Source organism: Haliotis rufescens, unplaced genomic scaffold, assembly GCF_023055435.1.
Source record: "Haliotis rufescens isolate VD_foot unplaced genomic scaffold, xgHalRufe1.0.p SCAF_8, whole genome shotgun sequence".
NCBI classification, from domain to species: Eukaryota; Metazoa; Mollusca; class Gastropoda; order Lepetellida; family Haliotidae; genus Haliotis; species Haliotis rufescens.
In genome coordinates, this window is record NW_025964372.1 from 22,553,186 (window position 1) to 22,625,274 (window position 72,089).

At 40.4% G+C, this 72,089-nt stretch overlaps 2 protein-coding genes and 1 long non-coding RNA gene across 4 annotated transcripts; 2 read left to right on the forward strand and 1 right to left on the reverse strand.

Annotated features, from left to right (window-relative positions):
• Window positions 1-617: 617 nt before the first annotated feature.
• Window positions 618-26,772, forward strand: LOC124139323 (ubiquitin carboxyl-terminal hydrolase 20-like). 2 transcript variants are annotated; one of them, XM_046506315.2, is made up of 23 exons: window positions 618-793; window positions 1,257-1,359; window positions 2,303-2,422; window positions 2,998-3,098; window positions 3,367-3,512; window positions 5,280-5,349; window positions 6,760-6,873; window positions 10,817-10,895; window positions 12,418-13,051; window positions 13,699-13,790; window positions 14,849-15,024; window positions 15,995-16,099; window positions 17,185-17,230; window positions 17,850-17,961; window positions 18,591-18,656; window positions 19,232-19,323; window positions 19,363-19,397; window positions 19,949-20,012; window positions 20,857-20,962; window positions 21,601-21,682; window positions 22,397-22,505; window positions 23,284-23,386; window positions 24,544-26,772. In XM_046506315.2, the coding sequence occupies exons 2-23, from the start codon at window positions 1,270-1,272 to the stop codon at window positions 25,125-25,127; spliced, it is 3,126 nt and encodes a 1,041-aa protein (XP_046362271.1). In that variant the 5' UTR covers window positions 618-793; window positions 1,257-1,269; the 3' UTR covers window positions 25,128-26,772. The 2 variants fall into 2 exon arrangements, with proteins under 2 accessions (XP_046362271.1, XP_046362270.1); XM_046506314.2 differs by lacking the exon at window positions 19,363-19,397 and having other exon boundaries at window positions 619-793; window positions 19,232-19,358.
• A 10,016-nt stretch (window positions 26,773-36,788) lies between these two features.
• Window positions 36,789-38,520, reverse strand: LOC124139322. Its single transcript, XR_006861758.2, has 2 exons — window positions 38,352-38,520; window positions 36,789-37,519 (listed from the first exon to the last, which is right to left on the reverse strand). It is a non-coding gene; the product is annotated as an uncharacterized LOC124139322 (long non-coding RNA).
• Window positions 38,521-38,730: 210 nt separating this feature from the next.
• On the forward strand, window positions 38,731-42,178 carry LOC124139321. Its single transcript, XM_046506312.2, has 2 exons — window positions 38,731-39,099; window positions 39,943-42,178. The coding sequence occupies exons 1-2, from the start codon at window positions 38,760-38,762 to the stop codon at window positions 41,805-41,807; spliced, it is 2,205 nt and encodes a 734-aa protein (XP_046362268.2). The 5' UTR covers window positions 38,731-38,759; the 3' UTR covers window positions 41,808-42,178.
• The last annotated feature ends 29,911 nt before the right edge of the window (window positions 42,179-72,089 follow it).

Below are 72,089 nucleotides of genomic sequence, written 5' to 3' on the forward strand. Positions count from 1 at the left end.
AATATCACGGCGGGGGACACCAGAAATGGGCTTCGCACATATTGTACCCATGTCTGGAATCGAACCCGTCTCTTCGGCATGATGAGCGAACGCTTTAACTACTAGGCTATTCCGTTATGCACTGGCCCCGATCTATTTTTTTTACCAGGATCTTTTTGTGCCCTTTTGGCGAATTACGGTTTTAACCAGGGCCCCTGTTTTTAGTGTTTTGTGACTGAATGATGACGTCATTCTTTTCTCGATGAAGTAATGGCAATGTAATCTTAAATATTTGTATATCACATCTCAAACTCTGATCGCTCATTCCATTATGTCCCCATTATAATTTTATATAATCACATATGATATGAAATTGACAACGAAAAGTGTCTTATCGTAAATTCTTTTCCTTTCTGGAAGGTTCATTTGCCTTACTAATCGCGGAACCAAAATATCATATAAGTGGCATTAAACATTATTCATTACATCAGCTGATATCCATTATCTCCTTGATATGTCACTTTGTGCTCAGTACAAGCAGACTAGAACAACAAACCTACAAAATACATGACTATAAATTTATACTCATAGTTATGAAACAATTTGTAGCGGTTGGAACAATGAGTGAAATAGAGTTATTCCCCCCTTTTCCTGTAGCGCTAGCATAGGTCGTCGCCATAACTTGCACCGGGTAGTGGTATCCTTAGCAAATTTGGTTTGATCATAGCAGGACTCCAATTGTGGCAAGATCACATTTGATAATGTGACTTGTTGCGATTAGACCCTCCCCGGATTACATTTCCACGACAAATAAGTGAGTAATAGCCGTGTCAAATGTAAATTTGTGTATGACGTTTCATGATGTCGATTGAAAATGTTTCAAAATCCTTGAGTCAGCCTGTTACACACGAATGTGCGACTTCTGTGTCAACTGGTCACGTGTTTAATCGATATATTTTCAGTTTAGTAGACACACGAGTAATAAATAATACATTTATATCGAAATTAAAACCATGTTCTGTGTGGCTTGATGGTCATGTTAACATGTTTAAATGTCCTGTTGGTGTGACTATAGCATCATTCGTTACATGGCGAAAATAACTACAAGTTAATATTATAGTCAAATATTACTTTAGGAAGCCAGTCAAAACCATGTCCGATTTTTTAATATAAGGAACGTAACATGCACAAACCATGCAAAATAAGATACAATTTGTGAAATGTATTTTATATGTTGTGGTCAAGGGATTATAACATGTATTTATCTATTTGTTAAGGGTCAAGATCAAGATGCCAACAAGTCCGTCCACATGCTCTCATGTGAGAGGGATTGGTGACGTTAACTGGGAAGAGTTGAGAGTCAAACAGAAGGCAAAACATGTAGGTTGCATGTTATACATCCATGCTTAGTTTTTATATGTTCATGTAGGGTTTGAAATTCCTTTTTTTTAGTGCCAATAGCTCTGTTAAACTTGTGATGGCATAGTTAAAATAAGTTCCCTTTGCCTAAATATGTTGAAAGAAAATGTTGGTTACTAAGAAATGGTATAATCAATTTCAGTGAAATGGGTGGGGCCAAATGTTCAGAACTACAACTGTTTATTGTCTAACCTTGGATAAATATTTTGCTTGTAGTTGTCACAAAGTGAACACCTGGGATAGATATCTTTACGCATGTCCTGTGGCACAGTTGAAAAAACTACATTTCTATCCCTGTGACATATATTACAGATCATGTGATGATAAAAGAGAGTATATTTGTTTGATTATTGTTTATATTAGCTTGACATGGAAGGAAACTCCAAAGTGATGCTATTCATAGACATTTAACACTTTTTGGTGAAACCCATAAGTATGGCTGACAAATTTACAATCATAATCTTGGCAAACTGGGATTCGAACCTATAATCATGATAACCCTGTGGTTCTGGCACGTTTGAGGGACACAACTCTGCACAGTGAATTGCAGTGCTTTATCATGTTAATGCAACTGGGCCACTCGTAATCAACTGGTTAAAGGCATTTCTTGAGTCACACAAATATTCTTGTTTTGTAATTTTGAAGGGCATGGATTGGCGATCCACTCTATGCAGAAATAACTTAAACTACATCTTCATGGCCTTGGTTGCTTATTTTCCTGGTACCAAACTGAATATGCTTATCAATGTCCTCTTTTGATATTTGTATGATATCTCACAGCCACAGCAAATTAATGACTCATTGACTTTGACAGTTAGTCTCGGCCCAACCTTTAAGTTATTATGAACTAAGATAATAAGATGAATTAATACCCTCTTACATGTCTAAACCACTTGTTTTTCAGGACCAAGAATGTCATTCTTGTAGTGTGAAAGGCTCAAACTTGTGGCTATGTATCATTGGACAGTGTCAGTATGTTGGATGTGGGGAGCTCGTCAAGGATCACAGCTCACTCCATTCCTCAGTATGTCAATATACTTCTTTTTTTCTAAGGATCGGTAGAAACATGTTCATATGTATGGTACTGTTCACAGCATTACAGTCATGGTTTACCCTAGTGTTAACAGATAAAGTCATGTAGCTGGAATATTGCTGGGTATGGCGTTAAACAACAAACAAACCCTACATAGGTAATTTTTATCCATACACATATCATTAATCAGTGTATCCATATGTGTATCATGGTGCTTTTGAGTCGATCTATCAACAATATCTAATTGTGATCTATGATCAATACTAACATTTCAATCAATGACACCTTGCCCCGTCATACTGTGTCAGGCTTTGTGCTGGTGGTGCAAAACTGCATCCTCAACATCATGGGAAATGCTGCTTTGTACTACATCAAATATGTAGCTAATCCACGTCTCAAACACATGGTGCCACATTTAAGCACTTATGTTATCCTTGGGGCATATACCACCTCAATCACATTCTATACCCAATCCCCCAAACACAAGCACAACACAAACCTACAAGTAACAAAAGATAATCCCCAATGATGCACACCCCTGAGAATAAAATAACTTTTGATTTCAGGAGACAAGCCACACTCTGTCCATCAACCTGACAACACTTCGCATCTGGTGCAGCTTCTGTGAGTGTGAAGTGTTCCCTGACAACAACAACCCACCTTTTGTGTGAGTAGCTCACTAGTCACTAGCTGTAGCCATCAAATTCATGTGTGTGTGTGTGTGTGTGTGTGTGTGTGTGTGTGTGTGTGTGTGTGTGTGTGTGTGTGTGTGTGTGTGTGTGTGTGTGTGTGAGTGAGTGAGTTCCTCCATCTGTTGTTCCCTTTATGACATGACATCAGTTGTGTCAATCTTTCCTGTTCTCTCTTCCTCCCCTCTCAAAATGCTGGATCATTCCCAGTCCTTGATAATGTAGTCGTTCCCTTGTGTTATGCAGGATCCCTGAGAACGCCCAGGCAATGAGCAGCTCAATGAGCTGTGGCAACAGGTCTGACATCTCCAACGATAGCTCACCTCAGAGGAGTATCTCAGGACTTGACGATTCTGAGTCTGATATGGATGATGAAAATGGCAGACCACGAGGTAATTAACATGATTAAGTTCCAAACTGGTCAATTAGTACAAGAAAAACTTAAGCTTTCAAATTGTTTTCGGATAAAAGTTTTTGTTTGTTTCTTTCAACTTCATGTTGTGAAAGAGATGACTGGAACTGATAAGACAATCATTGTGTAGTTTGGAATGAGATTGATTCATTATGATTACACATGCTTATTGCTGTTCAGAGTTGTCTCCCTCAGGCATGCCAGAACCCTGTGATTATGGGTTTGAATCCCAGATTCACCCTGATTAGGTTTCTAGATTCAGAGCTCCAATAAGCTACATATTTGCGTAAGATATGCAGAAAAATTCACCATTAATTGTTCATTTTGAGATGTTTGTGTACAAATACATGAAAATTTCAAAACCCCAGATGTATAACAACACCCCTTTTCAACTTGCACACCTATATTTCTTTACAGATCTGAAAACCCAATATCTATAAACAGATCAGCCTGTGTGGCAAGCTATCAGTGGCAGTCAATCAGAATAAAGTTTCAGTACTTGCCTTCTTGGGAGCTTGTATTTGCTACATGACATGGAATTCTCACATCTAGCCAATCAAGAAAATATTCATCACAAAATTCCAAGTGAAGAAATATGCAGCATAAAGCTTGAACAAAAAATGCAAATATTGCTTCCTGTTTAATGATAATTAATTTCAGAAGTGTTCCATCACACAATTACATTGACTAAATCTAGTTCTTATTTGAGACCGAAACATTATGGATTCCAATAAACAACGGATCATAACAGCCCAAAGTGCAACACAACAGGCTGACCACAAACTACGTTGATGTTTGCAAGTCAATTGAATTTGCTAATGTTATTGTTTCAGGTTATGCTTTGTGGTTAAAAAAATAACACCAGATAATTTATTGTGTACAGTACTGAGTGTGGGGAGTCGCATGTGAAGAGATATAATATGATATAGGAGTTGCTTTCTTTAGTTTATATCAATCTACAAATAAACTAACAAATAAAGGATATTGTGAATTAATTAGATCAACCACTGTGTAGATAGTAGGTAAATATGTAAAATATGAATTAAAAGAAAGTTAATGGAAGAAGATAATATTTTCTAGATACAAAATTATTTTTTAACGTGTTAGTGAGTTGAGGATTCTAGCTTAATGTGGAAGGTAATTGTGGAATTGTGGAATTATGTTTCTAGGTTTGTCAGCACCATACCCGTGCTTGTTGGTTTCACCAAAGTGGTAAACATCTAAAACCTACATCACTCCTGGCTTTCTTCCCTCATTAAACTGAAAAAATAAGAAGCCCAAAGTGATGTTAACTGACCCGTGAAGATCCGGGGTAGAACAGGTCTTCAGCAACCCATGCTTGCCGTAAAAGGCGACTATGCTTGTCGTAAAAGGCGACTAATGGGATCGGGTGGTCAGGCCCACTGACTTGGTTGATGCATGTCATCGATCCCAATTGCGTGGATCGATGCTCATGATATTAATCACTGGATTGTCTGGTCCATACTCCATTATTTACAGGCCACCGTCATATAGCTGGACTATTGCTGAGTGCGGTGTTAACCAACCAACCAACCAACCAACCCTCATTAAACTTGACACGCCGTGATACAACTGGAATACTGTTCAAAGCAGCATTAATTTAATCCCAACTCACTCATAATTTCTGTCTTTCCTCCCACATCAAGGTGACACATCCTCACATAACCATGATAACCAGCATGCATTCAAAGTGGCATTAAACCAAATTTTTGTTTACTATTTTCAGGTTTGACAGGTCTTCAGAATCTGGGCAATACATGCTACATGAATGCAGCTCTGCAAGCCCTCTCCAACTGGTGAGATATCTCTTTCACACTGTTAAATATCTCAGGCTGTTTAATATCTGGGGTACAGCAGTTTTTCCAGATTATGGATAGAATATTATGGTATATTAAGTCGTGGTACCATAGATTAGAAATGTTATTTAAAATGTACAGTTAATTTTGACCATGTTTACTTATGACTAAGTTATTATGAAATGTCTTCTTGTTTAATGAGAATTTTTCGATGAATCCCTGGAATTCTGTGGAATTTTGTTTCACCAGGGGTCCAATGAAAACATGCCATTACCAGAATTTGGGCATAAATCACTTAGTCCCCCAGACCCCTGACAAACTTTCAGTTTATGTTGTTTTTTTAAACCCATAATTAATAGCCATTGTCCCTTATAAGGGTGTCACGATAAATCGAAATATTGATATATTGCTATTGGTAAGCACTTAAAGTCAATAAATCAATTGTTAAATCAGTTTCCGTTCAAAAGTATCAATTTCGTAAATGAATATCAATAGTTTCAATTGTATTTACCATATCATGTGATTGAGTCACCGAAACATGCTCACGAACACAGCCAAGTGAGGATTAGATGAACTGACCTTGATGCTTAGCAACCAGTCTTTCTTAAAGTAAAATGGCGGAGGGTGACAGTCAAGTGGAGTAATTTGTTGTTATGGTTATCAGATTCAAAGGAAACTTCAGTTCCTAGGTTTGATTCAACTCTAAAATCCATCTAAAATGATACATTGAAAACTATCGATATTTATCGCAATAGTTGCTTGCAATATCAATAGTTATCGCAATAGTTTCTTTCAATATCAATAGTTATCGCAATTGTGATTTCCAGACCAATAGTCACCCCTAGTCCCTTAAACATGTTAGAACCATATGATGACAAAATTATAATTGTAGATGTCAACACATTTGTAGCCTTACTTTGCTTCAGAATTCAGAAATGTCTCATTTTCATGATGTGTTATTCCAATTTTGTAAATCAGTATAGCATTTGGCAACACATTGCATTCATAATTGACGAATCAGTGTTGTATTCTAACAACGTTGACCTTGCTCGTGGGTTTCACCCAAGTGGTAAACGTCTGAGACCTGCATCACTTCGGGCTTTCCTCCCACATTGACACGTCGATATATAACTGGAATACTTTTAAAAGCGGTGTTAAACCAAACTAACTCACTCACTCACTCACTCACTCACTCACTCACTCACTCACTCACTCACTCACTCACTCACTCACTCACTCACTCACTCACTCACTCACTCAGTGTTTCCTCTGGTGATAAACATTGTCAATATTTTGCTTGCACCTTGTTGGGCTGTGTGTTTTACAAATAGATTGATGCATGTTTGAGTCCAGTTTGATAACAAGCACTATTAAAACATTACTGTCATACATTCCTGTCATAACTTGCAGTCCGCCCCTGACACGATATTTCCTAGACTGTCCAGGATTTGTCCGGCCAGAGAGGAGCCCCATGCTGTCTCGAGGCTATCACAGGCTTGTATCAGAACTCTGGCACAAGAAGAGGTGAGTATTTTTCTGGAAAAAAGTTTTTTTGGTGGCTAAAAGGTTCTGAGCTTAACTACAAAGGATGTATAGTACACCCTGAACAGTTTGCATGTATTAAGTACAATACTTTCCATGCTTACAGGCTGCATTTGAAACAAAAACACAACCAGGCAGCATATTTCTCCAGGCATCAAAGTGGCAAGGTGTTTGGTGAAAATGGACAAACTAGCAGCTTAAAGGGCTTCAACAGCCATCAAGCATGCATGGTGTCAGCTTAGGTGGATGATGCTCCTTCCTTTGCCACTGTTAGGAGCCTTGCGGCGGAGTTCAAGAGGGAAAGAAAGAGTTTTGAAGATGATCCAAGATCAGGAAGACCTCTTAAACTACCAAGACCATGGAAAATGTTGATAAAATTCATGATTTGGTTATGGATGATCGACAACTCACTTTGTGTCACATAACCAATACAGCAGGCATCTCTCATGAGAGAGTTGAGAACATTCGGAGGCATTAACTGGGTATAAAGACAGTTTGAGAAGTAAAAGTTCTAAGGTTTCTGACCCCTGATCAGAAATACTCCAGGTTCATAATTTCCTGAGAGAATTTACACCAAAGCAGACCCACCTGATTTTGTTGAGCAATCTGTAACCATGTAATCTTCGGTTCACCACTAGCAGTCAGAAACTAAACTAAACCGTGGAAACTTCTCTGACGAAGAAGAAGGCAAAGTCTGTTCCATCTGATGGCTTCAGTTTCTGGGATTCCAAAGGACTACCTCCCAAAAAGTCAGACCATTCATGCCCAATATTATGCTCATCTGCTTAGGCATCTGCATGACAATGTCAAGTCTAAACATCATGAAAAACATGACTAAAAGTGTGCTGTTCCTCAAGGGCAATGCACCTGTGCTCAAGTCTGTCTGCCATGGCTGCAATGCATGACTGTGACTCATTGAACATCCTTCATATTCACTAGATTTGGCATCAGCATCTCTTCCCAAGCTTGAAGAAAAAACTGTCCGGCAAGCATTATGCAAATGATGACGTGGCATCATCAGGAGGGGCGGTCGGGTAGCCTAGTGGTTAAAGTGTTCACTTGTCACGCCGGAGACCCGGGTTCGATTCCCCACATGGGTACAATGTGTGAAGCCCATTTCTGGTGTCCCCCGCCGTGATATTGCTGGAATATTGCTAAAAGCAGCGTAAAACCTTAGTCACTCACACACTCACATCGTCAGGAGGAAACCTCCTGCACCAATGGAATCCAGGCCCACAGGCAGAGTTGGCAGAGGACCCCAGAGGGGATTTTGTAAAATTAAAATTAGCAACCAACTCCAACACATTCCATCATAGTTTGGCTCAGAACTTTTCAGCCACTCTTTAAGGCAAACTTTGGCAATCTCAATGAAGACATGGGTTCTTCAGCCAATCTGGTGTCAGCTTTCTGAAACAATTCAGCTTAATTTTTTAACCCCCTTGATTCGTATCTTTTGATTGGTACAAATCACACACACAGGTATCACGACACTCAGCAGGGGTTGAAAAAATACCATTGTCCGACGCCCGTGCAAAGTAAAGTTTAGATGTCGAGCGAGTAATATATGTTTTCTAGCATGCCCGTGGAGAAGTAGAGCATACAAAGTGAACTGGTGAAATGAAGTTTCGCAAGAATGTAATTATGTGGTCATGTTACAATATTTCATTGGCTAACATTTTGCTAGTGTCACAGAATGGCACTCTAATTTGCATACAGTTACACCAGTCAACCAATGGGATTAATACACTTCGATGTCAGGCAGTTAAACAACAATGAGAACCAGGCTTGTTTCATTGATAAATCATAGTAAGACTTCCATATATGGCACATGTTTCTTGGAAATTGAATGATGGACAGTTGACTACATTTCTTTGAAGTTGTAAGGCGAGGTAGGTCTAGTGCCGACTTTAAAAGCTTCGCTTGGCCTAGCTTTGATGAAATATTTTATTTGAACACACAAGTCACCGTAGAGGCTCACATATGTCAGACTATAACAAATATGACTTTTAACGAGTCAAAGTATGGCATTTAAGATATGTGTATCCATTCCCTGTCAACTAAAGTTCGTTTTGAGGCGTCAGTAGCAGCAATCTGACCGTGGTTGCTGTAAATAATGGCGAGTTATTTATCAACCAATCCCACACAATTTCGCCGAAATCAATCTAAATAATATGAATGTAATTTTAGAGAAAAAAATAAGATAATAATAATGATAATAAGTCCAGATATACGTGAACATGTTTTTATAACCAGATACTGTAATAATAGGATTAAATTGTGGACTTCCATTTCGGATATGTTGATTGGTACTTTCTGTGTTGCGTTATCACAGTGATCATCTGGAAATAATGTTATGCGATGGGGAAAAGACTTTGTGTCAGTGTAGAACTTGAGTTTATTAAAAAATGTACATAAATTTTGGGAACCATGCATTAACGCATGTTATGACGGAGTTAGGCTATATTGAAGGGTGCTACAACGCAACCTTTGGTGTTCAAATAATTTGTAGGAGTTATAGACGATCAGCGGTTTAACCGAGGTGGAGTCGTAGGGGATAGATGACCAACACAACAGTACATGATCTGCTTACCTAACACGATCTACGAAGCAAGGTTCAGAGTTTACAATTGTAGTTTATGATTCATAGTGTGAAAAAAAATATCGTGTGTTTGAAAAAAAACCTTGTAATCCTACAAACTTGGTTGTTATAAAGATGAAATTTGACATAAATCATCACAAGACATGATGATTTACCATTTAAGTTACATTTCCTGCTCTCCAAGACATTGTTATATGGGCAGAGATAAAGATTACTGTGTGTATTTTCTTGTAAACTAAGCCGGAAATATCAACCAGCTGCACACATGTGTTCTCCAATCTACAGGTACCCAATGATACAACTTCAAAGAATTTTGATGAAATGGTTGCAAGAAATTGTACCTGAAATTATTATAATAATATATTCCAATATCATGTTATTTTAGTTGCAGCTTTTACAATATGTTAAAAACAATAAGAACCATAAGTGTAGCAATTTGGTACAGGTGATTGCTATTGCAGGATATTTTTGCGTATGGAACAATTTGACCAGTCACCGTAGGGACATGTGCTACATGTATTTCTATTGTGAATACGTTATGTTGACATAGTAGTCAAATTGCCACAAAAATGGCTTTTATCGAGTCAAAGTTGGCATTTATGGTATATCATACTATATGTATCCATTCTCTGGCAACTTAACTTTGTTTCAAGGCGTAAATAGCAGTAATCTGACTGTTATTGCTGTTAATAACTGTGAGTGTTGCGTGACATGCTCGCAGGGATCAGCTGATAAATTTTTTGGAGATGGGGGGAAAACATTGTGTCAGTTTAAAACTTGAGTTTATTTAATATGTACACGGTAAGTAAATTTTGGGAGCCTTGCGTTACCGCGCGCTATAACTGAGCAATAGTGAGGGAACACTATCTCTGATTCTCAGTTCTGTAGATGTAACATTTTACTGATTTTTTTTAGTTTGATTTTGGGCAAGAGCGTTTTAAAATAGGTCAAATAAGACTTGGTTATAATTGCCCTTGGTCAAGTAACATTTTTCATAATTTTTCACCACCCCCTGCTCCAAAATCACAATATGCATGAAGTATCCTCAAAAACAGAATGGCACCATTTTACTTTCTACTTTTGGAACTTGTTTTAGTTCTTCTTGGAGATGCAGAAGTTAGAATTCTGTTTTAGAAGCCTCAACACTGGTTTGAAATTCCACCTGACACGACCTCCTGTGAAGGTGTCTTCATATCTTAAAGCGGAGAGATATCATATCAGAGTACTAAAAGATTTGCTTTTAATGAGATTGCCCACCAGGTCACTCTACCACCAAGTTCTCTAGATGTTTGACACCTGTTTTAGGATGTATTTCTCTACTTTCAGGCAGGGCTATGTTGTCCCCAGTAGTGTGGTCAGTGGGATGAAACACGTTCATCCTATGTTCAGGGGATACACACAACAGGTGAGTGGCACCTTATTATCTGTGTTTGGAGGGTACAGGTGGCCCAGTCATCGTTTGCACTGCATGTATCTCCGCAGAGTTGTGTCCCCTGGCCTGCCCGGATCCTTCAATATTTAGGGATTTCATCTACCATGCCTCAACATACAGTAACACAGAAAGACATATTATCTTAGACAAAAGAGTGTGTATTTAACTGTTATGGACTAGAGAGAGCTTGAAATTTGGGGCTTCTCTAGCTCTGACTGTGATGTCATATCTTTTTGTGTCACAATGAGCAATGAGATGTCATATTTGTAATGTGCATTGGAGTGCATTTGATTTCAAATTCAATTTAGCAGAGTTAAAACTACACATAACCTAGCTCTACAATGAAACAGTCCCAAAACAGTAACACTCAACCAGTCCATGCTTTTGGTCACTATTCCTTTCCGTCCTGGAGCATGAGGCAGTAAATAACAATTGTGTTTTCCTGTAAACTATTTTTACCTTCCAAAGCTTTAGAGCATCTGCAGATGGGAACTTGATTTAACTTGCACAAGGTGCATGTTGAGACGTGAAACCAAGTTGCACCAAAAACAACCGGGTTGCACTTGGTCCCATTAATTTACCAAAGTTTCACACTTGGTGCATGTATTACTATTTGGTTGCAATTTTCAATAATAGGTTGCACTGGTACATGTTTCATATAGCTGAATGGAGTCCTGATCTGCAACTTAAACTTTTACATTTTTCATGCAGATAAATATTCATTAACGTTTTCGAATCCCATCACAAAAAAATATTTCAATATTGGCTTTACCCTTTGAAAATAATAGTGAAAACAAAATGATCTGAAAACATCAAAATGTATGTACAATATGTAACAAATGTTATATTTGGGGTAAAGCTTTCTGAGTAAAGTACAGATTCTCGTACTTTTTGGGTTGAGTCCCGTCGGGGATTTGAACCCAAGTTGGCAATAAATGGCATTGTGTGTTCATAGCTTTCAGCCATGGGAGCTGTGCCAATTACACTTGTCAGAGGGGTACACAAAGTATGTGATCTAGACTACCATTTGTCGGATTTCATTTTGTGGAAGCCTCAGTGGCTGAGTGGGTTAGATCGCCGACTTTGTGTGCTGGTGATAAGGTGCCTCACTCTGGCAGTGTGGGTTCCAATCCCAGACAGGGACTCAACCCAAAAAGTACGAAAATCTGTACTTTACTCAGAAAGTGTTATCCCAAATATAACATTTGTTACATTTGACCACTTTCTAACTGGCATTGTGTGTTCATATGCACAATATGTTGATCATCAAGCATGACACCAGCATGACAAACCTACCGAGTAAATTATAATTTAAGTGTAGAAAAAAACTCTGAAGCATCATTTTTCTTTTGTCTTTTCTTTTTAAACATCTGTGAGCCAAGAAATAAAAGTCTCTATTTGGAAGAGAGAGAGATAAGCCATAAGTATGAGTCAGGATAAGTATAAATAATATTTTTACTATAAAAAAAGTATTATTTCCCGTGTGTTACCTCAGGATACGCAAGAATTCTTACGCTGCTACATGGATCAACTACATGAAGAGCTGAAACAGCCAATCATTGAAGACTCTGACAGCGATGACCAGTCAAAAGAAGTCATTGTAAGCCAGGTGGATCTCAACTCACATGATCGACAGAATTCCATTGATTCCAGCAGCAGCCAATCGGAATATGAATACGAGACATGTGACTCAGGGCTGAGCAGTGAAAAGAGTTCTGTGGAGCATAGTTTCTCCAGTGATGAAAACAGTGACGTTAATGAACAGACGAAACTCAACCCTCGTACTAGAGAACGGAGGTCGACTGTGAGGTCAGGGTGTTACGATAATGTAGACGATCATGTGGCTAACACGAAGGAAATGAAGGAGACGGCCAACTTGTTGTCAAAACAGAGTCTGGATCATGTCAGTGTTAAGCATGGACCATCTGGTGATCATTTGAGGAAAAGTGATTCCACAGAGTTTGTGGATGCCGTGTCGGATTTGGGGTCATCAGCGGTAAGTCAGAGGTCGAAGCTTTCTTTACCGAGTACGACGATAACATCGCAATCTACAGCAACAGAGACCACGGCACCGATACAGCAAGCACTGCACAAATCAACCAGTACAAAGTCATTGAACAGTGGGAGAGGTAGGTCAATCTGCATGTGTTGTTTTGTTTGTTTGTTTGTTTGTTTGTTTCTTGTTCGCTCGTCACACCAAGGTCCCAGGTACGATTTCTCACATAGGTACAATGTGTGAAGCCTATTTCTTGTGTCCCTCACTGTGAAATTGCTGGAATACTGCTAAAAGTGTCGTGAAACTATACTCACTCTTAGTTTGTATGCCTGCTTCCACCGACGAGTTGTTCTCCATTCACTGATGATGCTAAGTTTTTTTAATACACTATCATTATTTTAATGATTTATTTCTAAACATTTTGCGACTACATTAGACTGGGTTTTTCATTGCACTAATTAAGTGTAGGATGACATTGGTAAGTTAATGTGATGCTTCACCGAACATACATGTCAGTATTGTATCATGATGAAGTGCGTGGTTACCATGGTTACATCATGTACATCGTCAGAAAATATATGAGAATTAGATTGTTCTGACCAGGCATAAACTGATAAAGATTGATATATGTTAACATGGTAAATATACACTGAATGAAAGTGACTAATGGACTAACAGAATTTAATCAAGAACACACATGTAACCAATCATAATCACTGATAATGATGTTTGATTTGTTTTTGTTAAGAAGGTAACACAGGTATTTATGTTATGTTTCAGTTTCAAAGAAGAATGTGCTCCATCGCAGCGTCATCTCGGACATATTTGACGGCAAGATCCTCAGCTCTGTCATGTGCCTCATGTGTGAGCGGGTGGGTACCGTATTTTCTTGAGTATAGTGCGCACCCATGTATAATGCGCACCCCCCTCTAGCGGGTTCAGTATTTTGGAGAATTTTTTTCCGAATACCAAGGGCAGAAAAAAATTACACCATACCCCTTCAGCGAAATCCGGCAAACGAACGGGTGAATTTGAGATAAAAAAAATCACCAGACATGTTGATGGGGCATGTTGAACAGCATCTTCATTGCCAAGTGCTCAATGGAAATAACTCCAGTGATGCAGAGTTTTTGTTGTTGTTTAAAGCCGCACTCAGCAATATTCCAGCTATTTGACGGCGGTCTGTATATAATCGAATCTGGACAAGTCTGAAGACAATCCAGTGATTGACATCATGATCATTGATCCACGCAATTGGGATACGATGACATGCATCAACCAAATCAGCGAGTCTGACCACCCTTTTCCGTTAGTCGCCTTTTACGACAAGCATAGTCACTTAGTGTATCATGTGTATTCATTGGTTTGTGTATCTTGTGTACTCATTGGTTGGCATAATTACTATTTAACTTCTTTAAACTTGTTGGCAGTATTAGTTTAACTATTAGTTTAAGATCTCTGGTATTGATTGAATGGTCAGTGAATGTTATTTCTTTGTTCCCTTATCTATTTTGTGTTCTGATAACACAGTTATTTCACTTTATAACTTTTGTGAAAGGTAGGAATTTGAGCTTAAGGGAAACTTGGTTCTTTAAGGGTCTGTTGTATCTTACACATAAAATGGCTTTTACTATTCTTGTGTAGTAGCAGAATTTAGGGTGAGCTTGGACCACTAGACGGTGTCTTTAGTTCTGATGGTACAGTTACCTCCCTTTATCACTTTGGTAGAAAGTAGGTATTTCAACCTAAGGGAATCTTGGGTCTTTAATGGTTAATTTGCACCCAACACATCAAATGGCTTTAACCACTCTTTTGTAGGAGAATTTAGGGAGAGCTTGTACCACTAAAAGTCTCTTGTGTTCTGGTGGTACACTTGCCTCCCTTTATCACTTTTACCTTTTCATGACAATGTTTTTCTGATGCCCAATAGGTGTCTACAACCAAGGAGACATTCCAAGACCTAAGTCTGCCGATTCCAAGTAAAGATCACCTGCATGTCTTGCACTCCAGCCAGGCTGTGGGGCCAGGGTCAGGGGTCGTCAAGGGCGGGGCATGTGGTGAGGTCAACCAAGGTTGGATCTCAATGATGTTTAACTGGATGAAGAGGTAAGTTGTTGACCTCTTTAATGCAGATACACCAACTATTATGATAATCAGTAATCTGAGATATTCCACAAAAGAAAAAAACCATTACCAGTAATTCTGACTAGTTAGCAATGGTCAGTGACCTCACTACAGCCATTGTCACATGTACAACCAATTTGTAATCAATTTGTAATCACTTGTTTATGGCTTGTGATGGAAAGGTTGTTTCAATCGTTCTAACTTGTAGAATTCAAGTTTGAATGAAATTCTAAATTTTTATTTTGCGATCACTTTTTTATCATGATTATGACTTCCCATATTACAAAAAGTGTGTGGACACATCTATTAAACAAAATCTACCATCCTAGAATTTAGTTCCACATTATTGTTCGTAAGAGGCTCCACTTAACTCTTGCAGTTAATAAACCCTTTTAGAACCAATATGCCTATCACAAGTAACACTGCCCCAAATGTCAGCACCTTCAGGTTATTCATTATGCATACTGAGATATGTTTTTCTGGTAGTTTTGCAAAGAGGACCTCTATTTCAAATTCACTGACAGCAAGGCCAATATGAAAAGGCTTTAATAATTAATGTTACATCACGCTGATTACAATGCAATGCTAAAATACCTAAAAATATATGGACTTTAACCAATTTCTGATTTTGGAGAAAATAAAAACTCTTTACCCAATGTACTTGCTTCAGGGCTTTGCAGAAAATTGTAGCTGTACCCTGAGTAGTACTGGGATACTGTGCTACTGTAGATTTTTACTTATCCTGTCTCACAATTTATGTTATGTCTCATTTTTTAAACAAAAAGTGAAAACAATGCTTGCAAATACATCCGTTTGCAGAAACTTGAAACACCTCTCCTGAATGCAGCCCATCCAAGGTGCATGTGGCCTGCCCCAAACTTACAAGAAAAGTATTCAATGTTATACTTAATTTAATGTAAAATTATCAATACTGTGTTGGTGTGTGTTTCAGCTGGTTCGTGGGTCCGACCATCTCGCTGCAGGACTGTCTGGCTGCCTTTTTCTCGGCCGATGAGCTCAAGGGGGACAACATGTACAGCTGTGAGAAGTGCAAGAAGTAGGTCTCCTGTTTACCATGTTTACATGATTTGATGAGATATACCATGGTTAATAGCAGTTGTGGACAAAAATGTGGATTTGGTTGTTAGACTTTTTGTTTGGACTGATTGTATGTCATCATACCCCCATGAGTGGATCATTGCTCCAGTGTCTTGAAAATCAGATCTTTAACTCTAATCTGATATCTCTCTGCGTGACAATCTAAAGACACCACCATAAAAAGTCATGTCAGGTGAACAATCAGCCAATCAGTGTAAATTCATCTCTAAAGTTACTTTCATTACCTTATCAGCTTATGTCAAATTGTTTCCTCTAATGTACACAAACCATTGATTGTGGGTATATATTTTTTATACAAGGGGTGTCATTATTCACTGATGGTTTACGAAATTACACCTAACATTACGGTACACGATATGACTTCCCATGTATCAATTCATGTTTCAGCAAGTTTGAGTTTTTTCCCTTTTTAAATAAAATTATTATTGAGGTTTTGCAATGACCCAGACTTATAACTACACAGGCTAGAATTAACTTATCACCTATCTTGAAACAAAATACTAAATCTGATAATACTGACTATGCAAAATGCTATAAGAAGGAGGAGCTTAAAATAATAATATGATAATGTGTGTACTTACATTGTGCTAGCCTCCATACACTTGTCCATGCTCAAGCGCTAACATTATTACCCCAGTCAATGAATCAGTGTGTACTCAATTTTCATTCTCACCCCCCTGGGGAGTATACAACTCAAGCTGCCTTGTCTGGCCCAAGAAGGGTAACATTCATATTACCATCACAACCTACAGGGTACCCATTTTAACTGCTGGATGAACAGGGGCATATTTTGAACACAGTCTCTTTCCAAAGGAAGCAGTACATACGCTACATTCAGCAACCTCTTTGTAGCCATGCCACTTGGAGTGTGCAGATGTTCTCTGCAGAGACACTGTAAATTAACTATAGCGAAATGTATGGTATCGTGACTCTACTGTCGTATGTATCGATACAATGTACATGCAATTCAGTCAGGATGGATAAGTCTTTTGCCATTGCTAAAATATATTTGTTTGTTTTCAGATTGAGGAATGGTTTAAAGTATTCCAAAGTATTAGAATTACCAGAGGTAACTATGATCTTTCTTTCTCTTGTGTGTCTTTTAAATATATCTATAAAGAAATATGTAGATAGAGAAAATTCTATCTGATACCGAGAATATTGAGTTCACTGTACTCTCTTGACTGCTCTGCTTTAATTCAGTGATAGCTGTATTCAGATTAACACAGGGTATTCCAAATGACAGGGACGGTGGGGTAGGCTAGTGGATAAAGTGTTCGCTAGTCAGGTTGAAGGCCCGGGTTCGATTCCCCACATGTGTACAATGTGTGAAGCCCATTTCTGGTGTCCCCTGCCGTGATATTTCTGGAATATTGCTAAAAGCTGCATAAAACCATACTCACTCGCTCACTTCCTCCAAACAGCTCTCAAGAACATTGTCAAATATTTTTGGGGAGTGTAGTCTGGAATACAAGTCGTCAGTTTGAAACTACTGCCGTATATATCTCCAGAAAGTTGCTCTCTGATTTGCTCATGTTGACTTCTTGTTAGTCATTTCAGTGGTTGGTCTCAGTTCTGACCTTCCTAACTTCTGAATGGGCTGTCCTCAGATCTTTGTTTAGCGTTTGTGATGTGACTTTAATGAGATTGTTTGGGCATTATGTGTTATGAATATGTCTTTGTTGTAGGTGGTGTGTATTCACTTGAAGCGTTTCCGCCATGAATTCTACTCCTCTAAGATCTCAACGTATGTCACTTTTCCCCTTGAAGGCCTGGACATGAAGCCCTATTTACACAAAGGTGAGCATTGAGTCGTGATACAGGTAAAAGTCACGCTTGTGTATTTGTCGGTTTTTAGACCACACATGGCTTCCCTGTCTGATGAAACGGAGGTGGAGCCTAGTGGTATAAACGTTTGTCCCCTGTGGGGATTCCGGGTCAGAACTGGTCCCCAGCAGCATATGCTGGTCATAAGAGGTGACCAAATGGATGAGGTGGTCAGACTCGGTGACATACCCCGACAATGTGGAGCGTTGCTCACAATATCGATCACTGCATGGTCTGGTCTAGGCCAGACAGGCTGCTGTCATATAGCTGGAAAATTGCTGAGTGCAGCTTTGCTCAACAAACAAACAAAATCAAAAGGTTTGTGTATTGAAGCCATGGCTGAAGACATAGGGGTTTAATTCCTCATATTCTTGTTGTCCTACATTGTGGTATTGTTTCAATGTTGTAAGACCAGATCCACACACAATCTTACTCATGGGGTACTGTATGCTTTACGTATAACCAAGTTAATAAGGAAAAACACAACTTTATGGACAACAATTTCTGGTTTATTGCATTTAGCATAAAGTTGTATGTTGTCTTATGTACCCACCAACTTTGAGAGTGCCAATCAAACAGTAAACCATATATTTGTTGTACAGATTGCAAGTCTGAGGTGACAAGCTACAACCTGGTGGCCGTCATTTGTCATCATGGAACAGCTGGAGGTCAGTAGACAGTCAAGGGAGTTTGTTTGAAAATATTTAGAGTGTCAAGCAGTGCTTTAGAAACCTTTAAAAAGTGTTTATCTTTGATTACAGTGCAGGCAAATTACGAAAAGATACTGGCACTGATACATAATCTCGACCAATGTTGCTGAAACTTCATGTTTGTTGCTCCAATGATGTCCCTTTATTTTTTTCAAGAGGTTTAAATTCGATTTTCAGTATTATTGAATATGGCCAACATGACACCCGTTTTGAATAATCTACTTGATCGAATCCCGATTCGCCCCGATTATGTTTCTAGATTTGTCAGCACCATACCTGTGCTCATTGGTTTCACCAAAGTGGTAAACATCTGAGACCTGCATCACTCCAGGCTTTCCTCCCGAATTAAGCTGACCCGCCATGATATAACTGGAATGCTGTTAAAAGCAGCGTTAAATCCAACACTCACTCACTCACTCACTCACTCACTCACTCACTCACTCACTCACTCACTCACTCACTCACTCACTCACTCACTCACTCACTCACTCACTCACTCACTCACTTTTCACTGATGTATGATTTGGTTGCAGGAGGCCACTACACTGCATACTGCCTGAACTACGTCAACGAGCAGTGGTATGAGTTTGACGACCAGTATGTTACAGAGGTGGACGTGCAGCAGGTGGTCAACTGTGAGGCCTATGTGCTCTTCTATAGGTAGGTGGTCAACTGTGAGGCCTATGTGCTCTTCTATAGGTAGGTGGTCAACTGTGAGGCCTATGTGCTCTTCTAAATCGTCTATCTCTTGCTTAAAAATTGGATCAATATTTGTCACAGAAGAGACTTTCCATAGCCCATGGGAAGTATTACCATGCAGTCTTGGTCATCTATTAGACATTCCTGAATTTGTTATGTTCATTTTTCAAATTTTGTATTAAGAACTTTATCAAAATAGTTTACAAGGGGTAGTCTGGATTTAATGGAAGTTGCCAGTTTGAAACTAGTGCTGTAAAGCTAGAGAAAGCTGCTTTCTGATTGGCTAAAGTCAACTTCTGGTTAGCCATTTCATTGGTCGGTCAAAGTTTGCGAAAGGTCGGTCTGACGTGACCTGTAATGGGATGTCCTAGGGTCTTTGTGAAGCTGTAGCGAGCACTATAGTCTGATTTTTATGAGATTGATGAAAGAATAGGGTGTTCTTTAACTTCTTTTGAAAAGTATATATATTATAGGCAAGCTTTTGCAGATATTTAGATGTTTTCCAAGTAGAAAGTGCTACCTGCATGTCATTGGTTGTCTGTGTCTTGCAGGAAACAGAATGACAAGATGCACAGTCTGAGGCAGGAAGCCATGGAGTTGATGGAGGCAAAAGAGGTAAAAGCAAGCAATGACCCTACACTTTACAGATTTATAGCATGTATTACATAGTTGCCTCAGTGGCCTGTGTGTGATCAAGTTTGGACCAGGAAGCCAGTGACTGAATACAGGTGCAACATTCCACACCATTGGTGTATGATGATGCCCAATCGGTTACAGAGCCTGCCCACCTGATCCACTATAGTTGCCTCTTACAACCTGTTCTTAACAACATCACCAGTGTTAAATTAGGTAGCTGCTGGTACAAGACATTCTGGAACATATTTTTGAAAATTTGTGAAACTTTCCCGATAAGACATTTCAAGTTTACCTGTTTGGTAACATATGTAAACATGGCAAAGCAATTTTTAGGACTGATGATTCATCTCTTAGAATGTCTGATCACTCTCTGTGATGATGAATTGAGCGCCTCACCAGAAGTACTGTATTCGACGTAATAAGCGCCCCGCTCTAATAAGCGCCCATGGCGATATTTGCTAATATATTGACTAGTGAACATTAGCACCCTTTCCAATTGATCAATATACACAAGACTTATTTATTCATGTAAAATACGCACTTGTTTGTTATATGCACCCTTCATTTTTGGCTATTAAATTCTCGAAAATATATCCATAGTGTATAATACACACAGATTCTTCTTTTATATCATTTACAATCTTTCAACTCTGTTTTTTTTTCTCATCAAAATTATATTCTAATAAGAGCCCCCTATTTCTAATTTTGAGAGCGCCCTGGGCGCTTATTACGTCGAATATTGTTTATATCCTGTATTGTATTGTGATCTGAAGTTTCATCTTTGTGTTGAAGAATGGTAATAACATGACGTTTTGTGTTTCAGCCAAGTCTCATGCAGTTCTTTGTTTCTCGTCAATGGATCAACAAGTTCAACACTTTTGCTGAGCCAGGTCCGATCACAAACCGTGACTTCCTCTGTCGGCATGGAGGTATGGCTTGTTTATTTTACACAAAGTTTCAGAATATGCTAGCTCTGGTTATGTTGATAGTGTGTGTTTATAGTTTAAACAGAATGTCTAACACTAGTCTGTTTCCATGAAGGAAACATACTTAAAATCTATTTGACCATTGTATCTGGAACAGGAACTCAGAAAGACAATATCAATTGCCAAAAAATAAGAAGTTAAGTCCTCACAGAACAGACATCTTTAAAGTGAAATTGTTACAAGCATGGTTGTATACTGCGGCTACAGGACCAGTGTATGAATTAGTTCACGAAGTTCACTGGCTTGTTAACGAAAACTATCCCAAACCACTTCCAACAAGCTACAAAATGAAGAAAAAACCTGACAGCAGCCATTGACATTAAATGACCCTTTAACTGACTTGGTGACTCATAGAATTCAATATTAACTACAGTTTCAACTATATAATCCGGCCAATGTTCACGGAAATGTTACTCGCCCAATTTTAAAAGTCACTGTCATTTGGTTGTGGGAAGGCAGTTATTTTGGACACTGTACAGAACACCACAGGAAGGTAACTTTGATTGTAGAATGACTGTGATTCAATCCAGCACATGTGTATGGTAGAAAGTTGACAACTGAACTGTGTTGTTCCTGTGTAGGTGTTCCTCCAGGGAAGACCAACCATGTGGAGGAGTTGGCCCAGCCCCTCAACCAGGCGGTGTGGGAGTTCCTCTACAACAGGTAGGATACATCTTTACCTGCTACAAGGGATGAGTGTTTATTTGTTTGTTTGTTGTTTAGCTCCACACTCAGCAACATTCGGGCTATATGACGGTGATCTGTAAATAATCAAATCTGGACCAGACAATCCAGTGATTGACATCATGAATTAGAATACGTCATATGTCATGTATCAATCAAGTCAGCAAGCCTGACCACCTGACAAGCATCTTACGACAAGCATAGTCGCATCTTATGGCAAGCATGGGTTGCTGAAGACCTATTCTACCCCGGATCTTCACGGGTGACAAGGGATGAGTGGGTAGCACTGGTGTTAGTGTATGGTTTTTTTGCCAAGTGTCTAAATACCTTAATGTGCGGTGCAGATTTATTCCCCTTTGTTGCCTTCATTGTTGAATCATTGATTCACCCAGATTACAAATCATGAACCCAGGGATTCTGGGCAAGATTATACATCTTCATCACCATATGCTGGGCATAAGAGGTGTATATATCTGGTGATCAGAGTCAGTTACATGGTTGATGACATCGTTTCTCATTTGTGTGGATTTTGCTCATGATATCAATCACTAGATTGTCTGGTCTAAACTTGAATATTTAAAGACCACCATTGTATTGCTGAGACTACTCAGACTACGCAGACTACAATGATGTCCCAAGTACATTATGCTGGTTGTAAGAGCCACGTAACTATTGCCCGTTTTCCTGATGTAGGTTTGGAGGAGGGCCTGTGTGTAACTACCTGTATGCCTGCCAGACTTGTCAGAGAGAACTGGAACAACTGCGCTACCGACAGAAGACGGAGATGGAGACATTTATACAGGTACAGCTTCACACAGGATCATCTAACTGACTGATTCACTGCCAGGGTCCACTCGCACCAAGCGATGTTACCGCTAAGACTATCGTAAGCCTATGTTAAAGCATGGGAGTTACGCTCATCTTTGTGCTAGGATTGCTTGTGCAAGTAGGTCCTGCTGTAAGTTAACCAGGGCTTGTGTTGGTATCTTCTCTCATTATGACCCCTTTTGAGATATGGCGATCAGGATTTTATTTTTAATCGAAGCAACATATCAACTCTGTGCTTACAATTTAAGAATGGTTGTAAATAATATGCATTGCAAATCTCATGGGACTTACAAAAGCATGGCCTTGAACCATGAACTCTATGAACTTTTGTTTGACACTTCTGTTCTAATTGGAAATGCTACAGTTTTGACAGTCAGTGTCCGATTTTCTTCACTCTTTAATTTAGGTAACATACATTACAAATCCCCATTTATGACAAGTGTAAGGCTGACTTCATTAGAATTCCTAGAAGTCAAGACAGGTTAAAGTCATAAGCCTCCAGCATGGAGGCTTCAAGTAGGATGCAGTGATTATGAAGTACCCCCATTTCTGTGCCAGGAAAACCCCAAATTATTCCGGAAAGTCCACAAGTCGATAAATATCTGTGTTGACTACACAAAAAAATGTTTACTCATTCACAGATAGTCTGAAATTTCATCCCTGCGTGAAGCTGAAAATGTTTGAATTTAGCATGTTTAGCAATACTAAAGTTACTTTACAATGTCTGTATGAGGAACATGTGTCTTTTCTAGCTGAATGAGGACTTCCAGACTGACGAGTGTCCTGCAGTAATCTTTGCCATCAGCATGGCCTGGTTCAAGGAATGGGAGAGCTTTGTCAGGGGGAAGGCAGAGGGTGAGTGGGCACAGCATCAGGGAATTGAGGGTGGTTGAGTCTTGTTTTGAATGAAGACTTAATTGGGGATTAGGTGTTTCAATGACTGTGACGAGTGTCTTGTTCTGAGTGGAGACTAAATTGGGGATCGGCTGGTTCAATGCCTGTCACCAGTGTCTTGTTCTGAGTGGAGATTTAATTGGGGATTGGGTGGTTCAATGTCTGTCACCAGTATCGTCTTCTGAATGAAGACTAAATTGGGGATCAGTTGGTTCAATGGCTGTCACCAGTGTCTTGTTTCGAATGAAGACTAAATTGGGATTGGGTGGTTCAGTGGCTGTCACCAGTGTCTTGTTCTGAGTGGAAACGAAATTGGGGATCCGGTGGTTCAATGGCATTCACCAGTGTCTAGTTATGAGTGGAGACGAACTTGGGGATCTGGTGGTTCAATGGCATTCACCAGTGTCTAGTTATGAGTGGAGACGAACTTGGGGATCCGGTGGTTCAACGGCTGTTAGGACCCGTGAAGATCCGGGTTAGGATAGGTCTGCAGCGACCAATGCTTGTCATAAGAGGCGTCTAATGGGATCAGGTGGTCAGGCTCGCTGACTTGGTTGATGCATTTCTTCGTATCCCAATTGCGTAGATCAATGCTTATGATGTCAATCACATGAAAGTCAGCTCTCAAGTGTTACCCAGAGGATTTCTTGTTATGCAGGGCCTTTTGATACTCCAAAGATAATTAAATGAAATACCACATGCAGCAATTCTTTACTATTTGTTCAAGAAAAAAACCTGAAAACTAAATCCTATTTACACAAGAAGCCCTGGTGGTGGAAGGCATTCCATCTTGCTATAACAAGCTATGTCCATCAGCTGTGCAGTATCAACTGGGCAAGAGATCCAATTTCAGCCAAATTATAATCCTTGGTTTGTTTGTATCATGACAGTTCTGCATATTTTAGGGGCTTATCGTTCACCCATGTTATAATGAATTACTTCTGTTCAAAGCAGCATTTATCCAAGTCACTCACTCACTTGCAGTGATTGTAAAACTGACTTAAAAAGCGACTTAATGTTCTATAGGGACCATTTTGGCTTGAAAAACAACCTGTTATTTACTTTTCCTGAATAGTATTAATCTGACAGGAAGTAAGACATTATCTTTTCGTTTTCAGGCCCTCCAGATACAATAGACAACAGCCGTATCGCCATATACAAGAATGGTCAACACCAGCTGAAACAGTCCTCTGACCATGGTCAGTTGTCCAAGGAGATGTGGCACTACCTCCACAACATCTATGGGGGCGGACCAGAGCTCTTTATCAAACAAACCAGCACCCACGCCGTCACCAAAACCCTTGCTGCTACAGCTGCAGCAAGTTCATCAGCATCAAGCAAAAGTTCTGCTTTGACCACGACTGGGTCGGCGTCGAATTCTGCACATGTCATTTCAGGGACTGTTGGAGCAGTGAACCGGAACTCTAGTGCAGCTCCCTCAGGGGGTGTAGTCTCAAGTGGTGGCAAGAGCGTTTCTACAGAGAAGATTAACACAGAGGAAGCTGCCTGTAGGGTGTCTAGTAGTTCAGACAAGCCATCCAGTGGAGACACTGATTCCATCGACACGGGTATTGCGGACACAGGAAGCCTTGATTCAGCATCGACTGATGGGAGGTCTGTGTCGGCATCAAGTATCACAGTTCACTCACCTGAAAAGATCACAAAGAAGGCTCCCATTGTGGATGAATTGGCCCGGGTGTAAAATCCGGGTCATTGAGATATTAAGGGGAGACAACATTATAATTACTTCCTGTGATTCTTATGAAGGAAGGAAATATTAGCTGTTTTCATTTACATTTTTACATTGAAACCTGATCAATAATTGTAATATTTTCTTTAATCTTTTCTGAATTGATAATTAACTTGTCTTGATTTTGATCATTTGTGATAAATTGTCACAATTCCATGCAGAAACTCTTTATTTGCTGAGAACATGTTGAAATCATGACAAAATGTAATAATGTTTGGGTAGAGTGGACTCCCCCTGTTTTTACACTGTAGGGCAATGAGCTGGCTGTTTGTTGATCTTTTGGGCACCATTACTTGGCTGAATAGTGGTAACACACAAGGTCACCCCTCAAGAATCTGACATTCTTCTCAGGATATCTTTAACATCAGGCAAACTAGACTAATGCCAATTTCTATCTCTGGATTCACAAAGCTATATAGCAACTGTTCCCATAGTTTTACAATGATTGACGACAGCCGCAGCAGGTGTTGTCAGGGCAACAAATCAACACTCTGGGCAATTTCAAACCAACATGGTACATCTTTCAATATTGTTATAAAAGTGAGAGAAAATTAAGTCGTATTGTCAGGGAAGGAAATTAGAGAATAACAACTGTTATAGAATTTTGAATTGTCCAGCCTTATTTTGTGAGGAACGGGTAGCCATAATTAAAAGATTTTGTAGGATAATCTACACATCCCATATAGGGGCACGGGCAGCCCAGCTGTCTAAGGCACTGGAACTCAGTGAGCAGTGTTGTGTCCCTTTGGCACACCGAGAAACCTATGATATCCTTGTTATGTTTTAGGTTTGTCAGCACCATACCCATGCTCATGCGTTTCACCAAAGTGGTAAACATCTGAGACATGCATCACTTCGGGCTTTCCTCCCACATTAAGCTGACACTTAAATACTTTTCAAAGCGAGGTTAAACCCAACTCACTCACATATCCCTTATTGATATTTCAAGAAAGAACCGAGGGAAATATAAAGCTGTAGCTTCACCTGGTATCATGTCAGGAAATTGTTCTGATGACGTTGATCGTTCAGCTCTGAGAATCACTTCAATGCAATGTGCAAATATCAGCAAGGTGTCACACTCATTGTGAGCTATATGTTTCGAATAACTTCTAAGTCTTGTCATGTATGTCATAGTGTTTGAACAACCCAAAGCTCTTTCATCTATTCTTGAGATATTTCTGGTATAAAGAGAGAGACTGAGGGATGTGTGGAAAGTACTGTGTACATCTGCATCTCAACACCTGGATAGGATTATTAGTTTTTTATATTTGTAAATGCACTGGCTGAGGATGATAACATTGAGGGTGTCTCAGTTCATTGTTGTGGGTTTGTGCTCATGAAGAAAATGCAAACACTGTGATGTTTGACATTAAGTATGAAAGTGAAAGGGTCCTTGTCATAACCCTGATGTTGAAAGGATGACTCATGAATACATTGATACATCTTCTTGCTAATTCTACACTCTGAATCACAGATCCTGAATTGTTAATATTCAGTTGTCATGATAGATGTACAGCCTTTCAAACTACAGCCTCAACTAATTATACAGGACCTTGGGGTTTGTAGCTAACCTAAATAAACTAAATTGTTTACATTTTCTGTGTGTTTTGTTCAGTTCCGATTTGTAGCAAAATTGATGCATTGAGAACTGGTTGAGAATTATAGCCCTCAAATGCTACTTGTCAGTGAGGTCTACCATCAATGGATTCGTACTTCTCCTCAGCACAATTTAGTTGTTTCGGGTTAGCAGAGTTTCGGAGGCTGAATGTAGGTTTACATTTAAATAATGTTTTTGGTAAAAGAACTTTCATTTCATGAAGTTACTGATGTAAATTAAGAATCATAGAGCATCTGAAATATCTTGACTTTATTAAGGGTAAACAGGTATTTTTTACTTCATGATGACATGATGGAGATGGGTTGGTATATTTCAGTCTGTCAAGGCGGCCTCTCTATAACACTGACAGAGGTTAACAATACTGTGACTTACCTTATACTAAGGTACATGTACAGGTACTGCTCTGTGACATCTGTCACATTTTGTATGTTTTAGTCTGTTTTCAGTCGTACAAATGGGTATCTCATACCTCTAGTCGCACTTTAAAAGGAAGCCAGAAACTGGAATGTAAACAATAAACTTGTTTCCGTCCGGTAGCGCACGCACCTCCCCATGACATGTCACAAATCTCTCAGCGCGCCTCTGAGCTGGTCGCTCGAGAAGGAATTTTGCGATAGTCTGCTAGTTTGTATTTTACTAGTACTTATCGTGTGTCTGCAGTTGTTGTTCTAATAAAGTAATGATAATATGTCTTCCCTGTAGACTCCCGGAATGTAATCCTTGGTAATCCATTGTTTGTGTTCAACACGTGTTTCACTGTTTGACTTGATTATACACGTGGCAACATGTCGGGCATTTGTGCCTCGTGTCAACGAAAACTGTCTAAAGTAGATCCTCACAAGTATTGTCCTTCCTGCATAATTAAGGACAGGTTTTCAAAGTGTTCGTGGGATAAACGTGAGAAGAATGTGAGCACTTGTCTTCTATCAACTTTAACTTGTATCTTCGTGCGTTGGCGAAGCGGGCTACTGACCAGCGCTACAAGCAGAGAAGGTCATCAGGTGGATCCTTGGACTCTGCACCCTCTACATCTGGCCCTGGGGGTGGCACGTCGGCCACACCCAAGAAATCAGTTGATAACGACCCGCCTCCGTCAACTTATGTTTTCGACAAGACACGTGACTGTTCGCCTGCTGATGATACTACCCGCACGACTGATCTTCGTCAATCGGTTGATCGAGAGCGTCACTCAGCCACCCCCGTTACGACGGGACCGGGTCGTGACGAGGACCATGAGGGGGCTACGGTCCCCAGTCGGTCCGTCTCTCTTCCTACCAACGACGATAGGAACGGCGTGCGGGTTGACAGTGAACACAGATCCCTCTCTAGAAGTCGTTCCCGTCCACGGGACGACAGGTCGATGGCCTGGTCGAGAGACAGTAAACGACACGAGGATGTTCGTCGCCTTCGTGGTCGTCATGAGTTCGTTTCGGACGATAACTACGATTGGGATCGTAGTACTTCTACAGTTAGAGATTGTAGCCCTCGCCCCCACAGGGACGTGCGACGCTCTCGAAGGGAGTTTTTGGGAGATCAGCGGCGTAGAGCAGTCTCTTCAGTTTTCTCCTCCCGATGTCTTCAGAGCCATGCCTCACAATATGGACCAGAACTTTGCCTCTGCTCTGCCGGGACAGAGTATCAGCAAACCGCCTGGTCGATCTAGTTACCCGATTTTATGGCATGCCGTTTTCGTCACCAATGAGTAGGGACTTGGATTGGGGACTACTCTTCAAGACACCAGAGCCCTCCAAGATTCTAGTAGAAGACAGGCATTTGGAATCCATGGACACTGCTGTTCGTCACCAGCTACAACCGCTTGCTATGCTGTCGACAGCGATCGAGGCCCTCTCAGTGTACTTTGAGGAGAAAGACCCCCAGGACGAGGACGAAAGGACGGTGCCATCAATCCACACCTGTATGTGGATCTCGGACGTCCTCGCCCAGTCCCGATATGTATCAGGCCAGATTACTACGGCACGTCGTCATGGTTACATCGACTGCACTGAACAACCTGATCGTCATGGCTGGACACTCTTACAGGCCCCGTGGTCATCGCAACAGTTGTTTGACGGTCGTACCAACGATGTTCTGGACAAGGTCTCCAAGGAAGCCAAGCGTGACATCATCATTTTGGCTTCACACAATCTGTCCAGACAGCCACCGGTTTCAAACGACCCACGACGCCGTTATAGAAACGAGAATGTACAACAGGCCTTTCATAGGGACACGCCTCAACAGCCGTCCCGCGAGAGAGATGCGGACAGAAAAGATCGCCAGGTCTCCTTTTCCAAGTATCCCATTGGGGGACAGAGCCAGCGGGGGAAGAAGTGAGGACCCTTTCCCCGCCGTCACTGTCGTTGGAGTCGCCCCCGGTGACACTGCCTTTAGACAAGTTACCAGTAGGGGGGAGACTATGCCCACAGGTGGGTTTTCCTCAAGGACCCTTAGACATGGGCGTACGCGCCCGTCGCATCCTGGGGGCCAAGAATGTGATAGTCGACGCCCTGTCGAGACCATCGAGGCCGTCTCCCACGAAGTGGATGATCCGCCCGACAGTTTTTCATCTGCTGACAGATCGACTCTGGTTGCCCCAAGTAGATCTCTTCGCATGTTACAATAAAAACTGTTGGTGAATGTACGCATTCTTATGGTTTTTTGTTGCGTGCAGTACTTCGGCTTTTTTATTATGGTTATTCGGTGTATGCATTGTCTTCCCATACTTTATAGTCCTGCTCATATTTTTTAGTTACCTTGTATACTGCGAGTTGCTCTGTAACTAAATTATGCGCCGACCACACTTCGATCGCCATTCAACTGACATGTGCAGTTGTCCTGTCGCATCGATAATAAGTTGTGTGTCGAAGAGCATTAACCATGCTATTTTTAGTTACCTTGGATACGACGAGTCGTTCTGAAACTAAATCATATGCCGACCACACTTCGACGCAATTCAACTGTCGTGTGCAGTTGTCGGATGGAAACAAGTTTATTGTTTACATTCCAGCTTCTGTCTTCCTTTTAATGTGCGACTAGAGGTATGAGATACCCATTTGTACGACTTAAAACAGACCAATAAAACATCGTTTTTAATCTGAAAAACCCATTTATAAATCTAATCACTGTCATTTAGTCATAATATTGTATGTACAACTGTTTCTGTTCTCTGTATTATGTGATGTCAAAAGACTTTACTATTTCTACAAATCTTATCTCACGAATGTTTACCATATTTGTAAATTCTGGGGATTAGGCTGAATGCTGCTTGTGGATAAAACAGGACTGCATGCCCAGCACGGTGTTACTATACTCGAGTGGGGGAAGGTTGTTCAAACACTGCAGTCCGCAATATCCCTGCTGTGTCATGCCGTGAAACCAGGCCAACCATTGACTGACAGCAAGCAGAGTGATTCATGGCATGATGACATGCAGTTAGCCAAGTCAGTCTCATCCCTGTCTGTGTCATTCCCATGTTAGACAGCTCTTTGAGACAAGATTAAGGCACTGAGGCCTACTCTGTTTGGAGTCAAGGTTAGCGTATGTGCCCAGCAACCTGAGCCGTTTTAGGCGACCAAATGGATCAGGTGGTCAGACTCCGTGACTTGATGGTGTGTCCTCGTACCCCGGCATGAATCATTGCCTACAATATTGATCACTGGATTTTCTTGACTCGATTATTTACAAGCTGTCGTCAAAGTTGGAGAAGTGCTGAGTGCGGGGTTAAACAACAAAACACAATGCTGACCCTTTCTGGGCTGAACTGGTGTGCTTTCAACTCTGTTTTTTTTTCTCCAAAATAATATTCTAATAAGAGCCCCCTATTTCTAATTTTTAGAGTGCCCTGGGCGCTTATTACGTCGAATACAGTAACATTTATTATATCCTGGAATTGTTGTTTGAAGTTTTGTACGAAACAGGGAGAACGGAAATTTATCGAAATAAAGAAAATGTCCTAAAAAATTCTTGAAAAAAATGGTTATGCATCATACTATTGGCCAAAAACAGGAAATTGCCTGTCACAAGAATTACATGGTTGCAATTAGTTTTGGTTTTTTTGGAGAAAAAAATAGTTTGGCTCATAGATTTAATATAAAGAATTATCTGGTTTTGCAGCTGTAGCTGAAAAATGTCTAATCTCGATACAAAATCCCACTCCCGTCCCCTGAATATCAAAAGGTCAGTCCCTAACTTTTAAGGTGAGCTAGCCCACATGGCTGCAATATTTTGAGACAATTTCACACCCTGGTTCAAAACATTATAAAACCCCACTGCTGTACCCTGTTGACTGGTATGTCGAGATGTGGTTAGAGCTGATGAAGAGGTCAGAGTGCACATGACACAGGGGTCAGTTCCTCTGTGAAAGCAGTTAGTCATATCTTGTACCCTATTGTTCCATTGTTTTACCTAATGTGAGGCCTGTCAATGACTGGTGAAGTAAGGGAAATGTATCAAATATCATGATGACATTTAAGATATGGAATTCATGTGATGGAGGACAGCTGTATTCACAGATGTCAATATTTGATGTTTATTGGAAATATTTATTCTTGAATTTGTTGTGAATGTGAGACAAACAAATGTTCCACCAACTTCTATGGTCATTTAGATTTACTTTTTTACTATCATTGAATGTTGTCTTTCTTAATATTTTTTTTTCTGTACCGAATTTGAGAATTTTTGTTTTGGGGGGTGGGTGCGTGCAAGTTCTAATCTCAGAAGAGTAAACTTTCAAATCTGAGCTCATTCTCAGCATGCTCCGATAACAAACCACAACAGAGATGAAAAGTGCTTATATTACCAATACCGTTCTGCCTTGAATCCTATCAAAACTACAGAGTACCCGTAATTTATTGACGAGAAAGGTATACCATATGTGGAATCTTTGTAAAAGCTATCAGGTTCTCATTTAGTCATCATAGAGGCATATATGAATTCTTATCAAAACTACTGGGTACCATCATTTAGTCACAAGAAAGGTATTCCATATATGGAATCTTATTGAAACTACCGGGTACCCATCATTTACTCATCAGAAGGGCACATGTGGAATCTTATGCTACCGGGGTGCCCTTCATTTGGTCATCTGAAGGGCACATGTGGGTGATAAATTAATTGTATTAATTGATTATACAAATTTTGTACCTGTTTTGTTTTATATTCCCTAAGTTAAAATGAATTATCCATGATCCATAAAAAATTTTCATCCTTCCCGATCTACTTTAAAAGCTGACTGTTTATGCTCTGTAGATATGTTTGATAGATAGATCCATTCTTCGTTATGCTTAATTTATTGTGATCAGTTTTACCTATTCATTGATCACCGTGATACATGTTCCTGTAATTATACTGATGAGTATATATGTGTTGTTATAGGCAACACTTGTAAACAGCTGTACAGTGTTACCCCGACACTCCCCTGCACTGTAATTTATCATTATGATTGGATGATGACTATTATGTTGGATTAAACAAAGACTCATGAACATATTCATTAAGTTATTATTTGTATCCATCACTTCATCATGTTCTTGTGTGTTCTCTTGCACATTGTTATGTTTGATGTTTCGTGATGGATGTGTTGTATATTTCAAACAACTGGAAGAAAAATCATTGGATTAAATGAATGAACACAAAACAATTGTTTACCAGGCATTGTAAATTTTAAGCAGTAACTGTTGGAGCTGAGTCGTGGTTCATCATCATGTAAGAAGGGGATTTAATGTAAGTATAAGGCTATCTTGCAGGGGTTTTTCTTACCTTGGGGGAATTGTGCCTGAGAGGAAACCTTTTACTGTAACAGTTTCACAATGTTGTTAATCTGTACCGGACCGTTCATATGAAACCGATTGATTGAAGAATGATTGGTGGTATTGTTTAATTTAGGAAGGTGTTCCATTCCTGATTGTACAGAATGTGAGGTATTAGGACTAATGGGTCTGGAATCATGTAAGTGATGGCATACTGTGAATGCAGAGCACTTATTTACAACTTGGGAATCGGTTCCCTTGGCTTCAAAATCTTGAAGGGTGGTGAGGTAGCACAGTGGTTACATTGGCTTTTCACACTGAAGACTGAAGGTTCAATTCCCCACATAGGGATGACGTTGATTCCTGGGGTGCGCTGCCATGATATGGCTGGAATATTATGTAAAATGTGTAGATCTCTAACTCGCTCGAAGTCTTTAAAATTATTCCTAAAAAATTGATATTTTCTGGTACATAAGTAAAAAAAAACATTATTTGGGTATTATCTGGGAAACTGTGTTTGATACTGAACAACTATTCAGTGTCTTCTGTTTCCATTAGCTGAAGTGTAACATGAATTATAGCTAGAAGGCTAAAGCAATCTTCATGGTAGGAACACACCACCTTTATGGTAGAACACCGCCTTCATGGTAGGACACCACTTTCATGGCAGGACACCACCTTCATGGTAGGACACCACCTTCCATGGTAGGACACCACCTCCATGGTAGGACACCACCTTCATGGTAGGACACCACCTCCATGGTAGGACACTACAGGACACCACCTTCATGGTAGGACACTACAGGACACCGCCTTCATGGTAGGACACCACCTTCATGGTAGGACACCGCCTTCATGGTAGGACACCAGCAATATGGTAGGACACCACCTCCATGGTAGGACACCATAGGACACCACCTCCATGGTAGGACACTACCTTCATGGTAGGACACCATCTTCATGGTAGGACACCACCTTCATGGTAGGACACCGCCTTCATGGTAGGACACCGCCTTCATGGTAGGACACCAGCAATATGGTACGACACCACCTCCATGGTAGGACACCACCTTCATGGTAGAACACCGCCTTCATGGTAGGACACCACCTTTCCCGAAGGACACCACCTTTCCCGAAGGACACCACCTTCCATGGTAGGACACCACAGGACACCACCTCCATGGTAGGACACCACCTCCATGGTAGGACACTACAGGACACCACCTTCATGGTAGGACACTACAGGACACCGCCTTCATGGTAGGACACCAGCAATATGGTAGGACACCAGCAATATGGTAGGACACCACCTCCATGGTAGGACACTACCTTCATGGTAGGACACCATAGGACACCACCTTTCCCGAAGGACACCACCTCCATGGATGGACACCACAGGACACCACCTCCATGGTAGGACACTACCTTCATGGTGGGACACCACCTTTCTGGAAGGACACCACCTTCATGGTGGGACACCACCTTTCTGGAAGGACACCACCTCCATGGTAGGACACTACCTTCATGGTAGGACACCACCTTCATGGTGGGACACCACCTCCATGGTAGGAGACCACCTTCATGGTAGGAGACCACCTTCATGGTGGGACACCACCTCTATGGTAGGACACCATAGGACACCACCTCCATGGTTGGACACCGCCAATATTGTAGGACACCACCTCCATGGTTGGACACCGCCAATATGGTAGGACACCACCTCCATGGTTGGACACCGCCAATATGGTAGGACACCACCTCCATGGTTGGACATCGCCAATATGGTAGGACACCACCTCCATGGTTGGACACCGCCAATATGGTAGGACACCACCTCCATGGTTGGACACCGCCAATATGATAGGACACCACCTCCATGGTTGGACACCACCAATATGGTAGGACACTACTTCCATGGTAGGACACCACTTCATGGTAGTAGGACATCACCTCCATTGTAGGACACCATCTTCATGGAAGGACACCATATGACACCACCTTCATGGAACAAGCACTGTATTGAGAATTCTGTCAAGTTTCATCACTGGGAAAAACATTCTCAAAGCCTGTGTGTCGTAATCCCCTGATGTGGCATGCTTCAGGTGTGTCTAATTCTGCTGATGGTTATATCTGGCTTATAAACTGAAAGACAATTAGAAAATAATAAATGTCAACAAGTTTTTGTTTCCAACCCACTTTCCATGAACCATACAAAACATGACTTCATATATTTACTACTCAAAAGGAGTTAAAGAACATGTTTTCTTAAGTTTGCATTGTATTGTCTTCAATTGCAAAATAAATATCTACATTTAAAACATGTCAAGTCCACTTCACAGGTGCTACACTCTGAAAGACCTGCAAACTTTCTACAGAATACCCCTGGGACAAATCTTTTTATCCTAAGGCACCTGAACTCACTATGCAGAGCTGCATCCCTTGGGCAAGCCATAAACCTTTGTGGGTTCGAACCTCCGATTCCCTTGATTCTGTTTCTAGGTTTGTTAACACTGAACCTGTGCTGGTGGTTTTCACCAAAGTGGTAAATATCTATGACCTGCATGTCTTTGGGCTTTCCACTCCCATCAATCTGACATGCTCTGATATAATCAAACTCAATCGCTCACACTCAGCCTCTACGTATGTTCCTTTCTGATTTCATCTTCATTGGGGCGGTGGCGTAGTCTTGTAGTCTTGTTAAAGCATTCGCTCATCATGCCGAAGACCTGGGTTCGATTCCCCACATGGGTACAATGTGTGAAGCCCATTTGTGGTGTTCCCCACCGTGATATCGCTGGAATATTGCTAAAAGCGGCGTAAAACCATACTCACTCACTCATCTGGGTGATTGTCCAGTTTTCAAGAGTTATAACTCTATGTTTAGGGAGAATCGTTTTTAAGCACAAAGGTATGACTTGCCTGGTTCATGTTCTCCGAAGTTTCTTTTCCAGATTTATATGTGAATGTAGATACAAATTGGATTCCCATTGTATAAAGTGTATATATACTAGTATTTCATTATTTTTCTCTTGTTATTTCATTTCAGTACATTTTCTAATTTTTGTTAATTGCTCACAAGGTTCATCTGTGGTATATTCAGACAAGAATGCATTTCCGATTTGCATGATATATGATGACAAGCCTTATGTTTTCATGCAATATGAAGGCTAAAGGATTGATTTGACTTTTTTATGTTGGTACGCATAATGACATTTATTGTAGGAGTTCGAATTGTTATGGTTTTAGCCAGTAATTTTCACAGGCGGAAGAGAAACAGCAATAGTAGAAATAAAAACTGGTTATTGGAGGGTCATAAAAAGAATGAACATTAATTTAATGGTGGAAGTCCTGATGTGCAAACATCTTTGGGTGTTTTTCTTTTTCTCTGTGTTCTATTTGATGTGGGGACTTAAGAAAGTGTTGAACTGATGTGCAATGCCAAAGGAGTTGCCAACTTAAAACAGATTACACATTTATCATTTATTCCATTTACCATGTTGAAATACCAGGAATTAAGCAGAGGTGCTATCCCAAAATGGTTAGCATCTATTTATAGACTATGTGAACAAGATCACAAAATGAATTGTGTCAAGACTTAAAATTCATGCAGGAAAAATAGAGTGGAAGGCATTTTGTCCTTTTTTTCAAACATACAGGTGTCTTTGTCAAAGCATGTCACTCATAATGCATTCAATAGTTTCTGAAAATAAAATAAAATTATTCCTTTCGCATGTTTATCATGTTTATTTGTCTTGCTTTCATCTGTTCATTATTTACATGACTGTAATGGTCATCTCAGCTTTAAGACATGTATGCCATTTGAATATTTTCAGTTACTGTGAATGTGATGTTTTCTACTTATTCCACCGACCAGCAACTTTATCCATCTCTCACTGTACTTCACATGGTACGTTGAAAGGAATAAATGTCTCAATGATACTGCATCGTTTGTCTTCACTCCATCTCACATCCCCCTGCTGTACGGGTTGTAAGTCCTCTAACAGGATTCCAGGGCATACTGGGTCCCAAACCCTAGCTTGTGAAAGCCGATACAAAATGGTGATCAGGTGTTTAGGCTCTCTGAATTGTAGCAATGTCACTGTCTGTCTCCCAACATGCCCAATACTATACATATCGCAAAATATTTTGCGATTAGCAATTCTGTTACCGTTCCATGGATGATTATGTAGGAACTGACTAATGAAAATATGTTGCTTTAAAAATTACTCATAAAAAACAAACGAAGGAGTATTTTGGATCACTTGCTTTATGTGAAATCTTGATTTCCATTTTCAGATACTAAGGCTAATAGTTCTTCATTTATTGATCAATATGAAACAACAATCTCCCCATCAACAGAATGTTACCTAGGCATGTGTAAAAATGAGTTGAAAAGATAACATGAACATGATGAAACTTGGATTATGATGATGTTGATGATGGAGAAGTATATGGTAATAAAAATGCATCAAACTTTAAAATTACAATTTAAGCAATGGAAAGAAGATGCATATTGATGACAAGGATAAAATTGGACAAAACCATGAATTAAATATTTCTATTATAAATGGTGAAACATCAGCATGACATATGTTCCAATCTTGACTGGAATTATAGATATCGAGTTATACAAGCCATATGCCAGTTTTCACAAGTCTCTCTGTGTTGTATTTTAATATTTTCATGAAATCCATCATAAATCTAAAATGACAGGTCAAAGATTCAGTTCCCTCTTGAGTTCAGCAAGCTGTATCATTACTTGGTTTGGGTACTTGCAGCCGTCAACTTCTACATTGATAAAACACTTGGCTAAACAAACAAGACGATCAGTTGGAAATTTGTCGTAGTGGGTTTCCAGGAATGCTTTTCTGAGGCGCCATGTTGCTTGAGTTTCGTCAGGATCACGGAACTTCTCCACACTGAATTCTGACTCGCCTTCCATCTCGGAATATTTGCTGGGTCAGCTGTTTGATGATGAGTCCCTGAACAAAGAAGATGCTTCTGTTGAGCATGTTCAGACGAGTGAGTGACTGTGGTTTTATGCCACTTTTAGCAATATTCCAGCAATATCATGGCGGGAAACACCAGAAACTTCACACATTGTACCCATGTGGGGAATCTAACCTGGGCCTTCAGCTTCATGAGAGAAAGCTTTAACCACTATGCTACACCCAAAGCCCTCTATTCACGATGAAGCTACGAAAATGTTCTACAAGTACACTTAAGTTATGTTTGGCAACTAATTACAGAATATCTGTCCTTTGTGAATTATTTTTATAAGTTCCGAACCCTGGTGACAGATAAAAATACATTTAAGTAGATGTACATTGGAGATAGCTAACCCATACTCTAATTCACAGCTGACCTCAAGGATCTTGAAGGGGTGTTTGATCCGCAACGGATACCTCATCCTTATGATGGCAAGTGGGTGCTTGATCGGAAATGGGATCCAAGGGCTAAGGATAGAGTTGTGGTAACCTACTCTACCCTAACACAAATAACCTGAGGATGCAAGGGTCGAAGAAGCATAATCATCTGCGAAGCGAGAGCCATACGGCAGTCGCACCAATTTAGCTATAAACTGCGCCTGGTAGGCTGGTAAACTACAATGCTGCCAAGATTAATCTCAACTTAGATCTAGATCCTACTAGTATGATAAAGATGAAATTTACAATAATATACCAATATACAAGAATATTCATTTTGACTCTCAACAACATGAACCAATCTTAACATGCTCAAATGACACACATATCCACTCTACCAAGTCTATCTACAACAGGGACCCAAATTCACATTATTGCAAATAATTACCAGAATGGTGTTGTCCTCGTTAAGAATACTACAGAGGCAGATCTTTTGTTGTGGAGAGGTTAGACTTTCGGGTTGCTTCTCGAACGTGTTTTTCCAGGCAAAACTCTTGATTACACTTTTCCGATAACTCCAAAAGTGTAGCACTGCCGAGTCCGCTGTATCGGTGAAGGGAGCTTAAAGATGCGTATAAAAATGGTATTCATTTTATAAAAACGAATCCAAAACAGAGTTTGCAATAAACTATCTATTAAAAGGTTGAATACAATTTAAAAGTGAACATTGCATGTACGAGTTTTAGTAAACATTTTATTAACATTTTATGCAAATTGCCTATTCCATTTTAATGCTTGTAGTAAACCGAAAATACATTCTCAATTCATTATTGCAATACCATTTGGAATAAAGAATATGGCGTCGAAGAAGAGAAGTCAGGCTGGAGATTCTGATGAGTTGGATGTGAGTAAGGAAGAAGTGTCTGGTGACATTGAGCCTGTTTCGGTGGATCAGTTTATCAGTCGGGATGAGATCGGACATTCTGAGGAAAAGGGGATTACTGGCGATCTAACGACTCGAATTAGGAAATGTGTTGAGAATTATGCCAAATCTGACAACAATGGTGATTTGGTGTTCTCGCCTGACTTTACTAAAGAGGAGAGGGCGTTGATCCATGAACATGCAAAAGAGTTCGGCCTGAGGAGTCGGAGCAGGAAAAAGGCAAATCGCTTCCTCACCCTTAGTCGGCCAGAAGGTGGGTTCTTCGAAGATGTCATGTCACAGGGAGGCCCACATCAAAATACGAACTACCAGTACCATGGTTACTTGAATATGTAAAGACAACTTGCCCCTCTTCAGCATTAACAGTTCCATGAACATGTCAATACAAATTTGTCCCACTTCAACATTAACAATTACTTGAACTTGTTAACATGGTTACTACCTGTCTGTCAATACAGACTTGTCCCTATTCAACGATAACAGTGTTATGAACATGTTTATAATCATGATAATAACCTGACCCACTTCAATGATAATTAACCATGATAACAGTTCCTTGAACATGTTAATAGTAACTTATCCCACTTCAAAGATAACAGTTCCTTGTACATGTAATCATGGTAATAATAACTTGTCCCACTTGAATGTTAACCATGATAACAGTTCCTTGAACATGTTAACAATAAGTTGTCCCACTCCAATGATAGCTCCTTGAACACATTAATGTTTAATAATAACTTGTCTCACTTCAACATGTTCAACAATAACAATTACTTTAATATTTTAATACAATTCGTACCATCTCAACATTGACAGTTACTTGAATGTGTTGATATGATAATGTATTACCCATTTACTGACAAGAACCATTTGTGGTTTTATTCATGCAGTTCTTCTCAAAATTAGGGTGTATGACTAAGGCAGCAAACTTGCTGTGCAGAGTAGTCTCCCTTAACAGGATCAACTGGTCATGGGTTTGAATTTCTTTTGTTGTTAAATTATGATCCTTTGTCAGTAAAAAGTGTATACATGCCTGTCATATATTGACAATATTATTTGATTAATGTCTTAAAAGTTTTTCTTTCACCTGTTTTAGATCCAACAGTGTTTCGTGTTGATAAATATCGAGACCAGGACGAATGTGCTCTAGCTTGGAGACTTAGAAGGCGCTTTCTCGTAGCTCACCATGACAAATTCCCAGAAGCCCGGCTGGTTTGTCTGGCCAAGTGTTTTATCAATGTGGAGATGGATGGCTGCAGTTATCCCGACCCAGTCATGATCCAGCTGAAGGAGCTGTCAAAGGATTTTCCCAAACTGGTAAAACAAAAGAAAGAAAGAGTTAAGATGAAATATGCAACAATGGGTTTTGTGAAGGCTTCGGATTCAGATAACACAGAGCCAGAGGCAAAAAAATCCTTGTCAGATATTGTAACAGAACCCCTGGCAGGGTCTGAGATGGGAGTCATTGAATCACTAAAATCTGGTTTACATCAGTCTAGCATTGAATCTCAAATGGGATTTGTCAAATCTGGGGCTGCCTACAAGAGCACTAACATTCAAGCTGATCAACAAGCCATAGCTCAATCTCAGTATATAGCCAGTATCCAGGAGCCCCACTGTACAATGAAAGAACACCGAACATTGGCCAAGAAGAAACCCCAAAAGAAAAAGAAATCAGATCCTGATAATAATGTTGATGAATATGACCAAACGTTTGCTAGACTTCGACATGAGATCAAGAAAAAGTCAGTGGAGATTAACCCAATTTCTTTATTGAACATGGTCATACACAAGGTCAAGATGACCGTTCGGTCTAGCATAGATGGCAAGGAGGTTGGAGATGCCATTATGTATGAATGCAAAGTCAGTATTGACTTTATCCACATTGCCTCTGCTGTGGACAGAACCAAGAAGCTGGCAAAGAAAGCTGCATTCGAGAATGCGATTCAGGAGATTCTGAAACCATACCACACAATTTCTTTTAATGATGATGACTCCAAGGAACTACATGCTTATGAAACTCCTTTCCTGGAGGAGGAAGAACTGGAGGAGCCTGAGGTGGATGAGATACCAATGTTGCCGGCTGGGGAGACCTGGTATGAGTCCAATGCTGGAGGTCTTCATACTCAAAGGATCAAAGGTTACAACAGCAAAAACAGACCACTGTTAGGAGATTCCGCCAAAAGCTTGGACGAGTTTATTTTAGTGTCTGATACTATGAATACTAAGGCTGTACAGCATCCAGGTGCACTGTTGAGGCAAAGTGCAGATTTCAGTAAGATGTTGCTTGAGTTTGAGTTTGTCCGGAACAAAGATGGTGTGTCATGTCGTGTGAGTCTTGAAGGCCAGCCATTGGTTGAGTGTACGGCTAAGACAAAGCTTTTGGCCAAGTATGAAGCAAGTGAAAATGCTATTGACTTATTAAAGGAAATGTGCTGGACGATAAAATTCAAGCAGGCTGCAGATTCTGATGAGTTGTGTTTGAGTAAGGAGGAGGTGTTAGGTGATGTTGAGAAGGTCAAGTGTGAGATTCCTGATAGTAATATCGGTAACAAGATGCTCCGGAAGATGGGCTGGGTTGGTGGTGGGGTCGGGAAGAATGGGACTGGGCGGGCAGAGCCTGTTTTGGTAGAGCAGGTAATCAAACGGGCAGGGATTGGACATTCAAAGGAAAAGGGGATGTCTGGCGACACGATGAATCGAATTAGGAAGTGTGTTGAGAATTATGCAAGATCTGATAACTATGGTGATTTGGTGTTCTCGTCTGACTTTACTAAAGAGGAGAGAGCGTTGATCCATCAGCACGCAAAGAGGTTCCGGCTGAAGACTCGGAGCAGGGGATCCAATGCAAATCGCTTTATCATTGTTAGCCGGAAGAGAACTGCAGTTGAACTCTTTGAACATGTCATGTCACAGGGAGGCTCCACATCAAAATACGAACTTGTGCCACCTCAATGTTAACAGTTATCATGGTTACTTGAATATGTAAAGACAAACTGTCCCACTTAGACATCTGTTACGTAAACATGTTGAACATGTGTCTACTGTTTATAATGTTTATGTGGTCATGAGTACTGTATACATTCTATTGCAAAAATCATTGTGTTTACTTGTTAGCAGGGCTAGACTGGATTTAAATAACAATGTACATGTGATATGTTTGATAACTGATGACTGTTACGATGACAACTGGTCATGTGTGTAAAGTCTGCAGTTTATTTTGACAAGGTGTCATTTTCATTATTTCTGTTTAGTTGGTATTAAATTATTTTTGATTGTTGAATAGGTTTACTGAAATGATATAAAAATTCAAATAAACATGCTCCGTTTCTCTTTTGTGTGTCTGCATTTTGTCCATAACAAATGATTGATTATTGGAATATGTACTCATGAAAACCCAAAAGGGAACACAAGGCCATGATTTCAATAGTGATCACCTTCCTGAGGCAAGAGAGTTAACTGACTTTAAAAGTCCAGTTTCTACCCGAGCCGAACTAGGCTGGAATTCCTGGACTCGATCGTGGCACCACTAGTGGCTGTTATGAGTTGTCCCTTTTATTCATCCCCTATGGACCAATTAGATGCTACCTCTCGTATCACTTGCATTTGCTTCAAACAAAATGGCGGCGCCCAGTAAAGACAATCTGATAGATATTCAGTATCTACATTGTAATAAAACAGGTCATACATTGCGAAGTGCATCAAATCACTTGAGCACCTTGATTAAAAACATAAAAAGATAAAACGAGTTGGCGGTGCACATGCTTTAAAAATACTGCAATCACCGAAATCTGCATGACAGTTTACGAACCAGATTTCGATTCCATTGCATGATTTTGATTGGACTATGCCAAAACTTGTTAGTCCAGCCAAAATGTTACTCCATAATACCAGCCTAGTTTGGCAAGGGTGGAAACTGGACTTTTATAGTCAGTTAACTCTCTTGCCTCGGGAAAATGAATAATGATTGATTCAACACAGTATAGTATCTAGCCACTGTATAATGAGAACCAAACCTTGGATGGATGACCATATTCGCCGCTGGGGCCCTGAGAGTTTCTCTGCTGGTCCTGCCCAACACTGAAGCACATGTCATACATGTAGTGTATCCTTTGGCAAGTGACTTTGTTCAAGATGTGCATCTGTTCACCAAGCAGTGAATTAGTACCTGGTAGGATGAGATGGTAATGTAACTGTTTACCTTCTAGCCCCAACACAGGCAGCTTGGGTTGTCTACTCCCCAGGGAGCTGAGAATGAAATATAGAGTGCACACTGATCCCTTTACCAGGGTTATAATAAAGCAGCAAGCCATACACTGCTTATGGAGAAATGTGATTTATAAGCAGAGATTTATTATCAGCTTCCTTGAAATGAATACTTGTTACTGTAAAGATGTAAAAGTCAGTCAGTTTCAACATATATTAAGTGACCTGAGACCCTGTAATGGTGTGGTGCTTATGAAATAGTTTTACCAGCAACACTGTCTCTTGCATTGTGTAAATATTTTACAGTTTTTATTTCAACAAGTTCTATGTATCCATGTTTTGGTCAAAATAAGATTTTGGACTTTCCCCTGGCATGAAGCTGACATAACAGAACTACTGTTTAAAGCAGTGTCCTCTCACTCATTTACTCCCCGCCCTGAGATGCTGCCCTGAAATTTACTGCGAAGACCATATGAAGTGAAAATAGTAAAGTCTCTTTTCTAATATTATTCAATCTCATTAAAATCAGTTCTTAGTTCTGGCTAGTGCTAAACAAAGCAGAACTTAGCAGAAGCGAGGACTAAGATCTGATTATTATGAGATTGAATATTATTTCAACTCAAAACCACCTCTAGTGGTAGAGTGTCCCGGAGAGTGGAAGGTCTCAGGTTTGATCCCCTGCTGCGTCACATCAAAAGACGTTAAAAGATGGTACTTCTTGTTACCCAGCCTGACACTCGGCATTAAGGGGCTAAAACAATGGCTGGTCGGCTTGTAGTTGGTATACTGTGTCACAGTGGGGTATTTCTCTTAAAACTGCTGCATGGTATCTCAGTGGACTAGCACTATAAAATCGGCATTAGTTGGAGTAGTACAAGCAGACACTTACGTGCATGCATGTGGCACTACTCTTGGACATGACAGTAAACCCCATTTCACCTCACCTATTTCAACTCTAATAGCTATAGTGTGGTGACACTTCACTAATTGGTCATAACATATCTTGCGTTAAAATCTGAAATATGTCTTTACATGTCACATGAAAACTATCAACGACTAGAATCTATGTGAAAATATTGGCACACGCATTCGTTATAGGTAGACTGAAGAAGAGTGAGTGAGTGAGTTTGATTTTACGCAGCTTTCAGCAATATTCCAGCAATATCACGGCGGCGGACACCAGAAATGGGCTTCAATTATTGTACCCATGTCGGGAATCGAACCTGGGTTTTCGGCGTGACGAGCGGACGCTACCACATGACTACCCGATCGCCCCCACGTGAACAAGATGTGACAAAAGCGTGGAAGCCTTCAGAAAGGTGTCATAAATGTAGCTCCTGGCGTGTCAAATTGACATACCGGTAATATAATTCATCAGACTGGTATCCATGTCTCACACTGTGGCATGGTATATCAGTGGGCTAGCATTACAAAATCGGCATTAGTCTGGACTATTACAAACAGACACCCACCCGTGCAATAATACTGAACCGGATGTTAAACCCAATTTCACCTCTGTATACTTTAATTAAACTTACACGAGGCTATGGCCAAATGCAATCTTAGTAAATTTGCTACAAGTCATTGAAACCTCCTTTAGTTTGTCTCCGACTTTCTGATGTACATCAACTTAACACTTCCTGATGACCCTAATTACACGTATACAAAGTCTAGATTTCACACGTCAAGTAGTACAGGGTCTAGACTGAAATATCCACAAGAAGGGGAATAGTTTCTCTTAAACTCCGTTTGACCTGTGCGTTCAAACAATGTCACGCTACTCAGGCATTTAGACTTGGTCCAATTATTTAGTCATTTGGGCACGATCCATATTCAATAGTTGTATTTAACACCGCATTCAACAGCTCGAAAGTGACATGCAAGATAGTTGTCACCATTTTGCCTTCTCTCTTAAGCTGCAATATTACTGCAGTGTAGCAACAACAACAACAACACAATGTCCCGATTCATTCAATTTTTGGGGCACTTTGCGTCGTTTCACAAAACTAGCTCTCCTGCATTGCATGTTTGGGTAATACGATGCCATTACTATTATGTGTTCTCCACTCAAATAACATGTGAGTTAGTAGGAGAACTAGACTAAAACAGTTGTTAAAATATAGTTATAAAATATAATCAAAAGGAGCCAAGAGACTTTCTCTATTCCTGATACTGCAGTAATCTAGACTTGCCATATATTATAGACTTGCATTGGCTTTATTGGATATATTTGGTTCAGCATCTGTATGACAGACTATATGACAACGGCAAAAGGCACGGGAAGGCACAAGTCTCTCATTCTCAGGAATTATTAGTTTAAATTATATATTCTTGATTATATAAATAATAAAAAACAAGTTCTTAGAAAAGACTGACGTCCTTGTCGGATTATCTAACCTTGCCGATTGTAAGGATAGAATTACTAAACATCCACGGACTAATCATGCTGTACAGCCTTGGAGCAAGGCTAGGCACGGGAGTACAGCACCACCATGAGCCACATCGTAGAATACTGCTGAATTTTGATGGTAATTGCTGATGTCGGGCACAAAGTAGTTCTAACGGGGTTCTTGTTGGAGGAAATTATTCTGACGTATTCTGCTGGCGGTGTGGTTCCAGTCAGTGATGATTATCCTGGAAACAGCTTAAAATACTCACAGGTAAGCTATGCTTAATATTCCTTGAATTCTTAAATATATGTACTCATATATTTATTTTTTGTCATTTGTTAAATTGCACAGTGACAAAGTACAGTGACTATAGACACCATGCCTAACACAACTATCAACATCCACAGCAGTCAATAGACATTTTCACTTGTCACTCATGTTCCATATCTTTCTCAACCATTAATATTTTTATTCAACATACAAAGCGTTGTAAACTAAGAACCTCTCAAAACAGATGACTCACGAAGCGTATCCTGTAATGTAAAAGAAAACACTTAGGAGTTGATGAGCCATCATATGCATCCACCCATGCACTAAAACGGAGAGAACTAAAACTAGTTTTTGTCAGGTCGAGCAATATACGGGTAGGCAGGAGATATAATATTCACAGGGTCAAGATGGACATGCTTCCATGTTTTTTTCTAGAGAAACTTATGCCTGATATTATCAATGTGCTACTGTCTGAACGAGAGAATAAGCAGTCAATAAGGCATGTCTTGTGTATGTCAGTTCTTTTGGATAAACTCATGATAATGACAGGCGAGATGGTCTACATATCAATTAACGTTGATTGGTTGAATTGTCTCCGTAAGATTTTTGTCATGTTAGAAATGTGTTCACATCTCTGTATTACTGTGTTACTTGTTTTCAATCTTTACATTTATATTCAATTGTTTATTTTGTTAATGATTTATTGTAGTTTTTATTCAGGAAAGGACATTCTTCAAAACAGAAAAAATGTGGAAAACCCAACGCAAAGTCGAATATTCTTTTAACAAGAAACCCTGCTCAAGTCCGTCGAATCTCCTCGAATGGAATTTGGCGCAATCCTACAAGGCTTCAAAGTTCGGCGATGTTGAAAATCGTGTTAGTGTGGGTCAGCTGCCTCAAGACTGTGCTTTAAAAGTGATGAGGCGGGAAAGGTAATACTCAGTGATGGGGTACAATTACACGAATTCTTTGTCAAGCCTGCTATCGATGAAATCCCGAAACACGCCAAGTCTGTATTAATCCCAGAGAGGTTTGAACACGAAGCAGAAAACTGTACGCGTATCGTTTTTCGAGGTCAAGTGAAGACCAGTAAAAACTCGAAGGCCATCAATTTGCTCTTATACAGAAACAAGAAGCAGGTAGCCGAAACAGCTGGATATCCGAATCTACAACTGCTGACGTTGCTGTCGACGACGGGGATGATGGTAAAGAGAATGGCACCGACAAGAAGTAGAAGAAGGAAGCAGTCACCATTAGCGGCGAAGAGAGTGATGACACAACATTCTGCCCGACTATAAGGGCAAATGTGATCCGACGGACTTGTCTTATTTCAGCACCGTGTGTGGAGTACCGCATGGGCATGATTTTCATCATCTCGAGGATGAGATGGACTTTTCATATTGACTTGATTGTGGTACATTTTGAAACTTTCTTCATTTTCCTTAATGGATATATTCTTAACAAGGTAGACACAATTTTATGGATAACAACTTCTTTAATCAAGCAAAGACAACGGTATAAGGATCTATACCGAAACGTCGCTTTTTACAGTATTAAAGAAGTTGTGATCCATAAAATTGTGTCTACCTTGTCATCCGTCAACTTCTAAGTAATGCCTATCAAACAATTCAGGATATATTCTTGTCTTCAAATATATGTTTGTTACTTACTTGTTTCATTGATTATTACTGCATTCATTAAATCTTTTCTTTATTTCATTGTTTCTTTCATCGTTTATTAACTTTAATAATAAAGATCCATCGGATCGATCTGCGGATGGGTCCTGGGTCCGAAATCAGAATCCTTTCCGATCCATCGTCACGTCACATCACGGACCATAAAATACATTTATGGTCTCTGGTCACATAGAATACACAGGGATGGATTCTGTGGGCGAAAGCGAAATCAGGGACTACAAAAAAAAATGTACAGATGGATGTATATTCAACGCCACTTATAAATAGAATTCGATGGAGTCCCTATTCTGAATGTATGGTTGGATTTCAAAAGCAGTTCTGTGGGCGAAGCCACGTGGATTACACACGAATGGATTTTGCGGGCGCGGATGGATTGTGACGTCACGGATGGATTTTAAAACTATAAATTATCTACAAACTCACTTTGCTCTCGTAATCACAGGTTTTTTAAACCCTGGGGTCTTGAAGAGAAGGTAGTAAGTGGATGATTGAGGGAGTACCCTGACCATCGTAGATTTTAAGAGCGCTTCAAATAAAATTAAACTAAATGTCCCGTGAGGTTTGAGGTCTCCGTGTTAAGTTTTAAGCTATAAAATACCCAGGCTTTACGCAGTCACCATTAGCGGCGAAGAGAGTGATGACACAACATTCTGCCTGACTAAGGGCAAATGTGATCCGACGGACTTGTCTTATTTCAGCACCGTGTGTGGAGTACCGCATGGGCATGATTTTCATCATCTCGAGGATGAGATGGACTTTTCATAATAACTTGATTGTGGTACATTTTGAAACTTTCTTCATTTTCCTTAATGGATATATTTTTAACAAGGTAGACACAATTTTATGGATAACAACTTCTTTAATCAAGCAAAGACAACGGTATAAGGATCTATACCGAAACGTCGCTTTTTACAGTATTAAAGAAGTTGTTATCCAAAAATTGTGTCTACCTTGTCATCCGTCAACTTCTAAGTAATGCCTATCAAACAATTCAGGATATATTCTTCAAATATATGTTTGTTACTTACTTGTTTCATTGATTATTACTGCATTCATTAAATCTTTTCTTTATTTCATTGTTTCTTTCATCGTTCATTAACTTTAATAATAAAGATCCATCGGATCGATCTGCGGATGGGTCCTGGGTCCGAAATCAGAATCCTTTCCGATCCATCGTTACGTCACATACATTTATGGTCTCTGGTCACATAGAATACACAGGGAAGGATTCTGTGGGCGAAAGCGAAATCAGGGACTACAAAACATGCATGTATAGATGGATGTATGTTCAACACCACGTATAAATAGAATTCGATGGAGCCCCTATTCTGAATGTATGGTTGGATTTCAAAAGCAACTCTGTGGGCGAAGCCACGTGGATTACACACGAATGTATTTTGTGGGCGCGGATGGATTGTGACGTCACGGATGGAATTTTAAAACTATTAATTATCTACAAACTCACTGTGCTCTCGTAATCACAGGTTTCTAAACCCTGGGGTCTTGAAGAGAAGGTAGTAAGTGGATGATTGAAGGAGTACCCAGATCGGAAGCTTAAACTTTTAAGCCGAACAAATACCTCATTGATCGAAGGTTTTAAGAGCGCTTCAAATTAAACAAAATGTCCTGTGAGATTTGAGGACTCCGTGTTAAGGTTTTAACAACTTGTTTAAAAATGATGAGAGACAGGGTTATGCAAACTATAAAATACCCAGGCATATAAAGGAATCATTGATAGTAAGATTGGACAAATCAAGACGCTTCTATACATACCTACTCTTCGCGTGAACACCCCCAGCCCAGTCCCACTATATGACCGGTCCCAAAATAATTTTACATATATATCCATATTATTAAAGAGAATAGAACTGGCCCTTCTTTTTTCCACCACCCCTAACCCCCTTATACTTATGATAAATTTTCGCAACCCAAGCGCATGCGTTAAGTAATTTTCCATCTCAACCCCAGCAATATCACTGCCCAAACACTGCAAACTTAAAGTAAAAAACACAACTATGACATCCGTATCAAATATATCACCACTGAAAAACTATTTCTTGTTTGTTTCATTTTTTAGACCATTAAACATGGTGTATACTTTCTTTTGTCCGGTAGTTTAGTTTAGTATAATGAAACTGACATATATGACATATATCCTCAAAACTATAAACCATCATCTAACAATACCGCTGAGGCTCTTCCATAAACTGACTGGGACAGGTGCAATAAATAAATGACCCCCCCCCCCCCCCCCCCCCCACACACACACACACACAGTAACACCCCCCCCCCCCACCCCCCACCCCCCCCCCCCCCCCCCCCCCCCCCCCCACCCCCCCACCACAACCACCCCCACCCCACCCCCATGTAACTGAATTCCCCATAGTAGCCCCGGGGGTCGGGAGACTAGGGCCTGGAGGAACTTGGTATCAATTACATTAACCATCTGAGACCTGTACCGCAGCGATACAGTTAGAGCGGTACTCCACACACGGTGCTGAAATAAGACAAGTCCGTCGGATCACATTTGCCCTTATAGTCGGACAGACGATTGTTGGTTCGAATCCCCGATCTTCGATTATGATGTCTGATTTTCGGGATCCGATGATCCTTGTGGCGGGATCCGATGACTGTTGTGCTGCGATCCGATGATTGTTGGTTCGAATCCTCTTTCTTTGATTTATGATGTCTGGTTTGTCGGAATCCGATCATTGTTGTGTCGAGATCCGATGACTGTTGTTTCGCGATCCGTTAATTGTTATGCCGGTCTCCGATGATTGTTGTGTCGGGATCCGATGATTGGTGTTTCGAAACCCTGTTCTCTGATTATGATGCCTGATGTGTCGGGATCCGATGATTGTTGTGTCCGGATCCGATATATGATTATCAGTCCAATGATTGTTGTATCGGAATTAGGTTTGTCAGCACAATATCCATATTTCGTGGGTTTCACCAAAGAGATAATTAACATCTGTGACACGCATCTTGTCCGTCTGTGCCGGGATGCGATAATTGTTGTGCCGCGAGCTGATGATTGTTGTGTCTGGATCCGATGATGGTTATGCCGGCGTCCGCTGATTGTTGGTTCCAAACCCTGATCTCTGACTATGATGTCTGATTTGTCGGGATCCGACGATCGTTGTGCTGAAAATCGGTGATTATGTGTCGGGATCCGACAATTGTTTCACCAAAAGGGTAATTAACATCTATGACATGCATCTTGACCGGCTGTGCCGATTCGATAATTGTTGTGCCGGGGTCCGATGATAGTTGTGCCGAGATCCGGTTATTGATATGTCGGGATCCGAATATTGTTTAATGATTGTTGCGTCGGAATCTTCTTAGTTGTTTAGTGAGCCGCCGATGGTTTTCGGCAATCCGATGATTGTTGTCCTTTGATCTGATGATTGTTGGTTAGAATGTCAGATCTCTGATTATCTGATGATTGTTGTGCCGGTATCTGACGATTATTACGCCACGACCCGATGATAACTATATACGTAACATGCTGATATCTAGTGTGTCTATGAATATAATCTGAGCCATTCCAGGCTGGACCCCATCTCTTACATGTCGCCCTTTGCAGCGAGCAAGGATCCATTAGCCTGGAATTCGAATCCCGGACTGCCATGATTACGACCCTACCTTTGTCATAACAGACAATACCGGTATATGGTCTTTGGTCATAACCATACCCATTCTTATGACGGGGGCACGGGTGGCCCAGTCGTCTAAGGCGCCGCGATTCGCTGTGCAGGGTTGCGTCCCTTGGGCACGCCGGAAACCTATGATTGTGGGTTCGAATTCCGGTTCGCCCCGATTATGTTTCTAGGTTTGTCAGCACCATACCCGTGCTCGTGGGTTTCACCGAAGTGGTAAACGTCTGAGACCTGCATCACTTCGGGCTTTCCTCCCACAGTAAGCTGACACGCCGTGATATAACTGGAATACTGTTAAAAGCGGCGTTAAACCCAACTCACTCACTTGCTCATTCTTATGATTTCCACTAGACTTCATCAATTACATATTACCTTATACGCACCAAAAACACATGAACGTTGGTTTCGAATCCCGATCAACCTCCAAGACCCAAGAGAATCCAGCTCAAGTCTATGAATTGACAAGTCTAGATTTTCTCAGCTCTAGATAAGGATTGTTCTGAGCTTCGTTTGGTTTTGAATGGGTTTTTATATTTTGTAGATATACACTTTTAAAAAAGACTTTATTTCTAGCCGTGATCATGTATCTTGGTTTGTCAGCACCATACCCTTATGTCGTGGGTTTCAGCAAAAAGGTAAACATCTTTGGCATCACGTCCGGCTGTATGGCAAGCCGTTTTCACATTTATTACGGAATTACGGATATCTTCAATTGTTTTAAAGATATCTTGAAATGAATTGAAGATATCTTGAATGGAATTGAAGATATCTGGAATGGAATTGAAGATATCTTAAATGCAGATAATTGTAGATATCTGCAATAAAATTTAAGATATCTTCAATTGTTTTAAAGATATCTTGAAATGAATTGAAGATATCTTGAATGGAATTGAAGATATCTTGAAAAGAATTGCTGATATCTTAAATTCGATTATTGATATCAAAATATGATTTAAAGATATCAAAATGTCATGTTCTGTTTTGATGTCATTAATTCAATTCCTGATATCTTGAAACTAAATACAGATATCAATAATTAATTATTGATATCTTCAATTGTTGCCATTATTAAAGATGTTACATTAATAATGTTACTTAAATTAGATAACTGATATCAATAATTGATATAAAGATATCATCAAAAGTATTAATGATATCTTAATTGGATGTTTGATATCAGTAACGGTCAGAATTCATGATATCTTGAATTGAATTAAAGATATCTCTAATTGAATTAAAGATATCTCTAATTGAATTAAAGATATCTGTAATGCATTTGTGGATATGAATAACTTATTTCAAGATATCTTGAATTGAATTTAAGATATCTTGAATTTATTTCTAATATATTCATGTATTGTAGGATGGTAATTGTTTAATGATATCTTAAATACATTTAGAGATATCAGAAACTAATTTGTTGATATCACCGTAACATTTTAAGATATCAGTAATTGTATTATGGATATCAGAAATGAATTTAAGATATCTTTAATTATTTTTTGATATCTTAAAAACATTATTGATATCTGTAAATAAAATACCGATATCTTTAAAACAATTGAAGATATCTGTAATTCCTTAATAAATGTGAAAACGGCTTGCCATACAGCTGTCCTCCCACGTCATACTGACGCTGATATAACTGACAAACTGTTTATATCCAGTAAACACTATTATATAAAGGTGAAATGGGAGCAAGATAAGGATAGCTGATCTGTCTTCAAGATGACCCCTTACAAAACATAATGACATGACAAAAATATTTATAATGTAAGTTCTACCATTGCATGAAAAGATGAAACACTATCAGCGCATGTGGGTTTGTATACAGCGCCAGCTGCCTGATGTTTGAGCTCCACAGCATGACCAACAGATAAGCGATTCCACAGCTGTGTAAACATCAGAATGTGAACTCTTTGACTGATTCGAAAATGTATATCTGTGAGTTTCAGAACTTCATATCAGTTCAGGTTTTCCCAATTCACGAATGTGTCTGTTTGTTTCCGGTTTAACGCCACCGTCAGCAATATTCCATTTAAACTGCCCGGCAAAAGAAAGTATCCATTCATGTTTCATCGTGGATGAAAATGAAACAAACAAGAAATGGTTATTCGATACTGATGTATTTGATATGGGTATTGGACCTTAAGTGTTTCGGCGACCGATTTCGGCCTAGTAAGGTTACTAATGGGATCGGGTGGTCAGGCTCGCAGACTTAATTGATGCATGTTATCGTATCCCGATTGCCTAGATCGATGCTCGTGATATCAGTCACTGGATTGTCTGGTCCATACTCGATTATTTACAGAACGCCGTTATACAACTTGAATAGTGCTGAGTGTGGCGTTTAACAACAAACAAACAAACAAACACTCAGGGCATACGGGTGATTTAAATGAAAATACCCATCGAACTATGATCATGCCCAATCTTATTTAAATCAGATCTTAGTGCTCACTACAGCAACACCCCGATCTCAGGTCTTTGTCTCTGGCTATCACTACACAACAACTTTCTGTATCGGTAACGAGCACCAAGATTTGATTTGCACGAGATTGGATCATGCCAGTACTTACCAACTACTAGTATTTGTAATCTTTATTTACATATCCTAAGACAACATTCAAAGACCTTCTCATATTCAAATACAAGGGTTTATATATATTTTATCAAAAGTACTGCATCACTTTGGGCTTTCCTCCAACATTAGCGAGTGAGCGAGTATGGTTTTTCGCCGCTTTTAGCAATATTCCAGCAATATCACGACGGGAGACACCAGAAATTGGCTTCACATATTGTACCCATGTCGGGAATCGAACCCGGGAGCGCACCCTTAAACCACTAGGCTACCCGACCGCCCCCTTCCCACATTAAGCTGACACGCCGTGATATAACTAGAATATTCTTCAAAATGGCGTTACACCCAGCTCACTCACACAAATGTTAGGAACAGGCTGCTAGAGGAATGCTAAAACCAGCCTTTTCGACACATGTTAGTCTTGCATCGACAAAATTCAACATTCATAAAGAATCTAAACTTCTGTCCATTTAAAAGATAAATAATCAATGCTGATCCTGTGGGCCAATCGTGCCTTGTTAAAATGGGCCAAGTCGTCCAAGGAGCCGCAACTCAGTATACAGAGTTGCGTCCCTTGTGCAATCCAGGAAGCTATGAATGCGGGTTTGCCCCGATTATGTCTCTAGGTTTGTCAGCACCATACCAGTGCTTGTGGGTTTCACCGAAGTTGTTAACGTCTGAGACATACATCACTTCAGGCTTTCCTCCCACTTTAAGCTGACACACAGTGATATAACTAGAATACTTTTCAAAGCGGCGTGAAACTCAACTCACTCACTCCCTTCTGGTCGGCGATATTTAATACATCGATTCATTCCAAAAAGAACCAACCTTTAAATGATTGGTGCATTCTGCACTACGTGTCATTTAGGACGTTTGTTATTTTTTATGAAAATAAAGTGACATTATCCTATTCAGGGTCGGTCTATTTCGAGAAACAGGAATCTGCTTTTATTGAACATATTTTTTGTCTTTAAACTGTCCATTCATTTCTTGATGGGAAACCCAGACATGGTGAAAATGTTGTTCGTGGGATTTCTCATCTTTAATAACTAAACTCGCCATATGGCTTTTTAAGATCCCAATGTTGTGTTTACCCGCAACATATTGTGTTGAGTTTCTTACATGAGCCACCTCAGATCTGTTAAGACGTAAGCAGTCTAAGTAGTCGTTGTGAAACAGTACATCAACACCCTAATCTCCTGACAACTAGTTACATCAAGCAGTATCAGGACACACGGTCGGCAGATGGCATATCCAACACGTGCTTTAACGCTTACTCTGTTATTTGGTGCACGTGTTTTACGTGCCAGAACAGACGAGAAAGAAAACACCAGTTGCCCCGTCTCTCTTCATGGGGTAACGAACGTTTGATGAGGCCCGTATGGCGAGTGTTGGTTGATCTTCTCGACCAGATCCTATTTCAGATCTTAAGGAACCTGAGAATATACCATACCTATAGTGTCTTACATGGCATGGCCATTCCGTGACCAGAATGCTGAATTGAACATTGTTGATTCGTATTACGCAAAATGCAATCACTCTTTGTAACTAATGGCCTACAAGATATTGTAATCACGAATAGTCTCTTATTGCCATTGGACATTACATTCGAGGTTATTGCACATATATATGCTCAGTTTTCAAAATTTTAATCGAGAACTGTGTCAACATATTTTTCAAGCGTAGTCTGAAATGGAAGTCGCCAGGTTGAAACGAGTGCCGTAAAGCTCGTGAAAGCTGCTTTCTAATTGGCTGATGTCGACTTCTTGTTAGTCATTTCAGTGGTCGGTCAAAGTTCGCGAAAGGGCGTTCTGACGTGACCCGTAATGGAATGTCCTCAGATCTTTGTCTAGGCAGCGAGAACTTAGATCTGATTTGAATGAGATTGCTGAGATACCATATACACAGTATACTGACTCCGAGCACATTTATTCCCTAAAAGCTGTGTGCCAGGCAGGGTAACAATACGTATCATCTCTTAAAGTATTTGGTATGCCACGACTGGCCATCGAACCACCGACTTTCCACTTAGACTCAGTACATTGCCTCCTGCCAGGGTAACAACAGGCAGGGTGACAACAAGTACTATCTTTTGAAGTCTTTTGGTTTGATGCGGCCGGGGACCGAACCACCGACTTTCCACTCTCCTAATAGAAGCCTAGAAACCATCTTTATTGCCGTTCGTCAACGGGTTATTTGTGTTAAACTAGCATCAGAAATTCATATATTCCTTTCGAATGCAAATTTTATAAAGACCTTATATATAAATTTATTATTTGTATGAAGATACGATTCTGTACCAATCTCATTAAAATCAGATCTAAGTTCTTGCTGCCGCATAGCGATAGCATGAACTAAGATCTGATTTTAATGAGATTGGATTCTGTACCCTCCTGGGTGGGTGAGTGAGTAAATATGATTTTACACTGCTTTTAGAAATATTCGCAAAAAAAACAAAAAACAACAACCCAAAAACAATTATGAAATCATTTCAGATTCCTGAGTAAAGAAATTACTTTCGTTGCTTTCATACAATATATTCGTTTTCTGGAGGCTAGAAAGGCACGTTTTGCCTGTGTACATAAGATTCGATCCGGCGGCTCCGAAGTGTCCCGTTATAACTATTACTCGCATTTACATCAATTATCCTACCGCCAAGTGTCAATCAACATGAGATCCGGTTTAGAATTGGTCTTCAGCAACCAATACTTGGCGTAAGAGACGAATAACGGCATTCCGTTGTCAGGCTCGCTGACTTGGTTGATGTACGTCGTCGTATCCCAATTACGTAGATCGATGCTCATGATGTCTATCACTGGATCGTCTGGTTCAGACTCGATTATTTACAGACCGCCGTTATATAGCTGGAATAGTGCTGAGTGTCGCGTTTAACAACAAACAAACTCTAGACTCACTCAGGGCATACATATGCATGTGAATAAAATATAAAAAAAGACATCGAACTTTAATCATGCCCAATCTTATTTAAATACGATCTAAATGCTCACAGAATGCGCCCTTTTTTAATGACAGTAATTGATACTTTTCAAATAAAATTTCAGAATGTATTTGGTAGTTTTTTTAAACATATTTTTTGTACAGCGCAATTACCCTTTATGTGTAGATCTTACAATTTTGAGCAATTCGGAAACATGGAAGATTGTGGAAAAATAGCTGAATAACCTTTTAATAAATAAATACATTCGACATTGTCAATCAATATCAATGTAACAGGCCTTGTTATCAGTGACACAATAAGTAAGAGGTACCACTGTACACGACCAACCCACACAGCAACACAAGACCTGAGTTAATAGACAGTCAGTTTATTAGACAGCCACAGAATATTATATGTAATAAGTCAACATAGAAATGTTTACCATCAGTTATGAAAGTACAAATGTACTTATATGCGAAGAGTGAGTGAGTGAGTACGGTTTTACGCCGCTTTTAGCAATATTCCAGCAATATCGCGGCGTGGGACACCAGAAATGGGCTTCACACATTGTACCCATGTCGGGAATCGAACCCGGGTCTTCGGGATGACGAGCGAACGCTTTAACCACTAGGCTACCCGACCGCCCCTCACATATGCGAAGAACGTCAGATGAAGATGATATAAAATCATTACATTTCATAAATCACGATACATAATCCAAGGTACACAACGTATTATAACAGTTTACATATGATATAAGGGGGTATGGGTGGCCCAGTCGTCTAAGGCGCCGCGATTCGCTGTGCAGAGTTGCGTCCCTTGGGCACGCCGGAAACCTATCATTGTGGGTTCGAATCCCGGTTCGCCCCGATTATGTTTCTAGGTTTGTCAGCACCATATCCGTGCTCGTTGGTTTCACCGAAGTGGTAAACGTCTGAGACCTGCATCACTTCGGGCTTTCCTCCCACAGTAAACTGTCACACCGCGATATAACTGGAATACTGTTAAAAGCGGCGTTAAACCAAACTCACTCACTTGCTCATTCATATGATTTCAACTAGACTTCATCAATAACTTATTGGCGGCACGGGCGTCCCTTATACGCACCAGAAACACACTTCAACATTCATCATTTCGGGCTTTCCTCCCACATTAAGCTCACACGCGGTGATATAACTGAAATAATGTTAAAAGCAGTGTTAAACCCGACTCACTCACATATGATATATAAAACACTCGCCACACTCTAACCTAGACATTACCCGAGTGGGCATTCACACACTCTATACTCACACGCAAAAGAAACGCAAGTGGTTTTAAGCAAATAGGTAACAAACACGGAACCATAAGTTGATACGAGTTTTAGCATGTAGTGAAGCCTGATGGTGTTATCAATATGTTTGGTTGCATTTTGGAAGCCCGGCTATCGGACGTTTGGAAGCTGGAGAGTCTGTCCAAGATGTTGCCCGTCATTTCAACGTTAACATAACCACAATTTACCGTTTCCTGCATCGATACAATGCTACACAGACCACAGATGACCTTCCTCGGAGCTGTCGTCCTAGGGTCACCACACCTCGACAAGATCGGCAGATTACCCGTCAACACCAGCGACATCCGTTCCTAACTGCAAGTGAAAGTGCTGGACAGACCATAGGAACACATAATCGACACATTAGCCGGGACACTGTGATCCGACGTCTCCGTTCCAACAACGGATGTCGCCGACCAGCATGTCGTCCTGTTCTCCAACCACGACATCGACAAGCACGACTTCAGTGGGCACAGGGTCATCACAATTGGCGTCATCGTGAGTGGAGGCGTGTCATCTTTCTGATGAAAGTCACTTTTGTGTCTCCCATACAGACAGTAGAATCAGAATTGGGCGGCGTCGAGGTGATCGCTGACAGAAACGTTTTGGAAAGGGGTCCATGGGGTGGACCTAGCGTCATGACATGGGCAGGGATTGGACTTAATGCGAGACTTGGACCCATGTGCCTTCTGAATGTTGGTCAAGGTCGGGGACACGGCGTCACTGCTCAGCGTTTTATCGACCAAGTGATCAGACCCCACGTTGTTCCATTTTTTGCACAACATCAACAACACATTTTCCAGCAGGACAACGCTCGTCCCCATGTTGCCAGAGCTACCATGGCCTTTCTGCAACAACACAACATCCGTGTTCTACCGTAGCCAGCCATCAGCCCTGATCTGAACCCCATCGAACACTTGTGGGATGAGGTTCAAAGGCGTCTGCACAATGTGCGCCCAGTCCCTACAACTGCCGATGAACTACGCACAGCTGCTCTGGATATGTGCAGGAGGATCCCTAGGGCCTTCACAAATCGTCTGATTCACTCAATGTACAGGAGATGTGTGGCAGTGATCAATGCTAATGGTGGTCACACCAGGTATTGACTGACATTTTAGGTATTGACCCGAAACTGTGTAAGCCCTTAACATTTGAAAAAAACAATTATGTCATCTGCCTTTTAATCCATTAAACTGTCATCAGTCAAATTTTTGTCAATCTTGCCCTATTAGTATTTCTTGTCTTTACTGTTGAAAATACATAACATGTATACTGCATACTCGACTTGCGTTTCTTTTGCGTGTGAGTATAGTTCAGCCACAATACATATTCCAAAAGGTAAACAACGCAATATGGTTAACAGGACTTGCACAATCTATTTACAGCAGAAGTACATTAAAATATCTAAGATATGCACACAAGTAAGACATTTTTAGTTACCCCAAATAAACTTGCAGGCATTGCCAAGCATATAGATAAGATTTAACATAGTACAAGAATGTAACGACAGAATGATTTGTGACTGTCTGCCGTCCGTATTTATACGTATTCTTGCTACTACATATCTCATTTACTGATTAAACTGACGATAAAGTTGTTATTGTGAACTTAAGTGGCGCTATCTCGTCAGAATAATATAATTTAGTTTGACTGAAGCATTGATGATAAAGGTGTTTATGAGTGAAGTTTAGTAAGAATAATAGTTCACCAGTTACTAGTATGCCACGAAGGTATACCTGGTGCGTGTGATTTAATGTGAGTGAATGATAAAGGTATTAACGTCTTACATGTGTTTGCCTAACTCCATCTGACCAGCACAATGAGAGATGCTGGTCCTGTCACATTGGCGTTATCGGGTTGACCCTTGGCAGGTTAAAGATAATGAAGCGTGGTCCGTTAATTATAATATTCCATTATTTCACAATTTCGAATTCTTAGTCTGTGATAAAATATATAACTTGGTCCATTTTCCCATGTTAATAATATTATAGATTCACTATCAAATAGTGATGACACCAGGTGTTCGCGAAAAGGTGAGAGTATCCTGCCCCACTGGCTGCACCCGTCACAAACACATGCAAATTCATATAAGTATAAGTATCACGAGGGGTACATGTGGTTTTATGCGTCCCTCGTAGGTTTTATACCACGAGTCGGAGGCATGTTTTATGTGTCCCTCGTTAGCTTTTATACCACCACGGGGGACCCATAAAATCCCATGTACCCCGAGTGATCTTGCTACAGCGAATTTATCTTACCGACATGTTATAATCTGCCATTGTAAAAGAATTAAAACAAATTCAAAATTGATAGAAAATAATTGTGCGATTGAGCTGAGATTAACTTGTGCTATGTAACGTGACTTTCATTGACTCGGAAAAAGCGTTCTGCTTTTTGCTTCGAAGCGGGGTATAAAGGTTTATTCTCCCGCTGAGAAATCAACGTGCAGCCTGTTGTATTTTCTTGGCGGGGTATAATAAATTTATTTTCCCGCTGAGAATTTATTTCCCTTTAAGGCGGGATACACAGTATTTTATCAAGATCAAGTGAACCAATCAGATCTCATCATTCTGACATGAAGGTATGATGAAGTCAATTGTAACGTTGAAAAGTAACGCCCAAGCGGATGACTCGGTTCGCCTGATTGGGGAGTGGTTCTAACGATAGGTTATTTGTTGACCAAAACATAAAAAAAATCAATGTGGAAACTGAAATCAAAGGTCCAATTTGGGTAAGTTGGATGATGGATGATACTTGTGATGCAGAGATGCCTTACCGTGACATTGATTCCTGCTACTAAGGCGCTGGTTAGCGCCAAGCGTCGATACTATACAACACTGGTCAATGAATAACTGAATATTTTGAAGACAAGTTAAGATTTAGTTTGTAATTGAACGTGACACACCCAACGTGGCGATATTTCGTAGTCAAGGCAACACCAACTCGCGATAATAACGGTACATTTTGGTAATAGGTTGGTAATCACTAGATTGTGTTGCATCATTTAGTTGTCGTGATAACTATCATCATTTTGTCATGATTTCAAACGAAGATGGAAAATGTGGTTTGCAGCTATCACAGCACGTAAACCGATCACACTTGATGTTTTAGCGAGTCTCCACTAGGCTAAGTGGATTTTGCTTTCGGTTAGAAAAAAAATGAACAAATACTGGTTGTCAACATGTCGACTAGGTTCAGTATTCAGTGAATGAAAAGTACTCGTTGTTTACCGCAATTGTAAGCATTAGTCCAGCTTCCGCAAGGAGCCTGTAAATCCGGTCTGGGCCAGTGGTTGACAGTATGAGCAACGCCCCACGCCCCCGGGGAACGATAGTACACAATCATTCACACAGCCACGCTATCCTCTTTAGTCTGCATGGGTAACTTGGGATAGCAGCTGCCATCAAACTCGCCACGGGAAGACGAGCATCGGGTACCGCCCGATCCCACTGGGGGTTTCGAGGTCTGAACATAGGAAGTGAGGCACCAACCGTTTGGTTTGATATTCTGTTTCACAACAACGAAAAGTTTTCACTGGATAAACAGGCTGTCCTGAACATGTGTGGTTCTCAAACTGTGGTTGGCTCCCCTTTTCAGAGGATAACGCTGCGACTGCAGAGGATACATTCTTATGCCTCAAAGTGAGATTGACCACTTTGAGGCATTTGAACTACTAACCCTATATGAGCCCGTATACCGTCAGTAAAAATCCTAGATGGTTGTTGACATAACATGAGACCGTATACCGTCAGTAACAGCCATCTTGGATTTTCCATCACCCACCACACATGGAAGTGCGTTATTCGACACTGGTTTGTGCTTTAATATCATTAATTGTGATGTGTTAAGACATTACTGTTCAAAGAAACCACGTTTCCTGACTTTATTAATCAAAATTATAGAGAAAAAACTGACAACGGAGGCAAAAAAAGCAACGTCATAGAACATGAAATAGGATGACGTAACACGCCTCGTCCAATGTTATTCTGCTGACCTAATATGATACCGAATACGGCAACTAAAGACACCATAACTAATGATATTGAATGAGTAAACCTATACATGTGTACATGTGACTGCGTTGGTTTGGTTTTGAACAGAATTCCAGTTATATTATTCCGTGTCAACTTGATTTGAGAGGAAAGCCGGAAGTAATGCATGTCTTGACGTTTACCACTTTGGTGCAACCCTCGAAACAATGACATGGAGTTGATAAACTTAGAAACATAACCAGAGCGTACCGTGATTAGAAAACCAACGAGCATAGAGTTTTGGCGCGCGCAAGGGACGCAACTCTGCGCAGCGAAATGCGACGCCTTAGACGACCGGGCCACCCGTGCCCCATTCTGTACTTCTCAGAGTCCAGTGCTAGTCTTGACTGGGTTTCTGTCTACCCAAAAGCGCTTAACTAGCTGCGCGAACCAACAACAGAACCAGTTTAATGTAAGCCTTGGCCCATTGCCTGTCCCTCACCATTGTCTACGTCCCTCCCCAGGACGTGGATAATAAAACTGTTCCTCAAGGGTCCTGTAACACCCTGCCTTCGAATAATGCTCTCCTGAATTTATCGTCCGATATATAATGCCTTATCCGTACCACCCTGTAGAATTGTAATTGTTGTCCCTCGCGACGTTTGCTTGCTATTAATATGCACCACTTTATCAATATCAGTGTTGATGTTCATTAGAAGTTACAGAACCCAATGACTTTTTGATATCTTACCCGTAACGCCTCCATGGTCTAGTGGTAGAGCGTCCGCCCGGAGAGCGGAAGGTCCGGGGTTCGATCCCCGGCCGCGTCATGGTACTTGGTGTTACCCTGTCTGGCGCTCGGCATAAAGGGGCTAAAACAAGGAGTGTTAGGCTCGAAGTCAGTATACTGTGTCTCAGTGGAGTATTCATGTTAAACTGCAGCATAGTATCTCAGTGAGCTAGCACTTTAAATCGGCATCAGTCCGGACTAGTACAAGCAGCCACACAAACACACACACGTACATGCACGTGGCTATATAAGTGCAATAATCTTGGACGCGATGTGTAACCCCATTTCACCTCACCACCTGATATCTTACCCCCTTTAAGAATTAAATTTATCGTTATGTTACACTTTAAATTACGAACAAATATTCTAAACATTCCGTTTTCTCCTCAGCTTAGTTGTTTGTTATTCTTATAAATAAATTACAGCTTCCGATCAGGTTCTCTAGCAGAGGATACGGAGAACGCTATGTTAACCGTTTTCAAAGAACGAAAGAGTTTGTAATCTTCCCGTTCCTTAATAACTACAACCAAGGAACACGTTTCCAAAAAGAGAGCGACGATTCCAAGGAATACATGTTTTTAATGGTTGTTACCTTTGCAACTGTGTGCCTTCCGTTACCGGTGTCACACAGTGTGACTTTCAGTTACCGGGCAGCTGTTTCACACTGTGTGACTTCCTGTTATCGGGGCAACTGTGTCACACAGTGTGACTTTCAGTTACCGGGCAACTGTTTCACACTGTGTGCCTTCCTGTTATCGGGGCAACTCTGTCACACAGTGTGACTTCCTGTTATCGGGGTAACTCATGCCAGTGTGACTTTCAGTTACCGGGCAGCTGTTTCAGAATGTGTGACTTCCTGTTACCCATGGCTGCTCCAGGTACTTATGTACTCCCTGATGTTCAGTGAATGTCTTAGTCTCGAAACCCAACTTTCCAAAGCGACAGAAAACTGTCCCATGAGACCTAGGATATCGACTTTTTCTCAAGTATAGAAACTTAAAGGTCGGACTGTTCGATTCTATTTTCGTCTTTCCGAGATGCCTCTGGCAGTTCAAAAGATGCTATGAAAATATATTTAAGCTGATTGACGTCTTGTCACAGTTTAACCAAAGTCATGGAACGTTTGACGTTAATTGATTCGGGTTGAACAACGAACATTCCCCTCAAAACGACCAACTTGGGGACACATTGCGCGTTGGTGTACAGGTTGTAATGTACATTTATTTATTGAGGAAGCTGTTGGCCCTTCTCCCATTCAAGTGCCAGGTAGGATAAGAGCCCTGTTTGACCTACAAGAATTAAAATTGTCACGGCATTGTTATGAAAGTTATCGGAAGGATTCATATGACTGGAAACAAGTATTTTGTATTATTTTACGTTGCAAATTTTGGAGTGATGATACGAACAGACATGAATATGGCTAACATGTGGAAAAAGGGCCGATGTTTTTCACTTCAAAAGAAAATCTAACGATGAGCACGTTCGAGGCTCTTTTATTACAAGTTTGTACTCTCTTTATCTTGTTCTCCTGTAAAACTTAGCTGTGGTCAAAGAATAACCCTTACCAAAACTTAGCCAATTTGACCCATTTTGGGGGTACTTTCAGTGTTGTAAAACTAACTGACTGATTCACTGACTCACTAAATGAGTGAATGTTGTGTAACGCCGCAGTCCGCTGTATTCCAGCTGTATCAGGAATCTGGACCAGGCAAACACGCGTCTGAAAGCATGAGCAGTGATCCACTCCTTGGGGTACGCGGACACACAAGTCGCAGAGCTTGACCATCTGATCCACTTCTGTTGCCTCCTACGGCCTATGCAAATACATTCACACGGGTAACTTTCGACAACGTGTTGTCGGTAATGCTCATAAACTCTCGGGTGTTTCCGGAATACGGAAATACGAGTCAATTTCTTACTCTTTTCACTTCCAAAAACCTATGATTGTGGGTTCGAATCCAGGTTCGCCCCGATGATGTTTCTACGTTTGTCAGCACCATACCCGTGCTCGTGGGTTTCACCGAAGCGGTAAACGTCTAACACCTGCATCACTTCGGGCTTTCCTCCCGCATTAAGCTCACACGCCGTGATATAACTGGAACACTGTTGAAAGCGGCGTAAAACATAACTCACTCACTCACTTAAAAAACCACACACTTTGGGGTATTATTTGTAGCGGAGTATGTTATGAATTAATCTTAGTCAGCTATTGATTTTTTTTGTCTTGTTCTTCTTTAACACTTTCAAATCGGATCCGCGGGATGTTTGAGGTCGGTGAGGTGAAAAGGGGTTAACGTCGCGTTGAAGCTTATTGCACTTATAATTACACATATGCACGTGTGTGTGTGGGTGCGTGCGTGCGTGCGTGCGTGCGTGCGTGCGTGGGTGCGTGTGTCCTTGTGTGTGTGTGTGTGTGTGTGTGTGTGTGTGTGTGTGTGTGTGTGTGTGTGCGTGCGTGCGTGCGTGCGTGCGTGGGTGCGTGTGTCCTTGTGTGTGTGTGTGTGTGTGTGTGTGTGTGTGTGTGTGTGTGTGTGTGTGTGTGTGTGTGTGTGTGTCCTTCCGCTCTCCGGCCAGACGCTCTGCCACTAGACCACGGAGGCGGCTATCCGCAGAATGTTTGAATACACCCGATACAGTTAAACAGACAACGAAGATATCATCACAACGCACTTTTGACATTTTTGAAGCAATTAATAAAGTACAATACTTGAATGGCATGTAGGTGAGGTGAGGTGAGATGAGGTGAGGTGAAATGGGGTTTAACGTCGCCTTCAAGATCATTGCACGATCAGAGCGACGTGCATGCATCTGTGAGTGACTAATGCCGATTTTATAGTGCTAGCCCACTGAGACACCGTGCCACAGTTTAACACAAATACCCCACTCAGACACAGTATACCGACTCCGAGCCGACCAGTCCTTGTTTTAGCCAAGACAGACAGGGTATATAACGCTCTCCAGGCAGACGCTCTACCACAAGACCAGGGAGCCGGGCGAATGGCATTTAGAAGTTATCAACATAAAGAAAATTTATGGATGTCAACTAATACGTTTCGGAGTATATGCTTAATTACTCCTTCATCATTCACCTGAACATTCATCATTCAACACGTTGTGTTCCTCATTATAAAGAAGTCGATATCCACAAATTATCTTCCTTACTATAGTTAAAATATCAAGTTTTAAAGAAATCTGACTGGACTATTACGATTCCAGTTAAGGGGAGGCTTTAGTTCCAACGCCCCTGTCCCGTAATTCACAAAATCGTAAATTTATGTATGAAATTTACATTAGGGTAATGGTTTCTGTGTGGAATAATACAAACAAAACTGCTGTTACTATGGAAACGAAATACTGCATGGGTATTAGTCAGCATGATTTGCACGCCAAGGCAAAAGTCTATCAGCACAACGGGATTCAGATTTATTTTGCCATTAAAATATACAAAATACTTTTTTTAATTTTTAATTTGTTATATCTTTTCAAAGAATCTTCTTAACAGAAACCCACAATGCTTGGAGGACCAAAATTCTGCATAGATTTGCTATGTTATTGAATTTGTGATAAACCCATTATTAAATTAATAAAAAATATTCTTCATGTGAGGAAATTCTAAAATTATGATTTTATCAGAAATCAAACGTCTGTTTTTGATAGCGCCCTACAATGAGGTTAAGTGCAGGTCTAAAAAGATAATTACCTTTTTGTTTCACAATATATTTTTTACATGTATAGCTAGATTACATACACTGTTTTCGTTTTTGAACGACAAAATTTCTTTTAATAGTTTTATTTGTTTTTGTTCATATCTCATCAACAGATAGAATATCAAAGGTAGAGATGATTAAGAAAACGTTCTGAAGGAAAGGCGTTCAAACTGAATGCTTCAATTAAAAAAAACAATGTTATTTTGGAAATATGATATCTTGGTTAACCAAAACCTCTCATGCAAACGTTTATTTACGCAACGTTTCAGTCTCTGGGATAGCAGTGTGAGTGATTGAGTGAGCATTCTCAGCTTTGAAAAGTGCCATTTTCGCATAAACGCCTACAACAGCCGAGTTTTGATTGGCGGTCACGAACAAAGTTGAAAATAATTATCTTTGCCACAATTGCAGCTATCAGATTCCTTCTAAGTAGAAACTGATTGCAGATTGATGGCGTGAGGTTATGTCCTACGAATAGTTAAATACTAACATATACTGGCGGCGAAAGTAGTGCGACAGTCTGAAACGCAATACATGATGTCGCCATGACGTATGGCCTTGTGCAGCGGACACAGTAATAAAACAATTACATTTATTTGTTTGTGTTTTCAGATGAAATATTATAATAGAAAATATTACAGCAAGTACTTTCTTTGTTGTTTAAAGCCGTTTACATTCCAGCTAAATGGCCGCGGCCTGTAAATAACCGACTTTGGACAAGACAACACATTACTATTTATGAGAAACGTGTCACACCGCCGGGGTACGATGAAACATGGTCCTTGAAGCCTCTAGGCTTTGTATTCAAACATTGTTCTTACATATGGTTAAAGGCAGTCATCGAGCCATACTTAAAGGCTAGAAGGCCTAAAGAAACACGTGGCCTGAACATGTGACATTTCTTTCCGCTGCACCTGTTACCAGTACTTCTTGATTGAACGCATGTTTCGAAACAATCTATTTACTCGAATAAACATTGTAGTACCCGTTGTATTTTGTCACCCAAAGCCTCCCCATAAGGAGCGATCGATGTCCATCTTTAAAAGCGTTCTCCTGCCGAAGACATTCTAATAGACGACAGTTCGGGACGGACGTTTACTGTGTGAATGCGCTCACTAGCCCTCAATTTTTAATTATAATTGCTACCAACATTTGGTTTTTCTGGCAAAGGTCCATTATATAAGTTCTGTCGATATATGTGACTTGAACTCAATTCCCTCACTCACTCAAGGACACGTCGGGTCACACATAGATCAGTCATAAGGTAATCAAGCAGTTAGGTGACCTTGCTGGAAGGGCGATAACCTTTCGCAAAGAAACCTGGTTCGACTCCCAATGTGAAGCAAATTCCCGAACGCCCGTAAATATAAAGGATTGATCCTCGTATGTCCTGGTTTATAACACGTTTTGCCGAGCTTTTTTTTATCTCCAGGAAATCGGCTTCGTCGTAACCTTGGTAACTTAGAAACATTACTTATATATAACAGCTGATCCACATATACTGAACAAAATGTTTAGGTATGATGAACATTTTTGGGGGATATTTTGTTGTAGTGAAGACAGTTACTTTAAATGTGTACGGTACATAATATATTTCTTGATCCATATTTTTTGGTTCAGTATATATGTGGAAATGTGCAGGCAGTGTGTGATATTTATTTATATTGCCATTAACGAATGTTGAGTACCTTCAGGGGGAGCTTATCTGGGAATCGTCAAAGCAATACACTCCTGATGCTAAGGCAATGAATGTTGTGTTAAGCCGCAGTCGGAACTATTCCAAATATATTACGGTGGTTTGTAATCGCGTCTGGATCATGTGAACAAGTGTTTGGGTGTGCATGGTGTTACGAATCTTCTAGCACTATTCCAGCACTATCACGTTGGGGGACACTAAGAATGAGTTCACACACTGAACACGTGACGCAAAGACAGTTTCTTCGGCGTGACGAACCGCGCTTTAACCACTAAGCCATCACAACCCGAAGCCAATAGTTGATAACATGGACAACGATCGAGGCTGTCAATGCAAGATGACGCACCAGTGGACAGTGGAGTTGGGGGGAGAGGGTCGGGGTGAGGACATGGCTGTTGGGCCACGGGTGTCCATGTCGTCTAAGTGTCCAAAGGAAGGTATGATCGTCGTTTCGAACCCCTGGTTCGCCCGATTATGTTTCTAGGTTTGTCAACACCATGCCCGTGCTCGTGTGTTTCACCAAAGTGGTAAACATCTGAGACCTGCATCACTTCGGTCTCCCCTCCCACATCAAGCTGACACGTCGTGATATAACTGAAATACTGTTCAAAGCGGCGTTAAACTCAACTCACTCACTCGGCTCTTACGGCTTTATTTGCACAGGAATCTTCATACGATTCAAAATGCTTATAACTACGGTTTAACCTCGGCATGTTTTCAAACCCTGGTCGCCTTTCATTTCGATACAACGGGAGCAGACAGGATACAAAATCTAATATCACATTTTATCACCAACTAAAACAAAAATCCCGTGACACACAAATGTACATTGCTAAATAATAACGTAACCAGTCCAGCTCTCCCAGCAATCTGAATGAACACGCGCGCGTCTGTGGAGCCCTGTGATTGAGCAGCCTACAAACCCAAACAGACATCTCGCTGGTATTGACCGCGGAGTGATCGTTAACAGAAATGAGCAAATTGCAGCTTTATGTCGCGTTCAGGTCGTCTCGGCACTGGATGCGTCGTGGATGATGTCGTAAAACGGGCTTGACGTAGATGTGTGTGGCTACTCGGTGCTGCATCCGTCGTAGTTGATGTCGTATAGTGAAGCTGACATGTGCCGATTGTCTGTACCGTCTCTGTATGTAGTCTCGGTGCTGCATCCGTCGTAGTTGATGTCGTATAGTGAAGCTGACATGTGCCGGTTGTCTGTACCGTCTCTGTATGTGGTTTAGATGCTACATTCTTTCGTAATTGATGTCGCATAGTAAAGCTGACATGTGCCGGTTGTCTGTACCGTCTCTGTATGTAGTCTCGGTGCTGCATCCGTCGTAGTTTATGTCGTATAGTGAAGCTGACATGTGAAGGTTGTCTGTACCGTCTCTGTATGTGGTTTAGATGCTACATTCTTTCGTAGTTGATGTCGTAGAGTGAAGCTGACATGTGCCGGTTGTCTATACCGTCTCTGTATGTAGTTTCGGTGCTGCATCCGTCGTAGTTGATATCGTAGAGTGAAGCTGACCTCACTGATGTCGGAGTAATGCAAAGGGAATCTGACGCATCTATAGATTGTCTGCACATTCCCAGTTTGACATCTCTGTCACGGCAAAGAATGAGTCACAGATCAGATATCGCGGGACCACGTACTCTTTGGTGAATTCGCGTTGTTCCATATCGGTAGGTCATGGTGACACAATAATACTAAAAACAACAACACAAAACCCTGATGTCTGTCTCTAAACAAGAACCAACTATACACCTGCAAAATGGCATCACTCCATTTTTGTTTTCACGTGTCCCGAACGTTCATGCATCTATTGGACATATCTACCTATGTAATTAATCTCAGTTTTGTGAATGTCTAAGATAACATCGATGTTGCACATGGTTGCACGTACTTGGTACTGTAATATGGTGCAATCAATCAACCATTATTTCATAAGAACCGGTGGTACAAGAACATATTTATACATATCAGTAGGGGGTGTAGCCTACTGGCTAAAGCGTTCACTCATCACCCTCGTCCCCACAAAAATAAAATGTGTGTGTTCCCCCGTCGTGATATTGCTGGAATATTGCCAATAGCGGCGTAAAACTATTCTCACTCACACACATATCAGTTCATGTATTACATAAAAACACATGACAAGATGGTATGACGGTAGCTTGTAGAACTGTTTCGTGTTTTCAGTATCACATATCAGTTGTATAAATCTGGACAGTTCTTTCAGTACCTTTACTTTCTGTGAACATAACAGTTGTTTAGTTATATTTACATAAAGTTGGACATAAATGATAATATTTTTTCTGAATATATTGATGTTTAATTCTCGAGGGTGTTAGTGAATGAAATTTGTGTTCAATAGCTGGTAAATTGCAGAGATGGCAAGCGCTGTCATCCCGGGGTATACCATATGCCATCTTCCATATTCTTCACGTAGATTTTGATTTGATGTTCTAATGTTTAGTAGGGTATTTGGAAGAATTAAAGAAGCAGGGGAAGTGAATGAGGAGAAGTCAAATTCCAATTGCCATGAAACAGTTATTTCATTAAATAATTGATAATTAATTATTATTATTAATTTCCGCTCTTGAAGTGTAATACTGAGAATACCAAAAACAATACCAAAAGGGTTTTGTCAGGAATTGAAAACGGGATACAAAGATAAAAAAAAACAAACTTATTTATATGGAAATATGTAGACAGCGGTGCTCATCTTTCCCCCGGGTGTATATATAGCACAAATACATTAATAACCTATTAAAGAAATACATAGTAACCTCTTGTGGACGATAACAACTCTTTTCAATTCTTGAATATTTTACGATAACGTACAAAAAAATAACTGGGCATACATACGGTCCAATGTAGTCGGTCTTACAGACCCTGATACAAATATATCAAATACAGCTCATGCAAGTCCATAATGTTTGGCAAGTCTAGATTTGTGCAGTATCTGAAAATAAGGAGAGTCTCTGGGCTCCTTTTTATTAATTTTTATTAAGATGATTTAACAAGTATTTTTTCAGTACCATATTGTACTAGATGTTAGTCTAGGTCCAATGCTGTCCGATGCAAGTCCTATTTTGACATGTACCATATGTTCCCGTGTTTATTTAGGTGAACAGTTGACGTGCCTCTGCAAGGTGCAATATTTCATTAACATCTATTTAACGCCCTTTTCCCCTATTTGTGAGGTATGTCATAACACAAACTAAAAATTATACTTCTCACCTTGCGATATGTGAAGATATGATACACGAGACACAAGGAGTATCCCAACTTGGCTGTCAGCTATATATAGATTTATCAGAATAGATCGCGTTTGGAGTTCGTCTCTTACACAGGTTTGTTGTTTGTTTGAATATTCCATCTGTATGACAACGTCAGGTCCTGCACCATGACTATGTAATATTTTTATTTTATGAAAAATAATAATCTAGAAACGCATACAAAAGCAAGTCTAGACAGCTCTAGCATCAGGACATTTTTAAAATTTTATTTTTAGGGTCAAGAAAGATATTCTGTAATATAAGATTTCATACACTTAATGTTAGTCTAGGCTACGGCCTGCAAATACTCGAGTCGGGACCAGATAAACTAGTGATTGATATAATGAGCAACGGTCGAGGTGCCTAGCCAGACTACCCGATCCATTTAGTCGCCTCTTACTACCAGCTCTGGTCCCTGGCGATCTATTCCATGCCTGAATCTCCCAAGGGCTATATCATTAAGTAGACGCAACACTCATGGCGAGAACGAGTCTAAATAATTCATTGCAACGGGTGACACATTTCGTTGCACTTTGGTAAACGAGATATCGCTGAGGAATGTTAAATAATCTGCGCAGACACAACACTGGGACCCGGGGCTCAAGAGACGTCGTCAAGGAATACATTAAATCACATATGGTTTCCGGTCGTTCAAAAATATCAAGAACAAAATACTACATCAGAAAATGGTTATCGACCATTAAGCGCCAGCCTCCATTATGCGGTGTGTTCTAGTGTGTTTGTTTG

Bases quoted from the DNA above. Each gene is read 5' to 3' on its own strand.
- LOC124139323 (XM_046506315.2), top strand. From the start codon at position 1,270: ATGCCAACAAGTCCGTCCACATGCTCTCATGTGAGAGGGATTGGTGAC. The intron at 13,052-13,698 runs GTAGGTCAATCT...GTTATGTTTCAG, and splicing joins GTCATTGAACAGTGGGAGAG to TTTCAAAGAAGAATGTGCTC. The intron at 18,657-19,231 runs GTCAGTAGACAG...ATTTGGTTGCAG, and splicing joins TCATCATGGAACAGCTGGAG to GAGGCCACTACACTGCATAC.
- LOC124139321 (XM_046506312.2), top strand. From the start codon at position 38,760: ATGGCGTCGAAGAAGAGAAGTCAGGCTGGAGATTCTGATGAGTTGGAT. The intron at 39,100-39,942 runs GTGGGTTCTTCG...CACCTGTTTTAG, and splicing joins CACCCTTAGTCGGCCAGAAG to ATCCAACAGTGTTTCGTGTT.